A 58912-nucleotide genomic window follows, 5' to 3' on the forward strand; every position below is an offset into this window, starting at 1 on the left:
TTGGGTAGCCCCAGGTGGGGAGGAGCGGTGGCTGTGTGGAAAAACCTGCCTGGAGAGGAAGAGCAAACTCGGGCTGCTGTTGCGCATCTATCTATCTGCCAGAGACTTGTCCTGAGTTTCTGTATTAAATTTATTTGATAAATAATTATATTAAATCTATTGTGTGCTTAATTTATATATAATATATATATATACACATATCTGTGTATATTAAATAATATAAACTATATTGCAAACACTTTAATTAACAATATAGAAATTTAATTCAGCGTGTGGCTTGCAGGTTCTGTGCTGAAGTGCTCTTGAGGACCACTTCGTCTGAGAGGCTGGACTGCCCTGAGCTAAGAGCAGACGAAACCCGCAAGGCTCTTAGTCTGAGTACAGAAGGCTAGCTAGTTTAGATGTACTCTGTGTGGCAATTCACAGAAACTAGAATCCATATCCAAACACTGCACTGTGGAAAAGAATGCCAGCTGCTTCTTATGGGATGATCACATGCATTCCTATTTAGTGGATGAGCATGACAACACACACATATGGTTTTATTTATCTGTGTGACAACTCTAAATCCTCTCTCTTTCTCACTCACACAACAACAACAACAACAACAACAACACAGAATGAATTATATTAGGAGGTGTTTATAAGTAGCTTGGATTGACATTATTTCCCCTGGTTCTATATGCTCCTGTTCTCGTCACTAGTCAGGAGGACTTTAGGCAAGCCTAAAATTGCTTCCTGGTGTCCTAAATGAGCAAAAGCATGGAGCTAGGGGCACCTTTTAAGCTACCCATAAAGAGGAACACATTGCAACTTAACCCACATTTACTATTTTCCCTCAAAACTGCTGAAATTGGATTGAGTGGTTGTGCTGTGCATTCAAACAGATTGTGTGATATGTTGCTGGTCTGATAACTGCATAACTACTTCAGCATCATAATAACAACAACTCTGTCCAAATCTACTCAGCCCACATGCCTGCCACATCAATATGGATGTGTGAATGAATTTACCTTCAGTTAGGGCTAGAGTGCCTAGTCAAATAGATTAATCCATCAAAACGTTTTGACTGATGAAAAGGTGCCCTGAATTACTCAGGCAGTGGGATATTTTTTTTAAAAAATGTAAGTACTTAAGTGCAGATGATGTATTGAAAGAGGTGGCTCCTCCTGTGTGAAAGAGAAGAGGAAGGGTGCCCTTTCAAGATGATGTTTTCTGAATGAATTGTAAGACTGATACCACCTTCAACTGAAAGGACTTCTTTCTACTTTTCCTTCTGAGAGGTAATTCATTTCGAAAGAATTCAGCCCAGAAATATCATCTAAGTGGAGAGCTAAAGCATGCTTTAAAAAACCCAACTGGACCCTGGAGACATGGGATAGAACTGGGAATTAACAATGTGCAATATTCAGATGTGCACATTGGGGGACAGGGGCAGGGAACTCAAATTTAGGTTGAAATTACACAGTATGTAGGTTTCTGCTCCGTAGTTGCCCCAAGGCCATCTGGACCAATTCATACTTTTCATGGTGTATAAAGAGTGCCAGGCATGTGTGTTCTTCTGTTTCAAGGTCACTGAAAGGTTTCCAGGGTATCTGAACACCCTGGGGAGCTGCGGGGAAGCAAAGAAAGGCAAAGTCTCATCCTAGAGACCTTTTGGAGCTATAGGATGGCTCTGATTATTGCCTTGGCCCAAGAGACACCAAATAGTGAGGAGAATGCGTCATTACCATATGTTGAGGGGGAAGAGGGGAGGTAAATGACTTCCTTCCCTGTTCTGCAAATGGGACTTGAGATTGGTGGGTGGTGAGGGCACATCTGCATGGTAGGGAACCATTACCAACCTTCTTGCAATCTGAAACAAACTCCTGGGGCATTAAGTGCAGGAGAAACTAGTCCTTGGAAAAACGAGGAATTTTTGAGAACCCAGCAAAAAGTAAAAAAACGTTTGGGCAATATGAGTGACCATACCTCCATAGGAGTGCCATTAGATGCTCTCTCCTCCCCACCAGGAAAGAAGGAGTGAGTGAAGATCTGCAACAGGAACAAGTGGGGAATAAAGATCTACCTCAGGATCTGCTGCTCCTGTGGATCCTGCTGCCTGAGGTGGTCACCTCACTTTGCCTCATGGGTGGGCTGGCCCTGCTGCTTGGACCATCTGAAGAGATATTTCAAGTAACAAGAACAACAATTTTGTTATTTGTACCTCGCTCTTCTGACTGGGGTGCCATTAAAAAAACAAAACAAATCACCTACCTCGGGTTAAGTACTTAATTCATTCCGGAGGTCTGTTCTTAACCGGAAACTGTTCTTAACCTGAAGCACCACTTTAGCTAATGGGGCCTCCTGCTGCCGCTGTGCTGCCGGAGCAAAATTTCTGTTCTTATCCTGAAGCACTATTTCTGGGTTAGCGGAGTCTGTAACCTGAAGCATATGTAACCTGAAGCGTATGTAACCCGAGGTACCACCGTAATTTTGTTTGCTACATTTGGATTTCTTGTGCTGTTTGGTTGTTTTCAATTACTTGTGACTTAGGAGAATTGAAATGTTATATATTCGTATGTATGTAGAGAACTGGCTTTCTGCTGTCCTCCCCTGCCCAACGCAATTCATTTCAAGCTGTACTTAACAATTTCTTCCTGTGTTTCTTGCAGCTTGGTCATGGACCTGTCCTCAGGCATGGAGGCCCAGGCTCTCCTAGAAGACATGTTGGAAATCACGTCCCAGAGTTTGGTGCACATGGAGGTGTCTGAGCACTACCACATCATCAAGGAGTTGGGCAAGGGGAAATATGGGCAGGTGGTGCTGGTGACTCACAGGAAGAGAGGTAAGGGTGGATTGCCTTGTGTGCTCTGGCAACTCCACTCACCAACAGGCTGCTTACGTTGAAAGGGCAACTAGGGATGAGAATACTTCAGTGGCCAGGTGTGCCACTGGAGAAGGTTGGACCACTTGCCATAACCAATGGGTGTGGTAACAATTTCAAATTACTATGTGTGATCTGTGGTCAGCCAGTCATACACAGCAGTGGTCATGGACAGAACTGGCCATTTTTTTTAAAAAAAACCCCACTCTATTCAGTCACTCATTTCATTCATTTATTAAACTTATGAATCACTTGTCACCTGAAGGTCCCCAAGTGGGTGACAAGATCTCTACTGTGGGCATTTGGTGTGAAAAAACTTATCATTGCCTGTGGAGGCATTCATCTTCCATCTCGTGACCGTAGAAAGAGTGCCCAAACAATTTCAAACAAACTCCACATATCAAGCAACATTCTTGACCCAGCTCTTAGTGGTTTCACTGAAGCCCATTTTAATGAAAATATCATTGTGAATGTAGTCCTTACAACTTGTCTTGTGCCTAAAAGATTTATGGGCCCCAAAAAGAATGAATGGGACTCATTCTCCCCAATTCTGAAATTCAGAATTAACAGCATAATCTTACCCGCGTCTATTCATAAGAAAGTTAGGTAAAGGTAAAGGGACCCCTGACCATTATGTCCAATCATGACCGACTCTGGGGTTGCGGCACTCATCTTGCTTTATTGGCTGAGGAAGCCGGCGTATAGCTTCCAGGTCATGTGGCCAGGATGACTAAGCCACTTCTGGCGAACCAGAGCAGCGTACGGAAACGCTGTTTACCTTCCCGCTGGAGTGGTACCTATTTATCTACTTGCACTTTGACGTGCTTTCGAACTGCTAGGTTGGCAGGAGCACGGACCGAGCAACGGGAGCTCACCCCGTCGTAGGGATTCAAACTGCCAACCTTCTGATCGGCAAGTCCTAGGCTCTGTGGTTTAACCCACATCAAATGGGACTTACTCCCAGGTCAATGGGGCTAAGAACCCCCTTCAATGCAGGAATTTTATCTAAGGCATCCATGACAGATGGCCATCCAACCTCTGCTTAATAACCGCCAATGAAGGAGAGTCCATTACTTTCCGAGGCAGTCCAGCAGCCACTGTTCAGCAGCACTTACTGTCAGAAAGTTTTCCCTGATGTTCTCCAAGAATTCTCAGAGATTATAGACAGAGGCTCTGAGATTACACCCGCAAGCTCTTTTAGTATGATTGGGTGCAGCTCATCAGGCTCTAGATAGATAGGATGAGCTGCTGCAAATCCCTGCTTTCTAAATCCAAGTCTTGTTCAAGTGTTTGAAAGGGAACACCCTCATCTCCTCACCACCCCCTCATTTTGTTGCTACTGCAATTCCCCCTCTTCTAATCCATGTTTAGCTATAATGGTTGAACTCGTATCTTAATTATCTCACATGTATGAGTGCTGTATGTTAAAGAGACTTCACCTTACTTGATTTGATTGATAGATGTAATCCCTCTCCTCCCACTATCCAACTTTATATATATATATATATATATATATATATATATATATATATATATATAAATGCAATTGGAGTAACACTACGTTTCAGTTGTCTATTGTGGAAATACATTTACTGTTATTGGAGTAGTATTATCTCAATGTCTCATTCACTTTTGTATCTCTCAACCCCCTCAGGGACCCCTATGGCTCTCAAGCTGCTGCCTAAGGCAAGCACTAAACTGGAGAATTTCTTGTATGAATACTGTGTGGCCCTCTCACTCTCCACACACCCTGCCATCGTTGGAATGTTTGGCATCGCCATAGAGTCCAGCCAGCACTATGGTTTTCTCTATGAGGCAGCCTTGCACAAGGACCTCATCTCCATTATCAAGCCCAAGGTAAGGAATATACACAGACATCCAATGCAAAGCTTAGCTCCCAGCACCCCATGCCCAGGTCTCCTCAGGGAGGAAGGGCAGGATAAAAATACAGTTATACCTTGGATCCGAATACCTTGGTCCTCGGATGTTTTGGCTCCCGAATGTCGTAAACCCAGAAGTGAGTGTTCTGGTTTGCAAATGTTCTTTGGGACCCAAACGTCTGAAGGGCTTCCGCGGTTTCCAATTGGCTGCAGGAGCTTCTGAATGTTTTGGAAGTTGAACAGACTTCTGGAACAGATTCTGTTCGACTTCCATCGTATGACTGTATAATGAAGGAATGAATAATTGGCTTCAGCTAGGAATTCTACCAACACATGCGTGGTTTTATTTCTGAAATCATGAAATGGCTGTTAATTAAACAAATTACAGCAGGAATTTAAAACAAAAAATCCATAGATTAAACAAAAGCAGTGGGGCAAAGCCTTTTGAAGCTTGCAGCTGAATGTGTCTTGAGATATTTTAACATGGGTTGATGTGGTCATGGTGGCATCATAGAGGGAAAGGAAATGTGACGTTTATTTTTAAATGCCTGTTGAGATTTTGTTGCTTTATTCAAGAGCAGAAAAGGGCTTGTGTTTCAGTGGCAGAGCCTAAACACTTATGAGGAAGTGAGGAGACCCGACATGATAAAAACACGTGCCTTTCTCTTCTCTGACCAGGCTGGCATCCCTGAACCAGCAGCCAAGCTCTGTGCCAAACAGCTGGTGAGTGCTCTGGACTTCATCCACAGCCGGGGCCTTGTCTATCGAGATGTCAAGCCTGAGAACATCCTGCTTTTCGATCGCCATTGCCACTGCATCAAACTGACAGATTTTGGCCTGACGCGGCCCCAGGGCACCCTTCTGCGCCTGGTGGTTGGGATCATCCCTTACACTGCACCCGAGCTGAGTCGTGGCACTGGCGACTCCCCAGGCCTGCCCATTGACGCCAGCCTGGATGCCTGGGCCCTTGGAGTGCTGATCTTCTGCCTGCTCACCGGCTACTTCCCTTGGGAGAAGACGTTGCCTGAGGATTCCTTCTTTGATGACTTTGTGATATGGCAACAGTCTGGCCTAGACGAAGACTTGCCATATCACTGGCGCCCTCTGTCGCCAGATGCCGTCGCCATGTTGCGGAGCCTCCTGGCTCTGGAGCCCACAAAGCGCGGTCCCATCCGCCGGGTACTCAGCTACCTTGACCGGCCATGGCGAGCAGAAGTGGCAGCCAAAGACCCCTAGCGCAATAAAGCAGAGCAGGAATCCAGTTTATGAGGTTGGGGAGAGAAAAGCACTAAGCAACTCATCCGAATACAAAGATACTTGCAGGAATTCAAATGTTACGTGCTCTCGGCTGGGTTATTTCACAACATTCCCCAAGGAACGTAACACTGGACATTCAGATTTCAGGAGGAGACAAAATGTGTATTTTGTATGCCGTGTGTCTGATCTTCTGGCACTCTTAGTGGCTAAGCATCCTTGTGCTAAGAACAGACTCATCTTATATCCCCAAAGGTAAACTCATTTTTCCACAGGCTGCAGAAGCTGATATTGCCCACCTTCTGCCCATCTTCATCACATCATTTGGGAAAGGCTTGGCATTCCTTGGATGTGAGGAGTGTTAAAGGCTTTTAAGGACATTTACAGTTTCAAACTTTCATAGTGCAACCATACATAAACCTTTATCATGTATACGTGGTATTTTTAATTTCATTATCTGTATAGTTTTCATGCTCTGAATTGAAAGTCACTTTTCTCTGAGGGCTCATTCACACTTCTACTCATCTTGCACATTGGAAAGCATGGGTCCTAGTGGCTTCCTGCTTGTCCCATGTTTTCTAGGCACAGCTCTGAGTGGTTTTGTACCACTGCTTTCCTGAGGAAAAGCTGCTCTTTAGCACTGAATTGGAGCAAACGTCAATCCAGAGAAAACCCGATTGATGTTTGTTCCGATTCAGCAGTAAACAGTGGGTTTTCCCCAGGGAACATCACAGGGAAGCGGAAATGTGGATGAGCCCTGAGTGTACAGTGGCAAAAGTTATAGGCTGCCAGCCAGGTTCACATTTCACCTGAGTCCACTAGGTGTCCTTAAGAAAGCTTTTAGTGTCTACAATATGGGAATCTAATACAGTACTAGTCTATCTTTGACGGGCTGCTGTAGGGATTGTTGAAATACTGGGTTGGATCCAGACTAACTTAGTTGCACTCAGGCCCCATTGAAATCAATGTGAAAAATTAAGTCATGTTTTCACTTAAGTCTTGCTGATTTCAGTGACATGCATAACTTCTTTTAAAGAAAGAAGGAAAAGGCCTAAGAGCAAAACTCAGTTGAACACACTTTTCTCAAGATACTGGTTCTACTGTTCCTCGCTCTACTTCTTTTAAAGATTCCTTACAATTAGTGTTACAAAATGTTTTTTCCAGTAAATAGTCATAGTAAGCTATGCGGCCTGCATTTAAGGCAGTGGTGCCCTGTCTTGATTCGTGCTCTATATTTCACACTGCAGTTAGTACCTCATAAAAGAGGTACTAATTTTACCACAATGTCCCTTACTGCTGCGAATGACCTTTGGGGAAATGTTTCGCAACCCTCTTCATCTATCCGTTTATCACAGATAGCATTTTTAAAGTTTGAAAGCAGAAGGCATCCACAAATCGAACAGTTGCTCAGGTACCTCATTTCCATTGCCTCCATCACCGTCCACTGTCTGCCAACCTTATCCATTATTAAGTAGACATCTTCCCTGACTATTTTATAATCCCAGATATATATGTTCCCCATTTTATATAAAGAGATTTGGATCACCTACTGTAGTTAGTGATGTGGATTCCATTTGTGTGCACTTTTCTATTTCTTTCTTTTTTTTATAAAAAAAAGATATATAAAATACCCAGATCATTTGCGAGGAAGAAAGGCACAATTACGCAACATATAGAGAAAGAAAGATGGTGTAAAATTTTAAAATAGACTATTGGGATGGAATCAAAAGGTGATGAGCAGTGCTTTTTTTCTATTAAAAAAAAAGGTTTCAGTACTCACCATGAAGTTGTTACAGTAAGTACCACACTTTTTAACAACAAAAAAAGAGGTGTTGGTACTGTGTCCCCTTGAGTGCCCCCTGGAGGAAAAAAGCACATGTAATGATGCCGATTATGTTCCAGCATTCAGCTATTTTCTCATCAATAATGCACATAGAATGCATTCCTAGAAATATCAGCAAATTTCTTTGTCCCATCAATTTCTGTGCTGTGATAAAGTTCTGTTGTTCTAATGGAATAATCACCATATTGCAAATCTTCACTCACTACTGTCCTTCCCCCGTTCCCCCACAGGTACATTTAAAATATTTTGTGTGCTCCTCAAATTATCTAATTTCTAGAGGGCAAATACATTTGTAAACACATTTATGGTGCAAACAGCAATGATAACCAAATGTATTTATTAAGACCAACTAAAAACCTGAAATAAAAAGAGTCTTGCAGGATCAGACCAAACACCTTTCTCACAGCATCCCATTTCTCACAGTGGGCAACTGGATGTCAATGGTGATGGTCCTTTACATTAGCAAAGCTGGGGATTAATTTTAGATGGGTGCTGGGAATTTAAGTGCCCGTCTAAAATGCATATCCATTGTATTTATTTATACCTTATAAGGGACTCTGCTAGAAACAGTGCTAGAAATAGATTAGAATAATTGTTGGCTTTTATTAAAGTGTTTTAAGACCTCTTTCACCCCAGCATGCCCTTCTGCATCTGAGATCTTACTTCTTCGGGCCTGCAAGGCTCATAGTCTGAGTACAGAAGGCTAGCTAGTTTAGATGTACTCTGTTTGGCAATTCACAGAAGCTAGAATCCATATCAGGCACCATCTAACATAATCAAATCTGTATGATGTATGTCCCCTGTATGCCCCCAACTACAACAACTACAGCATTGGGCTTTTCATATTGCCTAAATACATCTTCCCTCCTCTTGCTTAACATGTATGCACAAGAAGAATTATGATGAACACAAAAGTTTGTACACTTCTTTGTGACTTCTTAGCTAGTCCTAATAAAAGTATGATGATACTGCTGCTGTTTGAATTTTTTCTAGTGGACTGACATGGCTGCCCACAAGTTAATTTGTTATATAGGTACTCCTGTCATGGAGCCCTGGTTGCTCAGGTAACCACAGGGAGTGTACAGGCAGGTACAGGAAGTCTAGCTCACATCAAGTCTTCAGTATGAACATGCAGAAAGGCAAGTGATGGAACACAGAATCTGAGCCCCACCCACTTGTCAACTCAGCACTCAATGGGTACACACTCCTTGGCCAATGGTTGACCAGTTTTAATCCAAAAGGGCTGACTTATTCATTTGTGACATTTCCAACATGGAAGCAGGAACTTTGGGATGAGACTTTGAATGGTGGAAGCTCAAAGTATGAGCTACCTTTAAATAGGTTTGAGCTGGATGTGACTCAGAATGTGGTTCACACTTGGCCTCTCCCCTCCCTGTCACTCCCCCCCCCCCGCAAATAGCACCATGAGGGGAGCAGCAGGATAAGAGTTGGGGAAGGTCCTTTTAACACTGGAAGCATACCCTCCAACATTTCTCCAGTGAAAATAGGAGGAGGAGGTCACTTCCAACTCTACAATTCCATGATCAATAACAATAATGTTATTATTTATACCCCACCCATCTGACTGGGTTGCCCCAGCCACTTCCAACATATATACAAACTATACAAAAGTTGTATAGTTACTTATCTCCTTGGCTTGAGGGGGTATGTGGTTCACATAACTTTGTAACCTTCAACATCTCTCCAGTGAAAATAAAAGGTAAAGGTAAAGGTAAAGGTACCCCTGCCCGTACAGGCCAGTCTTGACAGACTCTAGGGTTGTGCGCTCATCTCACTCTAGAGGCCGGGAGCCAGCGCTGTCCGCAGACACTTCCGGGTCACGTGGCCAGCGTGATGAAGCTGCTCTGGCAAACCGGCACCAGAGCAGCACACGGAAACGCCGTTTACCTTCCCGCTATAAAGCGGTACCTATTTATCTACTTGCACTTAAGGGTGCTTTCGAACTGCTAGGAGGGCAGGAGCTGGGACTGAACGCCGGGAGCTCACCCCGCCGCGGGGATTCGAACCGCCAACCATGCGATCGGCAAGTCCTAGGCGCTGAGGTTTTACCCAGTGAAAATAGGAATGTCCTAAAGAAAAGTGGGACATTCTGGCATCAAATCAGAAACCGGGGCAGCTTCTGTAAATCCAGGACTGTCTCTGGGAAATAGGGGCACTTGGAGGGTCTGTGGAAATTCAAAAGAAGACTTATTTTTCCCTTTGGGGAAGATGATGGATACTGAGTATTCAATTGGACTGTTTGAGCAAACTGAAAGCTTGAAAACCCCATCAAGGTTTATCAGGTACTTGACTTGAGGACTCAAAGGCAGAATTCAGGCATAGGTTGTGTACACATTATCATTTACCCTGGTTGTAGTGCACTCCCACTGCTGGTGTTTGAAGCCGTTAGCCACAATCCACGTATATGCTGTAGTTTCTTTGATGTACTTTCCCTCAAAACAGCATCAATCCAAAAGCAAAATTTAAGCCACATTAGCTTTTTTTTTAAAAAAAGCCTCCCTTCCCCATGTGACCAAAGTAACCTCCTGCTTCTATTAAAACCAACATTGACATGCTTTGAAATTAATGAGTTTAGGGCGATAGCAAGTTTGGCCCTCATCCAATTCCAAATAGGGCCAGCCTATTTGAAGGGGGGGGGGTGTCATTCCTGGGTATTATTAGCCAAAGGTCAAATTCACACCATACATTTAAAGCACTATGGCACCACTTTAAACAACCATGGCTTTCTCTGAAGAATCCTGGGATGTGTAGTTTGTTAAGGGTACTGAGAGTTGTTAGGACACCTCTGCTCCACTCCCAGAGCTACAATTCCCAGTGTTCCCTGGGAAGAGGAAGTGCTTGTTAAAACATTCTGGGAATCTCTGGATGATTGATGGCTTCATGAACTGAAACAACATGATACATACATTCACAAGTTTGAGGAGTTGAGAACTGAAATTTGGTTAAAAAATGATTTTGGGGGAGGGTGCTTAAAAAACACAACTGAATTAAAAAGTGAAAAACTCAAAGGTAATAACCGAAAACTCAACAACTTATAACTCTCCCCTCTCTCTACCTAAACACACTAAATTCATCAATATCCTAAAATGTAAATAGATACTTTTTAAACAATAATCTTAAAAAAAATGTTGGATTATAAATGTGCAATTTTGCAATTGAAAATTTGAATTAGGGAAATCAGCATGTTAATTTCCTTCCTCTTCAACTTCAGTAGCATGTAGAAACTCCTTGCTTAGAATTATTCCTTTCTTAAAGGGAGAGTCGAGGTTAAGGCACGTGCCTCCCTGCACAGGTGTTGCCCTGATCAGTAACACATCCATCAGCTCTGCCTTGTCTCTGTGTTCCTTGGGGACCGCTCAGCACTGACAATCGGACTGCTGAAACCAACACGGTAAGACCTGCTGAAATCCATTCACCAAAGAAGGGGAGCGAGAGGGGGAAGTGTTGGTGGTTTGGCAGTGAATGTCAGGGGTCTAGAAATGGATCTTTCCACCCTTGTCACCCTGGCATAGTAGCAGCTGCTGTGGCTGCAAAGCAGAGCAGAGAGGTGTTTGTAAATATACCGATCTGTTCGCAGCCTTGCCGCCTGCAGGGTGGGAGGCCACTGGCCTTGTGCCTGGATCCGTGAAAGGGCAACACTTCGGCTAATGCAGTGGGGCGGATTCAGTTATGTCCTGAAAGAGGCATCGAGTGGCTGTTAAGGGGGAGGGAAGGGTCAGGAATCTGTGCCTCTTGAGGACAGAATAAAGAGATAACAAGGAGGGCGAAGCAGAAAGCAGGTGGGAACTCAAGCCTGGGTGAGAAGAGCTTTCTCTTTTTAATTTATTATTTCCATCTGTATGCCATTTTCCCAGCTCTGTAGTTCTCAAAGGGGTGCACCCCAACATAAAAAAAGAAGCAAATGATTCTGACTGCACAATCTCAGCATATTCCTTTAAGGGGAAGAAGTTAGAAACAGGAAGCAAGTACCCAAGGGAGGGTGAAGTTTCTTCATAGTTCCTTTTTTCACTTCCTAGTTCCCTATTTCATTCTAGCCCCCATCTGCCTTTTTTAATGCTGCCTTTTCAACTGCATAGTGGTTTTGAAAGGAGAAATAAGTGGGTATCCCAGAGTCCCCACATCTTGTAACTAGTAGTTGTAGCATCAAGGGTGATACTACATAACATCTGAAGGCAAGTCCTGTTTTGAGCATGCAAAATGAGGTGCCTGCTTTCTTCATTGGCCTGGTTCACACATAACCCCAAAACATGGTTTATTAAACCATGGCTTAGTGCCATGTATGAACCCATCTCAGCAGGTTAACAAAGGTTTCTGAAAGGTTGCTCATTAACCAACCTTTTTAGTTGGTTTATAAAGCTTACCTAGTGTTGTAGCTAAGGCTGTGTATTCATTAGTGGCTTGAAATGCAAGGTTGTCTGCTGTTTCAAGCCACTTATGATTCATTATATGCACACTACTGAACACACCAGAAATTGGGCGGGGATGTATTCACCTAAAGTGCTTTAACTGTTTGGTTTTGCTGTGTTTACAACACCTGTGAACTCCAGTGAAGCTGTCATCTGCTTATGTGCAATGGTTACCTCCAATGTAAACACCACAGCTTATGTTTTCAAATCGGGCAGAAGCTGCTTTGAGGGAAAACACATTAAATACAACAAACGGCACCGTTTCTCAAGAAACTACAGGATACACATGAATTGTGGCTAACATCATGCATATGCAGCTTCAAACACCAGCGAAGCCTGAGTAAACAGTAATGTGACACAACCTTAGTGTTACATGTGAGCCCAGATCTCCTTAACGAAGGTGAAGGAACTGTCACTACCTTAAAATTCAAACCACTCTTTTTATGTTGGCTAGTTTGTAAAAACTGTTAGGCCAAATCAGGAGAGATGGGTGAGGTGCTAAACAGGCTTTGGGAGTCAGGGATGGGCTGGATGTGGAAGTGGAAATCGAATCCTGAAAGACAGAAGTGTTACATGTTCCAGGTTCTTGAGACCAGGAGGTGTGAAGACAGCCTGTTCTGAGTGAGGTTGTGCGCTCCTGGAAGGAGCAGGTTCATAGTTTGGGAGTAGTCCTGGAGCCAACATTGTCACTTGAGGCCCAGGTGGCCTTGGTGCCTATTTCCAGCTAGAGTTGGTTTGTCATTTATGCCATTTTTGGATTGACATGGTCACAGTACAGCTCCAATAAGACAAGATTACTGCAATGCACTCTAGGCGGAGCTGCCTTTGATGCTGCTGGTGTCTTCAGAGACGGTCTTTGCTTTGTAATGGATCCTATTTCTCCCCTTTCAAAGTGCGTGTAACTGAAAGGCAGAACAGGCCATGGGCGTGCCTACGCTTATATGTAAACCTGACATAATTTATACCCTGGTTCCCTTCCACCAAGTAATCCTGGGAAACGTCATTTTGAAAGAAAGCAGCGACATCTGTGGTAAAACCCGAGCCCTTTACAGAACTACAATTCTGGAGTTCCCAGGGGAAAGCTACTGATGTTAATCTTTATAGCCCAATCCTATGCACAATTACTCAGAGGTGAGAGTCCCAGTATTTTCAATGGGGGATACTCCTAATGTTTGTAATGTGGACCCCTCTCCCCACAGACGTTAAAGGATCCTTTGTGTTTATGCTATTATAGTATTAGGGAGCTGTTGCATAGATGTGTAGACTATGTGTCATCTATTTATCTGAAAAAGGGGCTGTGAGGAAAGGAAAGTGAAAAAGAGCAAAAAGAGCAAGAGCTCTGATAACTGAGCCCAATCCAGCCCATGTACAAACAAAGCTCCTACAGATGTTTAGGGAAACTCTTAGTTCTTTGTCCCATCCCTTCACCCTGCCCTCAAAAACCTCTGCTATTTTATCCTCTCCAGACTGGCAGAAGAGGGAACTATATAGTGTCCGTGTGGCAAGTGAGAGCCAGTGAGGTGTGGTGCTTAGAGTGTCAGACTCGGACCTTGGAGACCAGGTTTCGATCCTCACTTGGCCACGAAGCTCACTGGGTGATGGTGGGCCCGTCACTCACTCTCAGCCTAACCAACCTCATAAGGTTGTTGTGAGGAGTAAATGAGGAGAGGGGGAACATGGAAACCACCTTGAGCTATAGAGAAAAAAATTAGGGTTACCATATTTCAAAAAGTGAAAAAAGAAGTTGTTGAGCTACACTGCTTTAGACTGCAATATTCTGGGTATGTAAGGGAAATTCTGGATGTATGACAATCCTAGAAAAAGGTGGGGTATAAATGCAGTAAGTAAATGTAAGTTTTGTTCAGTGAGCTGGGAATTCCTCAGTTCATATATTATCTCCGCCATGTGAATGTCCTAGAGGCCTTAGGCAAGTTAATGTATTTCCATTTTTAATGTGCAGTATGGGGACAATGATACTGGCCTACCTTATAGGCAGCTGAAAGGATGACTGAGATAATAAATGAGAAGTGCATTGAACACTCAGTATTTATTGCATGTTTTAATTGTCTCATAACCCAAGTTCTCTACAAAATGAACACTAAGCAATTTAAAACAAAAATGGCATGCTATGAAGCAGATAACATTGTAACCTTAAATCAACAAACAGAACAAAAAGTGAATTTAATACTGGCCACCATGATATACTGGTATGTCAATCAGGCCAAGAGCACAAAAGGCAAAACACACCAATGATTTATATTTTAATGCCAAGGATTGTCGGCTGTCAGGATGTTTTCCCACCACTAGGCGACACTACCAGTTCTATACCAGGGCCTCTCTGCTTGAGAGAGCAAAGATTCCACCCAGGTTCATTTAATTATTTTAAGATTACTTTTATACTTTGGCTTTTCCCCGAGGAGTTCAAAAGGTGGCAAACACCTTTTTCTCCATTTTGCCTTCTCGACCACCCTGTTAGGCTAAGAAATAGTGACTGATGCAGAATTACCCTGTGGGCTTCATGGCTGAGCAGGAATTTGAACCCTAGTCTCTCAGGTCCTAGTCCAACACGCTCACCACTACACCACACTGGCTCTCATCTGATTAAGAACAAAGCACTGCCAATTGCCCAGAGCCCCTTGCACTCTTAATCAGTCCAAAAGGATGTTCCTGTATAGAAAGAACTCAACCCCAGGGGAAAGACTGCTTCTCTGGCATTGATGGACTTGCCGGGAGATGCGCTGGGAGCCAGAGTTTATTTGCATGTTCTCATTGCACATAGTTAGCATTATTTCCATAAATGCAACAGATTCCAGGGGCCGCTGACAACTCCTGTTTCACTTAACCGAGACTACTAGTCTGCTAGGATGATCAAGCCCCTCAGTCTCTTTTAGTCACAAACGCACTTGAAGTCATGGGATTTTGTCAGGATTTCTAAGCCTTAGGGGATTGCAAACAAACCATTTGATTTGTCAGTAAACCAAAATGCAAAATAGAATCCAATTGCTGGATGTTTTCTGGATGTTTACTCTTTGGCTTCTGAGTTTCGCAAACTAAGAAGAGATCTGCTGGATCATGTCAAAGGTCAGTCCAACATTCACTTCCCACAATGGCTATGAGAAGCCTGTAAGCAGGATTTGACTGCAGTATCTTTTCCCCACTTATGTTCCACAGCAACTGGTAGAATTGTTGATTTCCTGCACACCCACAGAACAGAAAATAATCTAAGGGTGGGGAACATTTTCAGTCTGGCATGCTTGAGTCTCACCTCTCCACACCCCAGCGAAAGCTCATGACATAAATTTGTTTGTTTTTAAGGTGTCACAAGTCTCTGTGTCGTTTTCACTACAAGAGGCTAACATGGCTACACCTTTGGAAATTCATAAGGAAGATGGAACAGATAATTTTAATTGGATTTTTGTACCTTCCTCTGTATGGTGCTCTCTCTCTCTCTCTCTCTCTCTCTCTCTCTCTTTTAAAATGATTGACTCGATTACTTTAAGGTATGGTTACAAAAGTTGGGTGACACCCTCACTCTCTGTTGGATGGTAGCAAGTTTCCAGGGGGTTCCAGGCACTCACCCAGGGTCTGTGCTCCTTTGGAGAATGGAAGACATGGCAGAGACTGTCATAGCTTTAAGAAATACGTTTTATGCACATATTTACACCTTCTGTCTGTGTGGAAGGAGTATAGATCTTACAACATGGTCACTTCAAGAGGGGCTAGTTCCCCACAGCAGGGAAGAACTGGAGTCAAAGGCAGGGGCAGGGGCGATCACCCTCTGTGTTCCCCATCCCGGGTGGGGGCAGGATGCATAATGTGTCACTGGGCCCTCTTAATGTGTGTGTGTGTGTGGGGGGGCAAGTTGGCAACCCTGGTCAAAGGCATCTCTCTCAGCCAGCCTGCAGCCAGCCAGCCCAAGATGGATATGTGTGTCCTCCCTGTCCCTTCTTCTTCCCAGCACACTTTGCTTTCCAGACTCTCTTTTCCTGTCCCCTCAAACACTCCCCCATCAGAATGGCAACCTTCTGCCTGCCCAGGCTCAAGATTCCTCTCAGGTGAGCCACCAACACATTTTGCCATGTTAACACCTGTATCCCAGGTGAGGCCCTGGCTTGGAAATGAAGCTTTGCCTGTAATTTTCCACTAGCCTGCAATCTTCCCTTCATTATCCCAAATAATAAAAATCCCATTTATTAATTTCTATGGTTTAGCCACCTGCCACCCCCAAACTCACAGCACTGAGTCTTGGAGGCCAGAAAAATTTGACGTCTTGAACGGGGGGTTAGCTTTTCCTGGAAGATAACTCCCTTTGCAACGGGCACTCCACAAATGATGGCATGTGCAGCACTGTGTGCAGAAGTGCTAAGAATGTTTGGTGGCAGCAGAAAAAGCTGCTGGGTTGAGAGCAAGTGGCCAGGGTGATAATTGTAGACAGCTGTATTGTGGATTGCTAGGGCAGTGTGGTAATGGCCCAGGACTGACAACAGAGGCCTCAACAGTCTAGAAACCTACAGTCATCGTCTGTACACACATTAAACTTGTGCACATCCAGCTTTACGTGCTTGGCCAAAAATTTAGAAATAAGATAGGGGGTGGGTGTCGGGGGAGAGGGGACTTTGGCAATCCCAGCCCCAGTGAACCCAGTATGCTTTGACTATCTGTGATTTTGGCTTTCAGCACGGTCCCCGGAACATAACCCACATGTAAGTTGTGGGCTTACTGCATTTCGAATCAATGTATGAATCTTGGCTCCACCTCATATTCTTAGCTTTCTTGACATCCAAGTAAATGGAGAGCCCCCTCTCCCATTCCTTAAGCATGCCCACATTTCATAGGATGCCAGAACTGGACACCCTTGCCATCTGCTCTGAAAAGAGGAGAAATGCAAAGAAGTTCTCTTTGTGAGTGGGTGTTGTGGTGGCTGATGCAGGTGCCTTTTACCTCATGGAAAGAACTGTGATTAGGCACCAACTCCCAGGGGCTAAGGTCCCTTGGCCCCCCCCTAAAATATTTGAGGGGACTAGCCCCCTGCGAGTTCATGGACATTGCCATTCAAATGGTGTGGGTGTGCATGTGCCACATCTTGTGATTGATTATGCAGGGCGTTGTTTACTCTCCCCCCCCCCCCATTTTATTCAATTTGGCACACTCCTCTATCACTGCTCTTTCAGATGTGGCAGCCATATTATGACTGGCTCCTACAAGTTCCTTAAAATTCAAAATTTGCATACTGGCCCCCATTGGTTGGCAAACCCTGAGTTAGGGTACAGTGCTAGGACTTGGGAGACCATGTTTCAAATCCTCATTGCGATGGACTTGCAACTTGTGTGTAGTTACTTTTGGGTTGTTTTTTTATTCCACAGAAAGCTGCCATCAGCTAGTCGATCTGTCCTACCCAGGATGCCAGCACCATGCTTTCCTGACCAGGTTAAACTGAAACAAGGATTCAGCAAGTCCTATACGTTTCATGCTCTCTTTATTTCCACCCCAAAATTTCCCATGGCTATTTCTGGACACTGATACTTGAGTGGTTGGCCGAAGGATAAGGGTACAGGCACACATCTTGAGACTTGACCATACAAGGCCAATGACAAATGCACAGCGAAGGCTCACGGTGGAAAGGCCACATAAACAGCAACCAATGTCCGGACAACCAGCAACTGGAACAAAGACCAACTTTATAAAGAAGCAAGTGAGGCCTGAGGGTAATAGAGAGAGGAATGCGACACATTGGCAGCTTCCACTAAGGAGCACCAGAAAACCCAGAGCCCCTGTAGATCAGGCAGTCCATGGGTATGTTTGAAAGGTTTCAAAACACCACAATATATATTCAGTCATACCTTGGTTCTCTAATGCCTTGCGACTCGAATGTTTTGGCTCCCGAATGCTGCAAACTCGGATGTGAGTGTTCTGGTTTGTGAACATTCTTTGGAACCCAAATGTCCAACGCGGCTTCCGATTGAGTGCAGGAAGCTCCTGCAGCTAATCAGAAGCCGTGCCTTGGTTTTCAAACATTTTCAGAAGTCAAACTGACTTCCAGAACGGATTTCGTTTGGGAACCAAGGCACAACTGTATCTCTCTCTGCCACCATGGTGTGCTTTATGGTTCTGACAGTAGTGGCAAAGGAACTTCCAGGTGTCCACAGAGATTGTGGGAGCTATTCTTCTCATTCTCATCGGTCTGTAGAACACCCAAGCTCTGAACACCCAAGAGAGAGAGAATTGGACTTTCTAGCTTTTAAGATTTTCCTGGCATTACCCCACTTCATGTGTAGGTTGCTATCTTGCAGGCAGAGACTGTGTTCAACACTCATCATATTTCCAAGACAACTTGGCCATCTGTGTCAAGGGTTGGGGGGTACAAGCTTGGAGAAAGAGACCGACAGCCCCAAAAGTGGTGACAGAAGGTGCTTTAATAATTACCATGACATATCCCAGGATCCAAAATAGCCCTGCAGCCGTGTTACCCGCCTGGGTAGTGCTAAGCCTTCCCGGGGACATTGCAAGTCCATATCCTGAGGAGAGCTCTGACACCCGAGATGAGAGGCCACAGCAGTCTCTTCTTTCTTACCTCATTTCTACCACAGTATATACATGCTGCTTCTCTCGCTGAGTTTGGCTCCGCCACTCTCTCTCCAATTGGCTTTTCAGACTTTTCCTCGACCGTGTATTAACATGCACAGTTCTCTTTCCCCTTGTGGCCTGTTTCTCATAGGGTTGCCAACTGATCGGGAAAACAGCCTGGCCTTCTCTTGTGCCTTTTAATAGCAGCTCAGTCTGCAGAAATTGGAAAGTGAAGCTTTAGATGCCACGGAGAGAAGCACAATCACCTGCTATAAAGCATGAAATTAGGCAAAAAAGTGTGTAATTTGTGGTCTGTAACTGAAGTAAATAGGGTTGTTAAAGTGTTTTCCCTGGATGATCCTGAATAATGGCCTATTTAAAGAGCAAATCCCCAGCATCATAAGGTCTGTTTCATTATATATATACTTAAAAATTGAGACCATTTCCATAAACACAACTTTATTCTGTTTCCACCACTAAGGGTTTCACACTTAAGTTGAAACCTTTTCTCTCTCTTATGCTTAGCTGTATTTTTATATTGTATTGAAATTGCAGGCTGCCCAGAGAATATTATTGGGCAAGAATATAAAAGTTATAAAAAATTAATAATCAGTGCCCCCCAACTTTTCTCAAGAAACGCTTGTGTTTGTTTTTGGTATTCTTCAAAGGCCTATATTTGTTTTAACAGCAGGTGTCAGAAATGATTTGCAGCCCTGTAAACACCTGCCTGTCATACCAAAGCCCCATATACCAAAGCCCCAAAGACCATATAACCCTGGTGCAATTAACACCACAGAATATGAACTCTGGTTGATTTTATTATTTATGCCCTTTATCCTTTCTTATAAATAAATGGCAAGGAACTTGTTGCAGGTCTTGAATGAACCCATTCGGCACACGCTACTGAATGGTAACTCACAACGATAAGGCACAATTGCTAAATGGAAGCTCTGCGTTCCGGGAAAGTGTATCTCTGAGTCTCAGATGCGGGGAACAAAGAACGGAAGGACTGATGCCTTCGTGAACTACGCTTGGTCTTTTTGGAGACATCTGGCTGCAAAAACGCTGGACTAGATGCTCCTAATCTGATCTGGTAGGGTTTTTCATAGGTTCTTAACTCATTAGGATCAATCTAATGGTATTATACACCTATCCCACATTCACTGCTAAAAATAAATAAATGAGGGTTTTTTTGGCTTTGGTTTTATTTCAAAAACCTTTTTTTAATGAGAAAGGATTGTAAGACAAAAAGAAATGCACACAGGAAGCAGTACCTCTCTTAAACCATGCTCTTAAAAACCATCTGTCCGCCTCCTGCCTCAGCCGTGCTTAAATCACTGTAAATGGCGATTGTGCAGTTTGTCTGAATATGTCTTCATACTGCAAGGAGCTGTGACTGACCACGCCAGAGTGAATCTCTGAAGGCTTCATTTACTCTGACATGTTAAATGCCAGTTGTCATCATGTTACTGTGAGTTTCCCTTTCAGAAATCAGAATACAGTTACTAAATCTAGGTACTCAATATCCTATTAGTATGCACAGCACTGCTGATTAACGTGATGATTCTGCTTTTGGTCTGCTCAGGCATACCCAGTCTGCGCTATGCACTCTCTTGTCACTCAGTTCATTAAAAGGAAGGTAATTCTAATGGGAGGGAGAGCCTTGACTCCTAGCTAGCTGACAAGCTACTCCTCTATACACTCACAGAGTGCATAATATTCAGTTCTAGGCTGTGAAGTTTTACCTGCTAACACCTGCTTATTAACCATAACAATATAGCTATATAGAGGCCAGTTGAAGAAATGGCAAGCCTACCTATCCATGGGGCTTCTTCAGCCATTCCACCTCTTTTTTTGGCCAGAAGACCCAGCTCCTCCTGCCCTTAGGAAGGCTTCCTTGTTCTTTCCCTTTCTCAATATGATGCCCACTTTATTCTCTTGTCAAGCTTCCCCACAACAGCAGCTCCTGCAGTCCCTGTGCTCCTATAAGCCTCACCCCCACCTCCCCTGTCACTTGCTTCCTTGCACCACAGCTGCTCTTTGTGTCAAATATTCTGTGACCGGCTCTTTCCCCCCGAGCAGTAAAAGATAAGCATTCTATGACATCACAGCAATTCAGCCAATGTCTGGATACTGTGGCTTACAGATGAAATATAACAGCCCCTGCATGCTTATATATACTTCTACATACAAATGCATATGTCCAGGAGCCAGAGAGCTACATCAGGCATGCCTATTGGCTTTTTGTACGGCTGCTGGAATTTATGACCCTTACTTCATTTTCACTGCAGACCATGATGCACACCTGCTTTTAGAAATACCGTAACTCTTTCCTTCAGAATTGGTTAGCTGTATTGCATGGTGACAGATGGTGGGCACTGGATGTTATGGGCTGAATAACCAGATATAATGCTGTCTTATAAGGGAATGCATAAAAGGTGCCTGCTTACACCCAAATGGAAACTAGCTGTTTAAGAAACAATTGGACTGAGGCAAGGAGCCTATAGTCCTCCAGATGCTGCTTACAACCCCTATTATCTCTGACCATTGGCCATGGTGGCTGGGTCTGATGGGAGCTGGAGTCCAGCAACATCTGTGGTGCCATGGGTCAGTGCATCTGGCTGTTAACCAGAAGGCTGGTGGTTCGAACCCACCCAGGGATGGCTGTGAGCAGGATTCCTGCACTGCAGGAGGTTGGGCTAGATAACCCTAGGGGTCCCTTCCAACTCTGCAATCTGGAGGACCACAGGTTTACCACTATGTCAAAACAGAGGGTTATAAAATTTTCAGCTGTCTTCTAACAGTGGTTTGAGTTGCATCAATTGGCAGGTTATTACGGTCATTATTCCTCCTTATCAAAACAAAAAAAATTCCTTCCAGTAGCACCTTAAAGACCAACTAAGTTAGTTCTTGGTATGAGCTTTCGTGTGCATGCACACTTCTTGCATGCACACGAAAGCTCATACCAAGAACTAACTTAGTTGGTCTTTAAGGTGCTACTGGAAGGAATTTTTTTTGTTTTGACTATGGCAGACCAACACGGCTACCTATCTGTAACTGGAACTATGGAAGGCACCTCCTTATCAAGTTGCTGTTAAGGGAAGGCTATAGAAGAAGCTGGATGAAAGGTTGGCAATCCTATCGAAGTCCTCTTGGACATGCAGAGTTTGGTGTGTGCTGCTTTTGATCTTTATAAATTCAAGAACAATTAAATTTATATGCCCAACTTAAACTTAAACTGAGATTTTCAGTGTGCACTTTCGGTGTTTCATTGTCATTATTTTTAGGACACAGTGGTATATAAATATTTCTATAAATAAATCAATAAAATAAATAAACACTAGCCGAGGGAGGCTAAATAAAATTGTTAAGTCTTTATGGTACCCCAAGACTCTTTATTTATATAACCTTGTTTCTGATTTTCTATTTCAAAAGGCCCTCATACCTTAGGAGTAACTGCTTCTAAACATTTTAAAATCAGTTTCAACAGATGTCGTCATACACTATAAACCCCCTCTATGCAAAAGCAGGTTTTATTTCCATATAACTCTCTCTGCTGCCAGCCAGTGGACAACTGATGAAAAAGCAGTTATTTCAGTCTCATTTATTCACAGTAGCAATTTCTTCCCAAACCACCATTTTCTTAAGAAGTAAATGTGGGCTACCAGGGGTGGGGTTGCTTTTGCACTCTTAGCAGCCATCTCATATCAAGGAAATTGGATGGTGAAGCTTTTCTCATCACCTACCTCCATGCCAAATAAAAAGTTACTTGCTAAGAGAATGTGTTTCAGCTGGCCACAGAAGCAGAAACAATTAATTCCACCCCGATTTCAAATGGTCTCCTAAAATTCTCTACACTTTCTGTGCACAGCAAATTGGGAGCGTATTTTGCCAAATATTATAGGTGGTGTTTTTAAACAGACTTTTGGAACCAACTGGCTAAGAGAGGAAGACTGGAAGAAGTAGGAATAAAGTCCATTACTTCCTTCAAAACGATTAATTTTATAATTAAACAGTAATCATTATCATCATTTATTTATACCCTGTCCATCTGGCTGGGTATCCCCAGCTACTCTGGGTGGCTGCCAACAGATTAAAAACAGAATAAAACATCACACATTAAAAACTTCCCTGAACAGGACTGCCTTCAGATGTCTTCTAAAAGTCAGATAGTTGTTTATTTCCTTGACATCTGATGGAAGGGCATTCCACAGGGCAGGTGCCACCACCAAGAAGGCCCTCTGCCTGGTTCCTTGTAACCTCACATCTCACAGTGAGAGAACCGCCAGAAGGCCCTCAGAGCTGGACCTCAGTGTCCAGGCTGAACAACAGGGGTAGAGATGTTCCTTTAGATATACCGGGCCGAGGCCATTTAGGGCTTTAAAGGTCAGCACCAATGCTTTGAATTGTGCTCAGAAATGTACTGGGAGCCAATGTAGGTCTTTCAGGACCGGTATTAAAAATGGATCCATAATTGCATCCAAAATTCAAATAACTGGTGATATTGTTTTGCTAAACATTCTGTTTTGCTAAACATTCTTTGAAATTATTTGTGAGTTTTTGAAGATCTCAAAAAAGAAATTGAAAAATTTGTCAGGAAATTGTGTTTTATAGAATTTTCAGCTCAGGTCTAAATAAAATGGTGGCACCCCAAAGAGACTTGGGAGTTTTGATTCTCTTGGTCTACCTGCTCCAGCTTAAATGGAAGGGTAGAGTGAGTAGGTTAGATTAGCCAAGAAGCACTCAGTCAGTCAAATTCCCTTTCCTTGATCATCACTGATCTGGATATGTTTCATTATTGGGATCTGAAGAATGGAAACCAAAACCCAAAGTTCAGCGTATCTCCCTATACCATTCTCCAACCAGAAGATGAAATCCTGATATGCAGGGCAAATTCCAACAAGTCAGTTGCCTTTGTGGCACCTCTGGTCTGAGCAGATAAGGAACTGTTGTCCTCTGTGTGTCCTGGCGTGGTGAAAATAGAACTGCCATTTCTTGCACTATGAAATACTTGTCACGGAGGAGCCCTAAAGATCAGTCATTTTAAAGAGGTGAGCATCCTGAATCTGAAGCCAGAGCTAGGCTTAGAATTTGTGGGGCTTGGATGGAAAAAAAAGTGGTGGTGGGGAAATTATGAAACAACTGTCAGATCCTTTTGTCTACAGCAGGCTTCCTCAAACTCGACCCTCCAGATGTTTTGAGACCACAGTTCCCATCATCCCTGACCACTTGCCCTGCTAGCTAGGGATCATGGGAGTTGTAGGCCAAAAACACCTGGAGGGCCGAGTTTGAGGAAGCCTGGTCTACAGCAGTGTTTCCCAAACTTAGGTCTCCAACTGGTGTGTTGTTGGTTTTCTTTTTTTTTGGGGGGGGGGGAACTACAACTCCCACCATCCCTAACTAGCAGGACCAGTGGTCAGGAATGAACATGCAAAGCCTACCCACCACACATTTAAAGCAGACGACTTTCCCCAGAGAATCCTGGGAATTGTAGCTCTGTGAGGGGTAAACTACAGTTCCCAGAATCCTTTGGAGGAAGTCATATGCTTTTTAAATGAATGTGCAGCCAAAGGGAGGCTTCTAAGCTTGCTCAAGATCTGAAGAGCAGTCATATGCGAGGGGATGTTTGATGGCATTTACATGCTTAAAGGTAAAGGTAAAGAGACCCCTGACCATTAGGTCTAGTCGTGACTGACTCTGGGGTTGCGGCGCTTATCTCGCTTTATTGGCCGAGGGAGCAGCTTCCAGGTCATGTGGCCAGCATGACCAAGCCGCTTCTGGCAAACCAGAGCAGCGCATGGAAACGCTGTTTACCTTACCGCTGGAGCGGTACCTATTTATCTGCTTGCACTGGCATGCTTTCGAACTGCTAGGTTGGCAGGAGCAGGGACTGAGCAACAGGCGCTCACCCCGTTGCGGGGATTCGAACCGCCAACCTTCTGATCGGCAAGTCCTAGGCTCTGTGGTTCAACCCAGAGCGCCACCCGTGTACCATTGCATGTTTAACCCTCCCCTTTTAAGTCCTCACCTCGAGCTACAATAAGGTTGTCATGCGAGCTGAAAGTTCAACCCACATCCGCAGGCATTCAGTTCCCACATCACAGCATGTGCTCAAATCACTTGCATCCCCATTTCCTCCCCCCCCCCCAAGCAACTGGGGCTGAAATTTACTTTACCCGGGAGTAAAGCCCAGTGGTGTTGACTTCTGAGTAGACAATGTCTAGGCTTCTACTGTACTATAAAAACGAAACGAGACCCTGGGTGATAGAAAAGGGAGACGCCGGTCTCCCAAGGCATCTTTCTTACCCTCCCAAACTAGGGAGGATGCTGTGACTCAAATCCCATGCGGCAAGAGGCGCGATCATGTGACGAAGAGAAATAGAAACTAAAGCAGCAGGCTCTTATTGTTTCCTGCAGAGTTGCTGAACGCTTCCTGTTTCTGCCTCATTTCCCCAATTCAGCTGCAGGAGGAAGAACCCGATCTAGGTGAGGACTTAAACTCTGAATAAATGTCCTGTTCCTGGCGGGTGGGAGAGGGCTGTTGTCGCATTTTAACTCACGTGGGCTTTTGTCCCCCTCCCCCGCAGCCCCTCTCCACGCCCCCTCTTAATCAGCAGTTTGCTGCAGGGTTGCGATCAGCGTATTAGAGGTGATCGGCTCTTCCCCTTACCGTGTAATTAAAACTAAAATATAAAAATGAAATCCGAAGCGATCTGTGGTAGTGCGTGCTCAGAATCGAATCCCCGTCGGCTCGATGGGTACACGAATTCCGTCTCAGCCCCAAGAAACATCGCATAGGACTGTTCACAGTGTTTACTAAGAAGTTACCACGACCGACTTGGGAGAGGCTTATCTTGAGTAAACGAAGGGTAGGCTGGGTGGTTAATCTGTGCTGGAGCTGATAAGTTTAGCCCCAGATTCTGGCAGAAGCAGCTTACACTGCTGAGAGATCCCTCCTGCCCTGAGCAACAAAGTAAACTATGTTATTCCTACTCCATTCAGTAACCAAAGTTGGCTGGATCTAGGCTAAAGCTGCAATCCTAACCTCACTTGGAGGAAGGCCTTATTTAATTAAATGGGATTTAGACAGGGTTAGGGCTGCGATTTAAGGCTGCAGTACTGTATACTTGCCTGAGGGTAAGCCCCATTCACTTCCCCCTTGAAGCTCAAAGTAAGTAACAGCCAGTAGGGCTGTTGCATGTGAAAAGAGCTCCAACGTGCAACTGGAGTCCCTCCCCACACAGAGTTGGAAAGGACCATGATGATCATCTAGAGTCCAACTTCCGGAAATGGAGGACTCTTTCACCCAATGTGGGGCGTGAACCCACAACCCAGAGATTAAGAATCTCATGCTCTACCAACTGAGCTTTCCCTCAGGTAATGGAGGAGCTGTAATCCTTTTCCATGCTGTCTGAACATGCACTGCAGGCAGGAAGAATGGCTGTGGTGTTTATTGTGGGGGGCAGGGATAGCCCAGGTCTCCTCCTCCCCCATTTTACTACAAAGAGTGTGCAAACCTCTCTTATATCAAAATAATGCCACCAAAAGCCAGTCTGGCTTAAAGCTCTTCAGGAAATGCCCAAGCTACAGTGTCTCTGAGTTTTTCCATCATGCAGATGAAGCACACCGATGGTGTCGTAACTCTTTCAGAGCCACAGAAAACAAATGATGTAAGGCAGGGAGGATCTCCAGGGAAGTGAATCACCTGGTACTATTTTTTCTTTGATGTTTCCACCAGACTTCAGGGCTCATGGCCTTGGAAGAGAGGGACCCCGATGCCCTGAAGCACAATGTGCTGCACCTACTGCTCAGAAACCCCCTGGGGCTTAGTTTTGGGGACTTCGCCGGGGCCTTTCACCGGCTGCATGGCTACCAGCTTCAAATCACTCGTCATGGGTACAGCTCGCTCAAGCAGTTTCTGGCTGAAATGAAGGACTTTGTGGTTGTGGAAGATGGTGACTCACAGGTCCCAGTCATAAAGCTAGCAAATGGATTCCATCTTGGTCACTGGGCTGAAGGAAGAGAGAATGGGGTGGACATCTCTGAAGGGCCAGCTTCGAGGTCAACAGATGAAGAAGACCCTGGAGGAGAAACAGGTAAATGTATACCTTAGGTATTAAAACCATTATTTATTAAGCTTATTAGTCACTTCTTTAACAACACAAAAGTAACTCAAAGCGGCTTACGGCAATAAATAGCATGCACATTAAAACCAGCTCCAAACAAAACAGAAAATCCAAGTCTGTGTTGTTGGAGACTGGCAGCCAAATTTAATTCTCCAATACAAATATTAGCTGTCTTTCTGAGTTAATAAGTAAATACAATTCTGGTTGGCCCTAGGACTCACATCTGCACTAAAACTCATCCATGGAGGAACATGGGAAGATCAGTATCATCCAAACTTGGGCTGTCCTGGAAAATATGAAAGATAGATTCAGACAACCAAATTCAGTACAACGTTGCTGGATGAGAATTGGCTATGTCCAGGAGGCTTTCAAGGTGGTGCTGAGGAGCCTTAATGCTGAGACTCATATAAGGATGTGGACAATCTGTTCTTAGCTTTCAGGATAGGGTTCCTGAGCCCAGGTACTGTCATAGCAGCATTCCAAGCATCAGGGAGGTGGCATAGAGGGGGAAGAGGGGGCTGGGGAGAAGCTTTCTGTCTAGCCTTTTTGCCAGTGGCAACAGTTACCACTTTCGTGAGGTAATGGAGTTTGGGGGATTATATGTGAATGGGTGTGGAAGGGTGTAGCAGACAGGTAAGTGAATGGGAGGGGGGGCATGGAATAGACTGGAGCCAGAGGGGGGAATGGTTATAGTACTTAGCTCATTTTAAGGTTGAGCATTCTGGGTTCTTAAAGATGTCTTTCTAAAAATGAGTTGAGATCTGGATTGCTCTGTATCATATCACTGTCTCAAGAAATTTTGATTTGCAATCTGCATTGTTTGGCAGCTCTGGCAGGAGTCTTGGGGTTGCTCTTCAGTCTTCTAAAGAGGTATCACTCGGGTTTGAGGATTAAGAAACTACAAAAACTGTTTATTGCTAGTTCTGGAATTGACCTAGAGAAGCTTAGCGTTCGTCGAGGCTATGTGGACACACTGGAATTTTTGGAACAGCGAATGACGAATTTAAACATCACATACCAACAGAACAGACTCAACTGCGTGGTTCAGCTTATTGAAGGTACAAGGCAAAGAAGCTGTATTTGAATTTTTTTTGGTGGGGAGAGATGGGGTTGTTTCTGATCTTCTCGATCATAATTATGTTAAAAAAGCAACTTGGGGGGTCGTAGTTGAAAGTTTTGACTGCCCACTTCATGTAAGATCCAGCCAGGTTCGACATTAGCAGCGCACCAGGCACATTTTGAGCCTAAAGATTCTCTGTTTGCAAACAGCTCCAAAAGTCTGGGTAACATTTTTTGTGCCTGGCTGACACTCAAGGATTATTAAAATGTATGTGCTTTAAAGCCTTGGAAGTATTATGTTTAAAAAGACAATATGTTAACAATAAAGACTAGAGTGTTTTGAAAACTAAAGTATGGCACCAATATTGTAAACAGCAAATTAAACATGTGCAGTATTAACAATTTATGCTAAAAATGTGATATTAACAATGTGCCACTTATGTGAATTGCGTATTAATTCATGCTTATCAAATTAATAAATAAAAAGTGTAGCCGACCCCCCCCCCCCGGTGGTGACTAGACATTCTGTTTCGGTCGCCCACAATCCAGGCCCCAGAAGCCATTTGGCTCCTAGCTTTTCTATCCCATTTTCTAACACTGGATCTAGCATAAGCTCAGTAAGCCAGGTTAAGGAAGCTGTGGCCCTCTAGATATGGTTGGACTTACAGCTCTCAGCAACCCAGCCAGCAGGACTGATAGCCATAAAATAATGAGAATTGTAGTCCAGCGACACCTGGAAGGCCACAGATTTTTCTACCCTCAATTTAGTATAATGTCCTGTTTCACATCTTGGCCTACCAGGTGTTTTTAGGAAGCCCATGAACAGGTTATGAAGGCAGTAGCCCTTTTCAGATGTTGACAGTTCCCCTCCCTCACCCACAACTGGTATTTAGAGGTAAAGCACTTCTAAACCTTTAGGTTCGGTTTAGTTTTCATGGTTAATAGCTGTCGACTTGAATTTGTATTACCCTTTCCTTTGACTATCACCATCCTGCTTCCTTGAGAGCTGTGTGTTAACCACAACACAGACAAACAATTTAAAATCTGAGGGGTTCCGGCTGTTGCTGTGTTGGATTTCCCCATCCATGTTGATGCAGAATTCATCCCCACTCCTAAGATTTATTAAGTGGAGTGAGGCCATATTATGAAGATTTGTTGCTGTTATTTGTAGACCAGTCAATGTACACTTTACAGAGATTCTTAAGCAATAATTACAGTTCCCTGTCCCAGAGAGTTTACAGGTTACATTTTTGTTAAGGACAAGAGACAAAGAGGGGTGGAGAGGGAAGAGGCCAGACTAACAGAGTGAAATGTGAAGGAAACGCAAAAGTAGAACTAAGGAGTCTTAGAACTGAGACGCTGAATACTAGGCCTTGACTGTTCAGCATAATTAAAAGAGTGCTCTGAGCATTATATTGAGTACTCTTTTCTCTACTGAGAACAAACTCCTGTGGCTCAAAATTTGCTTCCCCATTTCCAGTTATTACGCAGATGCTGAGAAACTGATTCTGAAACTGCTTCCTGACTGATTTGATTTTTCTCCTATAGATCCCTCTGCACCTTTTTCTTCTGTCAGTACCGAGAACCTTGTGGAAGAACCAGCAAGCCAGACACCAGGTAAAACAGTCAGCTGCTTTGAGTAATGTTGCTGTGTGTGTAAGCGACAAATGACTTACACTTGGCAGGAGACTGGATCGTATGTCCTGTGCTTCCTAGGCCATGGCTTCAATCTCTGATTCTGCAGTAGTTCCGTCAAACTCCTTGCTAAAAGCAAGTTCCTGAACTCATTGTTGTTCATGGGGTATCCATTATCGGTTTCTTTCTAGCCAAGCCTTTCTGCTTACCACACCTGCAGAATCCTGAGAGTGTCGTCATAGTGCAGGGTACAATAGACATGAGAAGTGAATCCACTGCTTTCATTTCAGATCTGTCAGCTGCCTTGGTGCCAATCCGGGCCGTCCTTGAATGCCATCCTAAGGGTCTGAAGGTGAAGAACCTGAAAAAGGCCCTGCTAGAGAATTGTGGATTTGACTTGGAGATGTTCCGCCGTGACCTGGGCTACAATGACACGGTGTCCTGCCTGCAGGATATTCCTGGTCTGATTCTCAGAAACAGCAATAGGAACCGGAATTGCGTCATCCAGCTCGAATCACGTAAGGCAAAGATCGAAATGTTATCACTTGTGAGTTCAACACCCCCCCCCCCCATTCTGTGACTGTTTTAGAGTGCCAGCCTCATTGTTGGCCTGGGCAAGGGTGTATGAATTGGCTTCAGGGAGAGTACGAGGGCAAGGCTGGGCTCGCTAAGATAGTCTTCAGAAGTAACAGCAATGAGGTAGGTTTTGTCACATGAGGCTCTCCAGTCTCCAGGTGTAGTGGTTAAGAGCGATAGACCTGTAATCTGGGGAACCGAGTTCGCGTCTCCGCTCCTCCACATGCAGCTGCTGGGTGACCTTGGGCCAGTCACACTTCTTTGAAGTCTCTCAGCCCCACTCACCTCACAGATTGTTTGTTGGGGAGGAAGGGAAAGGAGAATGTTAGCCGCTTTGAGACTCCTTCGGGTAGTGATAAAGTGGGATATCAAATCCAAACTCTTCTTCTCTTCTTCAGTCTGCCTGGTATTTTGGCTGTCTCATATGCCTTCTTTTTCTTTCTGCAATTCCCATCTTTTAACCTGGCTCGCTGGTGATGTGCAAGCTGGATTTCTCTCTTGATAAGCAAAGAACTAGTAAAGCCTGCAAATAGTGTGCAGGCCGTGACACGTGATTGGCTTATGTCATGTTACTCTGAACACAGAAGGTATGTTTCATAACCTGTCTTTTTATATCACGTCCCAGGTCCTTCTAGCCCAGCTCCTTCCTTGGACTCAGATTTTTCTGTATGCAGCTCACATACCACAACTGATGGGCTAATGAGAAATAACTCCGGTAAGGCTGCCTAGGAATTCTGGATGCAGAGCTGTATCTACACTTGATCCATTAATTGCTCTGTGGGTACTAAAGCCCCATATGCGGCCAAAGACTCTGGTGCCCTTCAAAAGCAGTTAGTTTGAAAGGACTGGGTTTGAATGGGGGGGGGGGGAGTCATGCAGCTGACCTATTCAGGGAGGACTCTCTCTTCTCCTCCCCCCCCCCATACACAAACACTCCTGATCTTTGCCTGAAGATTTTCCAAAAGCGGGATGCTAGATAGTCTGCCATAGACCGCATTAGTATATGGCAGCCTCAGGAAAATGTAACAGAAAAATGCCTGACCTGCAAAGTAGCCTAGTTCAGCCCTGGGAGGTGGTTGGGGAACAATACTCAAGGCTGCAGCACCCTGGCCTGACAGGAGTATCCCACCTTTTCAATGGCAAGAGTTGTTGTTGGTGTGGCCCTTTCTGCCAAATGTGATCAGAGACTTCCTTTTCAGTCTGTCAGTTCAGTTAAGGTTTGCACAGTGGCTTACTGCTCATGGTTTATCAAGGGGAGCTAAACTGTAGGCCTACGTGTGACCACTTTCATCTTCACTCTGTCCCATGGCCTTCTGCTGTGTTTAAATCTGTTGGGTCCCTATTCTTTTCTTCAAGACCCACCTCAGCAATACCTTTGTTTTCTCCTCTGCTAGGTTCCCCTAGCCCTGTTCCCTCGCTTGATGCTGGTTTCTCTGCCTGCAGCTTAAATTCTGTGCCCCAGACGCTGATGGGAAAGAAGTCTGGTAAGTTTTTGTTTTGAACCCTGAGGTTTTTTTGGTGCTGCAGGTAGCATCTGGAATGTGGTACATGGGTGGCTTGTCCTCTTCATTTTGAATTGTGACTCCACTCAACCCCAACCACCACCCCACCTATGCTTAATCTTATCCCCACTACTTCAATCCCATGTCTGTTTAATGTAGATCTTAAGCACTCTAAGTGTGGATAGGTACTTTGCTTCTCTTCATGCAACTCCTAGTTTACAGAGGGAGTTCCAGAAATTGCAGCAACCTGAAACATGGCGTCTCAAAATGGCCACCCTGTTGGGGGAAGACTTGGCACCAATAGTCAAGCACTTGGGAGTTTTTCCTATCAGAGGAGACATACAGATATACCTGCCTGGGGGTAAACACCTCCATGTTAGAGATGTAACAAGTCTCCCATTTCAGGTATGTCTCTAGGGCTCTGCCTTTTCTAGCCCATTGCAGCTTTCAGTCAAATTACCTCTCAGAGATGCGACTCTTAGCACATGACTCTGGGCCGTTTTTGAAAACCCGAGGCAACAGATGAAGCACTTTCAGCAGTGGGGAACTCCACACTCTGATGGGTCTACAGTGCCTTTCCCACCCAGGCTACCTAACTAGGCTTCAGTTAGGGAGACAAAGTTGCCCGATCCATTCCACCTCCACCCCTGAAAAGCCCAAGTATCAGCCAGAGCTCCTCAAAAGCACTGACACTGCAGAGCAGGTAGCATAGAATAGGAAGTCTGTTATTTTTCCAGTTGCCAGAGGTGAAGATTATGAGGCTAGTCTGTATACGATGTCTGTTGGGACAACTGGGAGGAGTCTTCCACATCTGTCCACTTGATGAGAAGGGGGACTGCATTCTCCATTCTCTATACCGAGTACAGCTACGTAGTAGCTATAGAGAACTAGTATAGGATGACAATTGGCAGCCTAAGCAAATCTCACCCTGGTCATGTGTTAACTAAGTGTCCTGCAGCCTAAGTTTCTTGCAGCCTGAGCCCCAATTCTCCAGTGTGGAGATAAGTAGTATCAACATGATTCACTAGGTTGAAATAGTACATCCTTCCTTTTCAGACCTGGCTGCTGCCTTGGTGCCAATCCTTGATGTTCTTGGAAACCATCCCACTGGTCTGAATATAAAGACACTGAAGGAAAACCTAGAGAAGAAGCATGGGTTTGACCTAGAGACTTTCAGCCAAGATTTGGGGTATAAAGACGTAATGCATTGCCTCCTGGATGTGCCGGGCCTTCGCTACTCTTTCACAAATGGCAAGTGGCCCGACAACTGTGTGGTTCAACTTCTCTCCAGTAGTCTTGGCCTCCCCCCTGTCACATTCGGTGCCGGTCCCTCTTTGGATAAATCTCCATCTTCCAAAGGATCAAACACCCTGTCTCAAGACTTAAAGGAAACAAAGCCAGGTGAGATGTCTCTGACGGTGAGGCCTAATAACATGTTCCTTTAAAAACCCCTCAAACCATAGACATTTTAAAGTTTGTGGTATGGTTGCCATACGTCCGGGAAATCCTGGGCATGTCCTCTTTTGGGGGACCAACATGCCTATCTGGGGGGATTTTTACATTTCAAAACAAATGTATAGTTTTTTTGATGGGGGTATTTTTATTTTATTTTTGGGCTTGTGTTGCTTGGGCAGGGCCTGCTCCGCATGCAACAGCTGCTGCCAGCCTGAGGAGGGAAAGAGTACGCACCTATTTCTCTGGCTTGGGCTGTCCTCCTTTTTGCTCTTCAAGATATGGCAACCATAGTTCTTTGGAGCTTAAGTACTGAAGTATATTGTAGTCATGCTCATAACTTTCTGTAAATTGCCGTTATACTGATCCCAAGGGTTTCTTTGCTTTTTTTCTTTTTGGCCAAACTGTGACTAACTTACTTATATGCCACTATATATTTTACTAACTTTATATCGCACCTTTCCTCCAGGGAGCTTAAGGTGTCATGGTTCTCTTCCTTCCCACTTGTATCATCACAACAACCCTGTGAGGTAGGTTAGGCTGAGAGATTGTGGCTGAGAGGGATTTGAACCCAGGGCTCCCAGGTCCAACACCCTGGGTCCAGGTGCAGAAGGAGACAGGACCAAACTGGCATATTTCTATCAAATGGTGTAGGGTTTTTTTTGAAATTTGAAAAAAAGCAGAAAAATTGGATTTCCATCTTCCTTTCTCTTCCAGCTTCCTGCCTTTCCACTGTGCCCCAGTCCTGTGCTTCTGTCCCCTTAAATGTGCAACGGCCTGCTGGGAAATCAAAACCCGTGAACCAAAATGTGCTTAAAAAAAAGCCTGGTAAGGCTGCATTTAACTCTGGAGGATTCTGGGTCCGGGTGCAGAAAGAGCACAGAGGCCTGACAGAGGGCGTGAGAGTGTAAAGGCCAGCTAGAGTATTTGTATCACATCCACCATTGATTTGTATGCCTTGGCATTGGGTGAAGTATATCTCTGCAGTCGTGGGACTTGCTTCTGTGTTCTGGGCATATTGGTGTTTGTGCAGGATCACAATTGTGAGTACAGTCCCAGGTATGTTTATTCAGAAATAGACCCTTTCTGCTTACGCTTGCAACCGTAAAGACTAGAAACCTTTTACGTTTTTAGTTGTAAGATTCCTCATGCTTTATAGAATCATAGAATCCGTGGTACACACTGTTCTGGCTTGATTTACTGGTGAAGTAGAGTACGGTCAAACCTTGGTTCCCGAATGGCTTAGTTGCCAAACAAATTGGCTCCTCAATGCCTCAAACCTGGTAGTAAGTTTTCCAGTTTGGAAACCGAACATCTGACGTGGCTTCCATTTGAGTGCAGGAAGCTTCTGCAGCCAATTGGAAGCTTCACTTTGGTTTTTGAACAGTTGCAGGAGTTGAACAGACTCCCAAAATGGATTAAGTTCGAGAACCGAAGTACCATTGTAGTCAGAATGGCAGAGTAGGATTGGGGAGTCCCAGGTTCAATTCCCCACCCAGTCATGAAACTCACTGTGTGACTTTGGTCAATTTCTCAGCCTTACAGTAATAACACTGACCTCACAAGGTTCCTGTAAGGTTGAAAATGGTGAGAGATCCTTGGGAGATTTAGTTATTCTTGGAGTTGTTGGCATCCGTCTGTCTCTAGAGACAACGGAGTGCACCTCAAGCCTGGGCAGTGTGTATGGAGGTCCTGGGATACCCAGATAACAAGACCCCACCCCCTTGGCCTTGCTGATATGGTCCATAGGAAAGCAGAGCAAAACATTTGACACCAGCTTGGTTGCAGGAGTTGCCAGAATGAAGCATAAAAGACGCCATCCAACCATCTTAGCAACTCCAGATTTGTGTAGGGTTTACCCCTTAGCCTTTTCTTCTCCCTGAAATCAATGGCACAGGTCTGGTGATGGCTTAGTCCTTCAATTGTAGAAGAATATTGGCCTCTTCCTGATCGGTAACACTCCCAAAGTGTATTGACATTTTAAAGAAAACATTGTGTTAATATTTGACTCGGTGCACAGATTTTTTCTGAGGTTTATTTAACAGGATTAGATTTCTCAAAGTAGTTTGTGACATTTTATAAAATAGAACCAATATGCCAGGAATCCTAAGAACTAAAGTGAAACAAAACAGCAAGCTTGGCTGGAGCAGGAGCAGCACCATATATTTCTTCCCAGTTGCTTTTCCTTTGCCCCATCTTTGCTTGCTGCTGCTACCTCACCCTAGTCTTCATGATAATATGTTTTTCCCCTCCTCTAGCTTCGCTGACAGATGTCTTGGCATTACTCACCAACCTCATAGGCACATACAGCGAAGGTCTGAGGGTTGAGAAAGTGCAGGAGCTCCTGCTGGCCCAAAAAAAAATTGACCTGGAGAAGTTCAGCATTGCCCAAGGACACAAGGACACACTGGAGTTTTTGGAGCGTCGAATGCCTAACTTAAACATCAGATACCGAGAGGACAGACTTAAATGTGTTGTTTCGATTGGATCAGGTGAATTTTGGAGGGGGAAGATTGACTGCAACATTCCACTCCCGTGTTGCCTGGGATAGCCAGCAAAGCTAGATTGCATTTTGGTTCCTGGTCTCGTAACTACCACATCTGAATTCTTTTCTGAGCCAGAACCAAACAGGAGATGAGACTCAATGCTCCTTTGCTCTAAAGTTGCATTCTTTCCTGGGACTTACTGAATATAGTGGGACTTCACAATGCAATTCAAATGACTCAGAAGTAAGTCACAAGAATTATATACCATTGCAGCCATGGGGTTTATTTTTTAAAAACCAACAAATTGCCAAATGATATATTATTCCATAAGCAGATATATTATTCCAATATCCGATTCAGTCATTATCACCACCAGCAACTTACTTTTGCTCATCTATTCATAGAGTTGATTTAATTTGTCAGCTTTGGTCATCTGGTGGAATAACTTCCTTCAAATCGAACCAATAATCGTTAGCTCTCAGTTGGTCTCTCAGTTGCATTGGGAAAGTCCTGTTTGTCTGAAATCAGGCATGAGTAAGCCTAACCTCAGGTTGTTAGGAAGGCTCCTGAATCAACACTGCCCCCTTCCCTTTCTCCAACTTAGGAAAAAGCAAAACGAAAAAGAAGCAGAAAAAGAAAACGGCAAAATGTAAGTCGAAGTCAGAAAAGTCTGCAATGCTACTGTCAAATTCAGCATAATTTCTGCATGCCTCCCAGTAATGTCTAGTTCATGGAACAACCATCTGTTCTGTTCTGTTTTTCGCCTCAAACCTGGACGTTTTTTCTTTTTGGGATGTTTTTGGGTGACTTCTGGGTTTGGTCCAATGCATGGGTGTGTGGTCGCACACTCATTGGACAGGCGTAAACCGGTTGTGGCCTGTACCTGACTTTAGACACACAACTCTACTGAGCCCTTCACTGGTCATGGAATCTTTTGGGTTGGAAGGAAATCAACTGCTTGTCAGTGCAGGAAATCAACTACAGTATTCCTGATGATGTGGCCATCCAGCCTCTGCTTCATTAGAGAAAGAGAAATATAATAATAATAATAATAATAATAATAATAATAATAATAATTATTATTATTATTATTATTATTTATTATTTGTACCCCGCCCATCTGGCTGGGTTTCCCCAGCCACTCTGGGCGGCTTCCATAGAAACCAAAAATACACTAAAATATCACACATTAAAAACTTCCCTGAACAGGGCTACCTTAAGATGTCTTCTGAATGTCAGGTAGTTATTTATCACTTTGACATCTGATGGGAGGGCGTTCCACAGGGCGGGCGCCACTACCAAAAAGGCCCTCTGCCTGGTTCCCTGTAGCTTTGCTTCTTGCAATGAGGGAACCGCCAGAAGGACCTCAGCGTCCGGGCAGAACGATGGGGGTGGAGACTGCTTGGACTATGTAAACATCCCTCCTGGTCAATATGACTATTTCTGTTCTTCTCTTCTTGTTTAGGTCCTGGTGTTAAGACTGCCCCTCCTCTGCTTGTTGCCCCTGTGCCTCTCTTGCATCCAGCAAAAGTGGTCCAGCAAGCAAACTGTGCACCAGGTAAATCTCCAAGGTGACTCCTTTCTGTTCTCACCCATGCAGGGATGGTGATGCAGGAGAACAATAGTTTAAGTCACAGAGAGCACAGTTTGTACTGACAGACAAATTGAGCTAACTTCCTAAGATGGTTTACAGAGATGATTTATTTTCTGTAGATGGTAAGTAATCTGGAAATCCATCTTGCTTGCTAGAGCATGTGTTGACTGTTATGAGGTCTTCGAAGATGAAACAAGTTGCCGCTTCTTAATAAGTCTTAGTCATCCTTAGACATAGCACTAGCATCATTCTATAATGCTTAAAGAATGGTTCTTTAACGACCAAAGGTCACCATAATTCACATTATTATGGTGGTCATTAATGTGGTCATTAATTTGATCACACATAGTAAGAAAATCTAGGCAGGATACAACATAGCTTATAATTGGATCCAGTCAATGCAAGGAGATCAATGGGATACTATCTCGGAGTGGTGTTCAGGCAAGTTTTATTCAGGGTAGCGCCATGGAAATCAATGATCACGACGTAAGTTACATCCATTAATTTCAGTGGGTCAGTTTTGAGTAAAACCACCGTCTCTATGCAGCTGTTTCTTTGCCATTTAAACTTACAGTGGACATTTTTTTAAAGGATTGTTGCAGCTGCCATTCGGGTATTGAAAGGGTTTTGTAATATATTGGCATTAATCAGGGCACAGGGCAGGATTCTGTTGTAGCTGGTAATCATTAAAAGGTTGCCAGAACAAACAATTCTTGTTTGTTCTCTCCATTTGTCTGGCTAGAACAAATACAATGTTTTTGCTCATGGATTCCTTTGTAGTCAAACTGTCCTCAGAGTCTTAGCTGACCTTGGAACATGGAGATTCCATAGGCAAATAACAGAGAGATGACAGAAGATCAAGGGGGAAACTAGGAAATAGATAGTCAACACAGGAGGACTAAGATGCGCACAGTTCAGTGGTTTGTTCAAATTTCTTCACGTCAATGAATTTTTTGGCAAGGTTACATAGAAACATTGGAAGCTGTCCTATACCAAGACCGATCATTTGGACCATCTTGTTCAGTATTGTCTACTGATCCATCAGTTCTCCAGGATTTCAGGCAGAAGTATTTTTCCAGGCTTCCTGAAGATGCTGGGGATTGTTCTTATTTTACTGCCCTTCATCCAAGGATCACAGGGTGGGTTACAATATAAAAACACAAATTCAGGAGTACCCAATGCATATGTTTTGGGCTACAGCTCCCATCATACCTGGCCAGCAGCAAAACTGGCTGGATCTGACGGGAATTGTAATCCACAACATCTGGAAAGCACTGAATCCCTTCAGGGCTGCCAACTCTCTTGTAAGCCTACCTGCGAAGGCTCTTCTTTGTGTGCTCCCATCCTATGAAGCATCGTTGGTACCAACAAGCTTCTTTGGAGCGACGTCAAAGCTCCCCTTCAGAAGTTCACCTTTCTCTTTATTGACTTTTTGATCCCAAGTCACAGCAGTTGTCTGCTCTTGTGCCTTGTGTTCTGATTGGTGGTGTTGCTGTTACCAGCAGGGTGACATTAGTTACAAATATTTCTCAACAAATAAACATCCTCTGTCGACTGACTCAGCAGTAATGGCCGCCTTCTCTTTTTTCTTAGACTTTGGTGGCATCTTTAAGCCTTCGTTCAACAACTGCACTCCCTCTGGAAATAAATCACAGAATTGGAGCCCGCCTGTTCCAGCTGCTTTTGTGTCCCCAGGAGTGCAGAACTGGCTCAACAACAGCAGCATGCATGTCCCATCTGCCACTTTCCCATTTTTCCCACCCTCCCAGGAGCCTCGTAGTGCTTTGTCAAGCAAGGCCAACAGTTCCTTCCAGGCTCCCTTCAGCATTCTTCCACACCAGCCACCTCCCTCCGGCATACTTCCACATCACCCGCCTCCCTCTGGCATTCTTCCACATCAGCCACCTCCCTCCGGCATTCTTCCACATCAGCCAAGTGCATGGCAGTCTGGTGGGCCATCACCACTAGCCAAAGAGGTACACTCACAGGATAACCAGCTGCCCAGAGAATCCAACTTGAGGAACTCACAGCCTTCTAAGGACCTGGAAGAACTGAAACAGCGGGTGGCCCACATCCTGGCCATGCACCCCGAGGGCATGTCGCTCTTCCAGTTCCGTGCTGCCTACAGCACTGCCTATCAGCAGCACCTGCCGCTTGGCAATGCTTCCTCTGCTAAACAGTGCCTGCTGGAGATGCCTGATATTGTTCGACTGGAGGGCTGTGGAGTCCAAACATTGCTACTACCTGTGTCTGCTAAAGCGTCACCTGTCAAATCCAGTAAGTGCTTTTCATTTGCAGCGTCTTTTGCTCTCTTTATTATGATTTCCATATTGTTTGCAATATAGATCTAATTTTTGCCAACCACCATGAGACTTTTGGAGGGAAGGGGGGTGGGTTTCGGATGGGTTTTCGGAAGACTTATGTGTGTGAATTTGTTTGGTGTGTGGAGATCAGTTCCCGCTGATCTTCGCAGTAAGGCTCTATTCCGATGGCATGAGTATCATGATTGCTGGCAGATTCTTATTATCTGCTGCAGCCTTCATCCGCCTTCACAGCCATTGTAACATACTGCTTGTTATCTTCTGCCTGTTCTGCCTCCGAAGACTTCTTGGATCATTCTTTGTCTAGCTTCTCCCCTTTGACCACGTTGGGTGACCCAACTGGGAGTGTGACTCCCAATGGCATTGCTCATAAGGATCATGGGAGCATGCAAGCCCACTCACCATGACAAGGTGATGATTCTGTGAGTGAATTGGCCTCCACAGTCACTTACTGACACTCCATTAAGACCACATTCATGGAAGACACTCTTGCTTGGCTAGGAGTGATCACCAAAGAGCAAGAAATATCAAGTTTAAAAATGAACAAACAGTTCCCCTGCTAACAGAATCTAGATTCCCAAGCTTACTCCAGTTTTTCCATATGAGGTTTCAAGAAAGAACCACTTGACCTTTCTGTTTCCCCCCTCCTGTTTCTAACTGCAGCTGTGATCCTTCTCTCTTAACAGTAAATATTGTTGTTGTTTCAGATCAGCCTGTCCCATCTGAAGTGGAAAATGCTGCAGTGGCTCCTTGTCAGTCGCTGCCCCAAACGATGGCATCAGCTGAACCTGTAGTAAGTCCCAAGCCTGCCCCTCTTCCCAAGGCTCCAGGGGTACCACAGCCCCACTCCACTTTCCTCCGGGCTTCAAACCCCCTCAAAAAGCAAGATGATAAGGAGTCCTGCATTCTACCCAAGGGCCATCTCAAGGAGATACCAAAAACAGTATCTCCTTTGCAAGAGCACGAGAGGGCCACAGCCAGTTCGAGAGACCTTTCAGGCCATCCTGATTTGTCCAAAGTGCAAGACTCTGCAGTGACTCCTGACCACTCCCCACCTAAAAACAAGCCTTTGGTTGTTCCCAAGTTTTCTCCAAAGACTGCACTTCACAAGCCTCAGCCCCATCTCGCTCTCCTCCAGCCTTCTGAATGTCTTGGACCACCAGCCAACAAGGAAATTAGTACTTTACCTGGGACTCCCAAACCAGTAGCTCCTGTGGGAGAGATGACATTCAAGCTAATAGACACTCCCAACTCTCCTGTAGTTTACCCAGTGGATTCCCAAGCCACCAGAAGGGATGAGAATTTGAAATCTGACAGCATTGGCTCCAGACCTGCACATCTGGTTAACCATTGGTTTTTTAACAATACTACACCACCTCCCTCCATCTTTCAGCCTGTCTCTACGGGTCCTGGAGCATGGGCTCAGCCAGTTGTATACCCGCCCGTCACATTTATTCCAGAGATGCCTCCTCTCTACCCAGCACCATTCCTACCAGTTTCTGTAAAACCCTCTGGGATCCAGTTTCAGAAGACTCCACCACATACGCTGCCTGCCCAACCTGTGCCTCCAGCCTGCCAGACTCAGCCTCCCACCCAAATTCAGCAGCAGAGGTCCTATGCTTCTGCAGTTTTGGGACAAGATTCCATTTTTCAGGAGCAGGTACCACCCAGAACCTCAGGACTCCCCCATAGTTTGACTCCAGCAGGGACGATTCCTACTTCCTTACCTTCTCAAAACGCATCTAGCCTCCACTCGCCCAAATCTCGGACTGTCCACCAATCAGAATGCCACCACCGTACATGGCTAGATGGTCTGCAGCACAGTTCTGTCCCTGTGGCAGATCAAAATCTTGTGGCTGCACCCTCAGACAAAGTACCTTCTAAGTCTCCAACATCCACAAATTGGGGGAAGTACGATGGTGTGGACTCTCCTGTAACCTCAAGCATGCAGCCGCTCAGTTCGCAGTCTGCTTCTACCAACGCAACCCAGCGGTCCTCTGGATCTTATGCTGCTGTTAGTCCCAGCAGTAATTCTGACTCTCTGCCTTCTGACTCTTGGCCCTTGGTGCATCAGCAAAAAATTGTTAGCAAGAACTATGCCATAAGCTCCTCAAGCACAGGACCTGCAAGCTCACCACCTTCCCCTCTAGAAACCACCACCACGCCACCTCTGCAGCCGCCGGGCACCTCTTCTTGGATCAATGGTAATTCTGATGCTCTGTGCTCCGAGTCTTGGGCCCTCATCAGCCAGCAACGGTATGTTAGTGTGACCTCAAGCACAAGATCAGCACACCCATCCCCTTCGCCTCTGGAAACCATGACCACCCTATCCTGGCAGCCCTCATCATATACTTCAGCTGGAACAAACAGAAATTTGGATGCTTCTAAGGCTCAGGCCCTCATGCGACAGCACCAGCATGCTAGTTTGAGCTCCTCCGTGACCACTGCAAGCCCACAATCGGCGAAACCACCACCTTCCCCCCGAGAAACCAGCACCCCATCCCTGCAGCCCTCCTATGCTCTTCATGCCAGCATGGATTATGGTTCTCCTAGCCAAAATCTGCCCACGGTTTCCAAAGAAGCTGAGCAGAAGCAGGGCAGTCCTCGTGCCTCTTTGCTAGGAAAACCAACAACTTATTCATTTACTCCCCCGAGCAGCCCTCCTCCCAAAAACTTTGATAAATGCATTCTCCTGTAATAGCAAGCATTAAGGAAGTGTTCTGTGGAATCACCCACACCCAGAGGTGTTTTTCTCCCCCTCCTTCCCCAGGGTGGAGGGTAGGAATGACATACCAGGTGGGCTGAGTGCATTCAGACCCCGTAAGCAAAAACCCCTTGTGCTCTGTTTGCCTACCTAGTAAATGCCAGGTGTAGGGAATCTTGGCTTGTGCCTGGATGTTGGCAGTCTGTTCCCAGGGAATTGCAATTTCAGTTCCTGAAGTGCCATCTTGTGGCACAGCTTTTCCTATCTGCATCCTGTGCTCAAGCATAAAATGGGAGTGCAGGAAGAGCCTATGGGGACAGAGTGACCTTGAACCCCAAAATGATGAAAGGATGACATAGGCTTCTTTTACAAACAATGTCTTATAGATAGGTCAGTGTGTATTCCTTTCTTGACCAACACAATGCAATGTTCAAAGTTTCAGACTAGGTTCAAATTGCCACTAAACTACAAAGACTGAGGTTCAAGTTGCCATTCAACTATGTAGGTTGTTACAATCTCTTGGGCAAGTCATTCCTCCTCACAGTATGGTTGTGAGGATTTTTTAAAAATGGAAATATCTGTGCTGCCCTGAGCTTGGAGGAAAGGCAAGGTAAAAATCAAATAAGAAAAGTTTTTTAATAATGTGCTCTGAATTTCAATTCCATGACTATACATTATGCAGATGAAGCAAACATCACAGAGTTGCTTATATTGCATAATTTCTCAGTTGATGGGGAAGGACAAGAAACAGAGTACTGATCCCTTGAAACCCTTGTCAGCTCCCTTTAGGCTTCTGAGATTTTATCTGGCATTGCCTGCACATCTCCAATATTATTTTTACAGCAATATGGACTACAAACTTCTCTTTTTAAAAAAAACAACAACACCGCCACTTTAGATTTTTAGGGTATGAAATGCTGTCTTCGATATACAACCTGGCTGAAAGGCATGTCTACTAAGTCGTCTTCAAACCCTATTACTGGAAACAAAGAGATCGCAGCATCAATTAACTGTTCTAATCACTGGAAGAAGTGGTGGTAGTGGTGTATCATTGATGCATATTTTAATAACTGAAGTAATTTGAAATACTTGTATCAACCATAAATAAAGAATATCTTGGAATGTAGATGGGAAAGTATAAAAGAGTGAAATATTGCTGAGAATTAATTGGTACTTTAAATAAACAACTTTGAAAGCAATGTCTTCATTAGGTATAAGAGATACTGCTATTTATTTGTTAACTGCAGCAAGGGCTGTTCTTGTTATTAACTCTTCTGAGTCAAGGTTTGTTGTTGTTGTTGTTTAGTCGTGTCCGACTCTTCATGGACCAGAGCATGCCAGGCACTTCTGTCTTCCACTGCCCCCCGCAGTTTGGTCAAACTCATGCTGGTAGCTTCGAGAATACTATCCAACCATCTCATCCTCTGTCGTCCCCTCCTCCTTGTGCCCTCCATCTTTCCCAACATCAGGGTCTTTTCCAGGGAGTCTTCTCTTCTCATGAGGTGGAGCCTCAGCTTCACGATCTGTCCTTCCAGTGAGCACTCAGGGCTGATTTCCTTAAGAATGGATAGGTTTGATCTTGCAGTCCATGGGACTCTCAAGAGTCTCCTCCAGCACCATAATTCAAAAGCATCAATTCTTCAGTGATCAGCCTTCTTTATGGTCCAGCTTTCACTTCCAGACATCACTACTGGGAAAACCATAGCTTTTACTATACAGACCTTTGTTGGCAAGGTGATGTCTCTACTTTTTAAGATTCTGTCTAGGTGTACTACTTAGTAAGCCTTGAGAAACTGGCTCATAGAAGATTGGGTTAAGCTGTGCGTATACAGGAAATATTTAGAAAGACTTGAACTGACTCCAGATAAACCACTTTTAAGCATTAAATTATGAGGATCAGTTTAGCTTATTACCCCCTCCCCCTTCTTGTGAGCACAAATTTAATGCAATATTAATACTAGTACACTCCCATCATTAGGGCCAACAATTTCATCTACACTCTGAAAACAGGCTGTAGCTTTTAGGTCTACGAAGCTTACTCCAGAGAGCCAGTGTGGTGTAGTGGTTAAGAGCGGTAGTCTCATAATCTGGGGAACTGGGTTCGCGTCTCCGCTCCTCCACATGCAGCTGCTGGGTGACCTTGGGCCAGTCACACTTCTCTGAAGTCTCTCAGCCCCACTCACCTCACAGAGTGTTTGTTGCGGGGGAGGAAGGGAAAGGAGAATGTTAGCCGCTTTGAGACTCCATAAAGGGAGTGAAAGGCAGGATATCAAATCCAAACTCTCCTTCTTCTAATGCTAACCAGAATGAACTAGGAACAGACCAGGAGTAAAATAAATTGGAAAGCTTAATTACAATCACTAAAGAAATGATGGAAGTATGCAGACTTAGCAATAGCTAAGAACAAAATAAAAATGTATAAATGAAACACAGTAGTGTATAAAAAGAAAAGCACCATAATTGACACAAAAGAACCAAGTAGGTAGTTACCAGTTGTTGGCCACCGTTTTGTTTCAAGGGACTATGGAGTGTGCTGCTGGGGATGAAGTCAAACGGCTGGAGAATCACAGCTCCTGCTGTGGCTACAGAGACCAGGAGCTTGTAACTGCTGCTTACATTACGTTTTTGCTGCTGTGTATGGAGGTCCTGGGATGCCCAGACCACAAGACATACCCCTCGACTTCACTGATTTGGTTCAAAGGAAAGCAGAGCAATGCATTTGGCACCAGCTTGGCTGCAGGCCCCATCCAATCATTTTAGGGACTCCACTCCAGATTTGTGTAGGGTTTACTCCTTAGGCTTTTCCTCACCCAAAGATGTCCTGCAATGCAGCAGGTACAGATTTTTCCTCAGGATTTCCTCGGGAAATCTTTCTCATGAATGAGTATAGCTGCAAGGCAGCAGAGGTTTAGGATCAGTTTTCCTTCTCCTGAATGAGCTACCTTCCCAGGTTGGTGAGCCCCATTTGCCCATCATTTCCTTCTGCATGTGGAGTATGATCATTGGACCCACTATTGGTCTCCTCTACTCAATCCGTTGGAGCCTGTCTTCGCATGCAAGGGAAGCTCCTAACTCACTGAGGGTTTCTTCTTTGGCGATCACTTGTAGCCGAGTAAGATTGTCTTCCATGAACATGGTTTTAACAGTGAGTCCGTAAGTGACTGTGGAGGCCAATTCTGGATCCACACGTCCTTCCACAGTGGGGGCATAGGTTTCTGGGTGGGAGTTGATCATGGTGTTTGGAAAGTGTGTCTTCCTCTTAGAACGTTTCTCCCTTTCGTCCTGAGTTTGAGCATCTTCAAAGCCCATGGCACCTTTGGTAAAGGTTGTACTCCAATTGGAGCGCTTGCAGGCCAGTGTTTCCCAGTTGTCGGTGTTGTTGGCTACATTTTTAAAAGATTTGCCTTGAGAGTTTTTAAACCTCTTTTGTTGACCACCAGCATTATGCTTTCCACTTTTAAGTTCGGAGTAGAGTAGTTGCTTTGGAAGATGATAATTGGGCATCCGCACAGCATGACCAGTCTAACGAATTTGATGTTGAAGAATCATTGCTTGGACATGGGTGATCTTTGCTGCTTCCAGTACACTGGCATTAGTTCGCCTGTCTTCCCAGGTGATGTGTGAAATTTTTTGGAGACACTATTGGTGGAATCTTTCGAGGAGTTGGAGAAAGTGGTCAACGTTTCACAAACATACAGTAAGGTTGGTAGTATTGTACAATAGATTTGTAAACAAGCATTTTGGTTTCCCTGAGAGTGTCCCGGTCCTCAAACACTCCACTTCAATCAGGAGAAAGCTGCTGAGGGTTGGAGACCCATTGGCTACCCTCACCTGATTACCTGGCCAGTCGAAGCTTTTTTCCCAGGGTGTAGATGCTGTCACATGCTGACAGCTTCTCAGAGCTGCAGGTGAGAGCCAAGTGCAGGATGAGGAATAAAGGTGGACAAACTACCTCAGAAGGAGCATGGTATGTCCCCCACTAGAGATACTTTTGTTGTTTAGTCGTGTCTGACTCTTCGTGACCCCATGGACCAGAGCATGCCAGGCACTCCTGTCATCCACTGTCTCCCACAGTTTGGCTAACCATCTCATCCTCTGGCGTATTCTTCTTGTGCCCTCAATCCTTCCCAGCATCAGGGTCTTCTCATGAGCTGGCCAAAGTATTGGCGCCTCAGCTCCCTCTCCAAGGGAGACAAGATACTGCTCCTCCCCTAACACCCCATACACCCCCAAGAAACGTGGAAGCAGGAGATGTCACAGGTCACCTTAGTGACTGAGGCAATAATTAATGTATATTACTAACCCCTGATTTTAACCCCCCTAGAAACCTTTTCCAGCTCGTACTGGTTTAAAATCATTCAGAGTAATTGAATTGAGACCCATTTGTATCCAAATGCACACAGGATTGCAGCTTTAAGTTTCTCAGCAGAGCTTAGAATCATAGAATCATAGAGTTGGAAGAGACCACAAGGGCCATCGAGTCCAACCCCCTGCCAAGCAGGAAACACATCAGAGCACTCCTGACATATGGTTGTCAAGCCTCTGCTTAAAGACCATCCAATTTTGCACCCTGAGCATGTTTCCTACAACTCTCTTTTGCCTTAGCTTCTCTTGAATTTAATGTGAATAGAGTAGCATTTAGTAAAAGAGGAATTCATAGCTCCCAATCCAAAGGAGAGCTGAAGAAAACAAGCTCTTGTGGTCTCAGGTAACGTGGAAATAAAGCCTTTGATTAAAAACTAGCTTTTTAAAAAACATTCTAAGGAAGTGGAATAAAACATTGCCCCTTCAGTGGGGGGATAATGTTGGGAAAGTGAAGGGTAGGCAAGCTTTGCAAAGCCAAAAAGCTGGGGCACTGGTGGGCCAACTTCTTCCATGTAGAAGTAAAGTGATTCCAGCCCCTACTCACCAAGTTGCTAAGCAATGTTTTGAGTCAGTGGTCAACTTGGCTAGGAAGGGTCAACTTGGCTAGGAAGGGAGACTCATTGTGAGGTCACAATGCCCAGCCTCTCTTAAGGCAGGAATCTGCAGTACCTTGACCACTTTATCATTGAAGAAGGCAGCAGTGATGTCTCCCATCCCATCCCAAATGGTGCGGAAGGCAAAGGTAAGAAGTGTGTGAACCCAACTTTTTTCTCATAGAGTTGAGCAAATGCTGGAGCTTGAGGACAGACCCACTTTCTGTTATTATGCTGGGCATTTGGATTGATTGGATTGATCTTTATTACGGCCATTGGCCCGTCACATGACAGTTTCATACCAACATAATATACTTAATCAAGTGTAGTGTTATGTTTTTGTTGTTGTTTAGTCGTTTAGTCGTGTCCGACTCTTCGTGACCCCATGGACCAGAGAACGCCAGGCACCTCTGTCCTCCACTGCCTCCCGCAGTTTGGTCAAACTCATGCTGGTAACCTTGAAAACACTATCCAACCATCTCGTCCTCTGCCGTCCCCTTCTCCTTGTGCCCTCCATCTTTCCCAACATCAGGGTCTTCTCCAGGGAGTCTTCTCTTCTCATGAGGTGGCCAAAGTACTGGAGCCTCAGCTTCACAATCTGTCCCTCCAGTGAGCACTCAGGGTTGATTTCCTTCAGTATGGAGAGGTTTGATCTTCTTGCAGTCCATGGGACTCTCAAGAGTCCTCCAGCACCATAATTCAAAAGCATCAATTCTTCGGCGACCAGCCTTCTTTATGGTCCAGCTCTAACGGTGTGTGGCCACCAGTGTCTTATTGAAATGGGAAGCAGCAGGGGGTGTCACATCCTGTTTTGGCACAGGAATGTGCTGCCACCCCTCTGCTGATGGCACTGTGTCTCTCTTACCTGTGTTGTTTTTCTTGGCACTGGTGGTGGCACCTGCAAAGCAGGTGAGATCTCATAAGATTGAGGTGAGAGCTTGCTGACACTTCCAGCACAGGGAAGGCAGAAGAGGCAAGGTGGGTGCTGCCTCTTCTACTTCTGCCACCCGAGGCAGGCTCCTCACCCTGCCTCATCAATGGGCCAGGTCTGGGCAGCAGAGCATGGGCACAGAACCTTCAGGCAAGGAAAGAAGGGGAGCTAGTAAGTAGGCACACTAACTGTTATACAGCTTCTGTTTAGGAAAAGTGCCTCTAGGTAAAGGTAAAGGGACCCCTGACCATTAGGTCCAGTCGTGGCCGACTCTGGGGTTGCGGCACTCATCTCGCTTTATTGACCGAGGGAGCCGGCGTACAGCTTCCGGGTCATGTGGCCAGCATGACTAAGCCGCTTCTGGCGAACCAGAGCAGTGCACAGAAACGCCATTTACCTTCCCGCCGGAGCGGTACCTATTTATCTACTTGCACTTTGATGTGCTTTCGAATTGCTAGGTTGGCAGGAGCAGGGACCGAGCAATGGGAGCTCACCCCGTCGTGGGGATTCGAACCGCCGACCTTCTGATCAGCAAGCCCTAGGCTCTGTGGTTTAACCCACAGCGCCACCCACGTCCCTCAAAAAAAGTGCCTCTTGATGGCCCCTAATAGAAGATGTGATAGAATAATTTTAGTTATTTAGTCACAGAGGCCAACCAGATGCTTGTGGAAAACCCACAAATCAGGATTTGAGCAAATGTACCAATACTTTAGTAGTTTCAACAATGAGGATCCACTTTCTCAACTCTGTTGTCTCCTTTCATACTTTCTGTCTTGGATGGAGCCTTGAAACTCCATACTTAGCACTCTTTCCCGCTGGCTTGCAGTAAAGACCAGTCCTTTTTTTAAAAAGTGTGTTAATTATGCCAGTATGCTTTTGACCCCAAAGTACGCAGGGAAAATGTTTAAAAATTTGTTCCACTTTAAGTGCCGAAAGCAGGTGTGGGGTACCTTTGGCCCTCCAGATGTTGCTGGTAAACTTCCATCAGGCCCAACAAGCATGACCAATGGCCAGGTATGATGGGAGTTACAATTCAGCAACATCTGGAGGGGCAAAGGTCTCCACATCTGGCCTAAAGTGATGGCTGGAGCAGATGAAGATTTGGTGTTATGGCTGTACGTGCTTTTACTCAGAAGTAAATCCTATTAAGTTCAATAATGCTTACTTCCAGGTTTGCAGCCTTAGTGCGTTGACTACTGTGCATCATCACAAGATTCAGCAGAATTTGTCTGCTGCAGAGTTATATAACTATAGAGTTATACCCCACAAAAACCAAATACTTATTGTAAAGCATGCCTATACAGAATACTTCATGTGACTACAGCCATATCACTCTACATAGAATATGTGATAGAAGTCCAGGGCATTAGCATTTCAATACAAAACATTTCCACTACTACTACTTCCTTGCTTCTACTCTACTGTTGCCTAGATTCTATTTCCTCCCCTTGGTGTTGCATTAATCTATATCATTGAGCCTGCATATGATAACTATACCCTCTTCCACTAAGGAGCAGCAAAGAGTCGTGGTCAGATCAGGCAAACAGGTTGTTTCTGACTCTCTTGCACATGGTGCCACAATGAGTAGTCCTGTGGGGAGGAAGAAATAATAGAATTGTAGAGTGATTGTGTACCCTGTAATTATTTCAAATCACTGTGAGCAATGTGGATTTCCAGGGGCCTTTCGCACAATTAGTAAACAAGTGATTCAAAGCTTACATAAAAGACCATAGTACTATTCAGCGCAGTGGAGAGGTAGGGGTAGGCAGAGCTACAATGGTCCAGTCTAGGAAATTCTCCCTTGAGGAGAATGCAGGGCAGGGTCAATGTATCTAAACAATGAATGTTCTTTGAAGGGAGGGTGCTGGATCACAAAGAAGATGGAAACGGGGGCTTCTGTTTCATGGCAATAGGATTTGCCTTCAAAATGGAAATGGATGGTTTTTCTTTGCTCTTATTGTTGCTGCTGCTTCAAATTGAATGCAAGGCACATATTATGTGCAGCATGAGAGAACCTCTCTATGTCCCACATGAGTATAATCGGGGAGGTGATTTCATCATTGGAGAGATTACTTCTCAGTTCTTCTTATTGTTTGAACCCATTTTCTTCATGGAGCACCCAAGCACAAAGCTTATCGATCAAATCCTGTAAGGAAATACTTTCTTTCCTATGGCATAAAATTAGGCAATGTAGTAACAAGTTTGTCCTTGTGATCTCTATATACTGGTTTCAGGTCAAAGCCAGCTCTTGACCATGCTGCAGTTGTGGAGAACGTATGAAGTATTAAAATTACAGCACAGAAAATACAGGATGGCAGAGAACTGTGGTTTGTTTTATATAACTCCTGGTCAAAGTCGAGCCAAATTTAAACAAAATATCAAAGCATCACAACTGCTGTCTTTTGAAACCTCTGTACTGTTGACCACAGGAACTCTTGCTTCATTTGAATGGCATCACATGTTCCTAGTCATTAGTTTGTTCCTGATGTGGAATATTTATTAACCTTCTAATTTTCTAAATGTTGACAAAGAACCTGGTCAACACAAAAAGGCTAGCATAACTGAGGATGCAGCAATAAAGGGTAAAGGAACACTGTCAAACAGTTGGTCAGTTGCGTATTTTTGAAAGTATTATATAGATGGCATGTGTGCAAAGTTTTACTTAATGTGTGCGGGTTATGAAAACGTGTGCATATTTGTGAATGGACACAGAAAGGTATTCAAATGAACAACAACCCATATACATCCAGAATTGTATATGGTTCCTGTGTGTTTTAACTTAAAAATAATAATGCTAGTGATGTGTGAATGTGATAGATGATAGGTGTGGGTGTAGCACCAGGTAGCTCTGCTACATAAATATCTTAACTGTGATGATGCTATACAGTGTCATACCATGAAACTGGTTTTCAAAAAGTAGTCATAAAGACTTGGAAATTGTTTGGGAAGTTCATAACAGGTATTTAATGCTTCATATAAATTCCTCCTCCTCCTCCTCCTCCTCCTCCTCCTCCTCCTCCTCCTCCTCCTCCTCCTCCTCCTCTTCTTCTTCTTCTTCTTCTTCTTCTTCTTCTTCTTCTTCTTCTTCTCCACTTGCTTATTTTAGAGCAGTGCCAAAAAACTATCAACATGTCTTGGCTTTCCTATTTGCCGTGAAGGAGGTAAATGATGACCCCAAAGTTTTACCAAATATCAGCCTGGGATTCCATATTTATGACAGCTACTTCAATGCAAAAATGACTTATAAGAACACCTTGAATCTTCTCTTTAATTTGAAAAAGACCATACCTAACTACAGCTGTGACACTGAGAAGAATTTGATAGCTGTTATTGGGGGACTTGATTCCAAAACCTCTCTCCATATAGCCAACTTCTTAAGCATCTACAAGATTCCACAGGTAGGATACACTTGTTAGTGTCATGGCGGGAAGAGTAACTGTGTCACAAAATTAGCACACATGTCATCATTTCCATGTGCAAATTATTGTTTTGGGGTACAGAGAGATAGCTACAAATTTGATTGGCAAAAAATATACAAGCCTTGTTTGTTTCCCCCAAAAAATACATATTTAAAAAGGACATCTATACATACCCTCCATAGCATGCAGAAACTCCTCAATTTCAGTATACGGATCAGTTCTAACACTTTATAGAAAATGCTGCCTGCAAATGAATAATATTTGCTAACCTTTTAAAAGTACAGGAGGAGTTGGCCCTGTGATATTCTGTGTGGAAAAAAAGTTCCCCATTGTGCTCTGGAGACAGGGTTTAAAGAATTAAAGGCTTTAGGTTCCTTCAGCTAAGTAGGGTTCCTATGATTTAGTGTTTTAAAATGTAAAACTAGCACTGCATCTCTCTCTCTCTCTCTCTCTCTCTCTCTCTCTCTCTCTCTCTCTCTCTCTCTCCCCCCCCCACACACACACAGAGAAGACAGCTGCTTAAACTCCAGACATTCTATTCAATTTCTATGCCCCTTCCCCAACAATCAGCATTCCACAGTCAATGAACACATTGTGTCCTAACTGGGCTGATTTAGGAGGGATACATTCTGGGGAATGTAACTATCCCATTTAATTTATAATGTTATTCATTTTGCTTAGGTCACCTACTGCTTTTTTGCTCCACTGATGAATGATAAAACCGAGTTCCCTTTTGTCTATCAGATGGTTCCCAATGAGGCACAGCAATACAATGGAATTGTCCATCTATTTCTGCATTTCCAGTGGAAATGGATTGGGATCATTGCACTGGATGATGAAAAAGGAGACAGATTTTTGCAGAACCTACTGCCACTGCTTTCACAGAATGGCATGTGTCCTGCTTTCATTGATAGACTTCCATTCATCACCTCCACGGATAACATGATAGAAATTTTTTATTTGTCGAGACCTAGAGAGAGCATGGCCCTTTTCCTAACCAACACCAAAGTCAATGTATTTGTCTTAAATGCTGATACTTTTACCATATTAATGCTGAAATGGTTTCTATACCTGGCACAAACAGAAGACTTGACAGAGGCAGTAATGGGTAAGGTATGGGTTATGACAGCCCAGTGGGAATTCTCATCACATATATATTACAGGAATTTGGATATCAACTTTTTCCATGGAGCTTTGTCATTTACATTGAACTCCAAGGAAGTGTTTGGCTTCCAAAATTTCCTTCAAGTTCTAAATTTTCATTGGCCGAAAGGAGATGGCTTCATTAGGGTCTTCTGGGAACAGGCATTTGGCTGTTTGTGGCCAGGTACCAAACTGGGTAAGGAGCTCATTGACATATGTACTGGGGAGGAGAAACTGGAGAGCCTTCCTGGGATATTTTTTGAAATGAGTATGACTGCCCAAAGCTACAGTATCTACAATGCTGTCCATGCCATAGCACAAGCTCTACATGCCAGGTACTCAGCCATAGAGAATCATAGGACAGTGACAGGGGATGGAGGCAGTCTGGAGCCTCCCCACCAGCAACCTTGGCAGGTAACAGCTTGCATATCATGAGCCGGTGAATGTTATAAAGCTCAAGGGTCTGAGGGTTCGCCTAGGGAGGGTTATCCCCAGAACATTGCTTCTTCCTTGAACCTTTGTAATGTTTATGACCTTGGTTTGATCATCTCACCTTTTAAGGTAGACTAGAATTAACCTAGGGGATGCGGGTGGCGCTGTGGTCTAAACCACAGAGCCTAGGGCTTGCCGACCAGAAGGTTGGCAGTTTGAATCCCCACGACGGGGTGAGCTCCCGTTGCTCGGTCCCAGCTCCTTCCCAACTAGCAGTTCGAAAGCATGTCAAAGTGCAAGTAGATAAATAGGTACCGCTCTGGCGGGAAGGTAAACAGTGTTTCTGTGCGCTACTCTGGTTCACCAGAAGAGGCTTAGTCATGCTGGCCACATGATCCAGAAGCTATCTGCGGACAAATGCCAGCTCCCTTGGGCCTATAGAATGAGATGAGCACTGCAACCCCAGAGTCGTTCGGGACTGGACTTAACTGTCAGGGGTCCCTTTACCTTTACTAGAATTAACCTCATCTACTATTATTTATTTATTATATTTATTAGTCTCGTTTTCTGAGATTTGCCTCTTTCAATCCAGCTTCACCCTTTTCTGAGGAGCATCTCATTCAACAACAGTGCCGGGGACACCATTTATTTTAATGAGAAAAACGAACTAGCTTCTGGATTTGATATTACCAACTGGATTACTTTCCCAAACAAATCCTTCATAAGAGTGAAATTGGGAAGGATGGATCCACACGCTTCACCAGGCACCGAGTTCACCATCAATGAAAGCATCATCACATGGCACAAGAATTTTAATCAGGTGGGATCTGGTTGCATGTAACAGAATAAAAAAACACTGAGGAGAGCCCCTCCAACCCAAGTTTCTCCCCTTCAGTTTCTCCCTTCTTCTTCTTTGTTGGGGCCTGCCAAGCTAGCTGGTCCTGAAAGCACCGTGGTGTGCTTCTCTCATCATTTCCCTTCCCACCTTCCAAACCACCTCACACAAACACACACAAGTAACGCTGGGTGTGACAGAAGCAGAGGTGATCTAGTCAGTGAACCCTTCAATGAGCTCCTCATCAAACCATTCAGACCATCTTGGACCCAATGATTAGCAGGGGAAGCTCTATTGGTGGTTGAACCACTGGGTGTTGACCCGTGAAAGGGCTTTCTTGCTAGTGGTTTCCCATTTGTGGAATATCCTTCCTGCTGTGTTGTATCTGACTCCCTCATTAGTGGCATCCAGGAAGAATTGAAACAACAACAACAACAATTTATTATTTATACCCCACCCATCTGGCTGGGCTTAACCAACCAACCAACCAACCAACCAACCAACCAACCAACTGTCCAGTTCACCCAGCCATTTGCTGGTTTTCAGCAAGCTTGAAATTGTCAGCTGTGGGGGTATATGACTATTTCTTAGATGTTTCTAAATGGTTGGGAGTATTGTGGTTGGGGAATTCGTGCCTCCACAGCATGCGTCCCCTGCCCCTAATCTCTCTTCTGATTCTAGGATGTGTTACCAACCCTGCACTGAATTTTCCTTTTGTTTTCTTTATCTTACACCCAATTATGATAGGCTGTGCACATGTTGCCACCTTAAGGCACAGCTAGGTCAATCTTCTTAATTTAGCTAGAAGCTGGTTTGGAGGAAAACATATCAAAATGCAGTATTTTGTAAGAAATGACATGATAAATATGGATTGTAGCCAACATGTGTACACTGCTTTCCAAACCAGCTTTGGGAGTACCCCTGATGCAAAGTAAAAGGGAGTATGCACACAGCAAAAGTAATTACTTATGTTCTTCCTGGAGGACAGTGCTAAGTGCAAATTTCGAAGAATAGCTGTGTATCTGTTCACATATTCTTTCAGAAAGTGCAAAGTTGATAAATTTGGCTTTAAATGCATATTGAATCTAATTTCCCCCCATTCATATTTATGAGCCACGTAACTGCTTTCTGCCTTAAAAATTCTCTTCCTCGGTTAGGCAGCCATTTGAAGTCAGCATCCTCTTACTCAAAGATGAATAGAGGCAGTTAGAAGAAAGCTGAGTCATATTACTTTCATTTTATATGGCTAGGCCCTGCCACTTGCCGTGTGTAACGACAACTGCTATCCAGGCTACAGCAGAAAAAGGAAGGAGGATAAGCCGTTTTGCTGCTATGATTGTGCTCCATGTCCAGAAGGGAAGATTTCAGACCAGAGTGGTAGGAGACAAAATGGGACATATGAGAAAGTGGAGTGGGGCTTGGGAAAGACCAAGAGAAAACATAATTGAAAAGGTTCCTCTTAATCTCTGCTGCCACTATTCTCTCATGCAAGGGAGATATTTCTTCTATGAACCCCTTTTTGTGAATATTTTGCCTTGATTTGACATTACAAATTTTGGTATATTTGTACTATGAAATACTTAAAAATTCTGCTTCATTGTAATCACTTCAGAACTTAATTGGACTAAGAGGGCACTTGACAGTAAAAGTAATTTTTCAGCCAGGAAGGACTAGCACTACTGAAACATGTCCCTTTTACATAAGCACCAAGTGTAGGTCTATACATTGCATTATACATAGGAAAATATGCAGCAGGAATAATTACAGTGGATTGTATCCACTGTGTGAGAGGAACTCTGCCCATGCAACTCTGACTACCATCCAGTATGTTTAAAAGAGTGAAAAATGATTTCCCCCCTTATTGCAGATATGAATGACTGTGTCACATGTCCAGAACATCTGTATCCAAAGAGGGACAGGACTCAATGCCTTCCTAAGATTCTAAACTTTCTGTCTTATGATGAACCTTTGGGGATCATTTTAGCTTTCTTGGCACTGTTTTTGTCTCTGATCACGTCTGTAGTGCTTGGAATCTTCATTAGGTTCCAGAACACCCCTATTGTCAAAGCCAACAATAGGAATCTCACCTACTCTCTGCTCATTTCTCTCCTGCTCTGTTTTCTCTGCTCCTTACTGTTCATAGGCCAACCTCAGACACTGACCTGCCTCCTACGGCAAACAGCTTTTGGACTCATTTTCTCTGTGGCAATTTCTTCTGTGTTGGCCAAAACCATCACTGTGGTTCTCGCATTCATGGCTAGTAAGCCAGGAGGCAGAATGAGGAAATGGCTAGGGAAAAAACTGGCGAACTCAGTTGTTCTTTCTTGTTCTATTTTTCAAGCGGGGATTTGTATGCTGTGGTTAGTCACAGCTCCTCCGTCTACATATTTGGACATGCACTCTCTAGTTGAAGAAATTGTAGTGGAATGCAATGAAGGGTCTGTGACTATGTTTTACTGTGTTCTGGGCTACTTGGGATTAATGGCACTAGTAACCTTTGTTGTGGCTTTCTTTGCAAGGAAGTTGCCTAACACATTCAACGAAGCCAAATTCATCACTTTTAGCATGCTGTTATTTTGCAGTGTTTGGGTGACCTTTGTGCCAACCTACCTGAGCACCAAGGGAAAATATATGGTGTCTGTGGAGATCTTTTCTATCTTGGCTTCCAGTGCAGGATTACTGGGTTGTATTTTCTTTCCAAAATGCTATATAATTATTCTGAGACCCAAGCTGAATAGCAAGGATCAAATGTTAGTAAGAAATAAGTAAGCATGTCTATAATGGTCTAAGCAGAAGTCCTGCTGTTGATTGTTTTAAGCCCCAATAGTGGAGCAGAATGATGCTGCATTTATAAGCGATATTTTAATTGTGAAAGAGGTAGCAACTGCAGAAAACTGAAAACAATGCGCAAGTTGAAAACGTATTATTTAGTGTGCAGTTCTATGATTGTCTACTCAAATATAAATTCTAGGGAGCACAATGATGCTTATATCTAGGTAAATGGGTTTGACAACCCTATAATTTGATGTATTTCTATCATGACAATGTCACTGAGGAAAGGTTTTTAGAAAATTGTTTCAGTGGCATGCTCATTTTTAAAAGCTCTATATGTATGCTTATTTCTGGTTTTAAAAACATCATAATGCAAAAATGTCGATAATAAAATTTCATAGCTTTTTTTTGCAGGGAAACTGTTCAATAGACCATTGTTATCTTTGGCCAGCAAAAGAGTTGAGCTAGATGGTTCAACTCTAAAATGCATTTGTAATATAGGATTCATTGCTATTTATTTATTTAAATAATTTATCTGCTGTCTTTTGGAATAAAATAAAATTTCTGTTGTCAGCTTTGTTGTGGCTTTGTTTGCTGGGAAATCTACCTGCACATTTAAATTATCAATCACTTTAAGCATGTTGGTATTTTGGATATGTGGGTCTCTTTGGTTGCAACTTAAATGAGTGCAATGAGTGTCGGACAATTCTGGGTTTCTGGGGGTTTTCCTGTTGTTATTCTGTCTCTCACAGCTACAATAAACCTACCATTAAAATTATGGACTGGTCATTTTTTCATCAGAGTGCAAAAGGGCAAATTTAGCAGGGGATCAAATACTTTTTCCCCCTCACTGTATAGTGGTAAAGCAAAATAATATTATAGAAGGGGGCCAGCTTATAGAAATTTATTAAAACAAGAGGGAGGAGAGAATAATTTAAAAGAATTTACAGAATTATCAGAAAAATTAACAACATGGATACAGTATCATCATTTGAATGAAATATTTAAGAAGGATATGAGGGTTTGGGGAACAAATATCACAACTGAGAGAGACCTGTTGGAATGTACTGTAATGTAAAAGTGCTGTCTAAAATGTATAAAATATTACTGGAATGGGAGACAAAGGATGAGCAAGTAAAATCCTCAATGATACATTGGGCAATAGATGTTGGTCATAATACAGACATGGAAGCATGGGAACAATTGTGGAAAATAGATATAAAATTTACAGCATGTTACGGTCTAAGAGAAAATTATAAGAAAATGATATATCGATTGTATCTAACTGAGTAAATTGGCAAAAATGAATAAATCTAAATCAAATAAGTGTTGAAAATGTAAAAAGAAAGAAGGTCCTTTTTATCATATGTAGGGGATGGAGGACTTGACCTGGCATGTGTAACAGAGACTTGGTTGAATGAAGCAGATGGGCCTGTTCTTGCCACTGCTTGTCAACCAAGTTTCTATTACACACAGAAACCCAGATCATATGAACGGGATGGGGGTGGGGTTGCTGTGATTTTTAGGAAGTCATTAGTTTGCACCAGGCATCCTATTGGGAAGACCCAGTTTTCTGAGTGCATGTTCTGGAAGTTGGGCAATAAGGGCAGTACAGGATTCCTTTTGGTGTACCAACATCCCCACTGCACCAAGGATTCCTTGCCCGAGCTGCTTCAGGTTGTGGTGGATGTTCTCCTGGAGACACCTAGTTTGGTTGTCCTAGGGGATTTCAACATCCATGCCAACATGACCTTACAAGGGGTACCTCGGGACTACGTGGAAAGCATGGCCTCCAAGGGGCTATCCCTGGATTTGTTTGGCCCAACTCAGTCACAGACATGCCTTAGACCTGGTGTTCACCTCTATGGATGTGGGTGATCTGACACTAAATAAAAGCAAAACAAAAGAAGTGTCATGGTTGGATCACTTCCTGGTGCACCTGGACTTCTCCATGATCCTTCCCCTCTGCAGGGAGGTGGGCCCGATTCAGATGGTCTGCGTCTACCACTTAATGGATCCAAATGCTTTCCAGAGAGTGGTAGGAGATGTTTTATCCCATGTTAATAGCCTTTCAGCTGTTTCCCTGGTGGCCCGCTGGAATGTGGAGTTAACCAGGGCTATTGACTGTCTGGC

The 58912-nt window shown here is 44.2% G+C and overlaps 3 protein-coding genes and 1 long non-coding RNA gene across 9 annotated transcripts in view; 3 read left to right on the plus strand and 1 right to left on the minus strand.

Annotated features, from left to right (window-relative positions):
- The window catches only part of LOC310829591 (serine/threonine-protein kinase SBK2-like), a 14318-nt gene extending 5509 nt beyond the window's left edge, over positions 1-8809 (plus strand). Inside the window, 3 exon segments of the mRNA XM_083708277.1 lie at positions 2655-2827; positions 4521-4723; positions 5425-8809. Of these exon segments, the coding sequence (XP_083564403.1) occupies positions 2655-2827; positions 4521-4723; positions 5425-5982 (934 nt within the window). The 3' untranslated portion in view covers positions 5983-8809.
- A 2334-nt stretch (positions 8810-11143) lies between these two features.
- On the plus strand, positions 11144-43452 carry LOC310829541 (uncharacterized protein). 3 transcript variants are annotated; one of them, XM_083708129.1, is made up of 15 exons: positions 11144-11255; positions 25252-25320; positions 26573-26930; positions 27788-28018; positions 29568-29636; positions 29945-30172; positions 30856-30945; positions 31625-31714; positions 32789-33133; positions 33902-34012; positions 35443-35676; positions 36275-36319; positions 37136-37228; positions 38858-39541; positions 40293-43452. In XM_083708129.1, exons 3-15 carry the CDS (start codon positions 26585-26587, stop codon positions 42281-42283), a joined length of 4557 nt encoding a protein of 1518 aa, XP_083564255.1. In that variant the 5' UTR covers positions 11144-11255; positions 25252-25320; positions 26573-26584; the 3' UTR covers positions 42284-43452. The 3 variants fall into 3 exon arrangements, with proteins under 3 accessions (XP_083564255.1, XP_083564257.1, XP_083564256.1); XM_083708131.1 differs by lacking the exons at positions 11144-11255; positions 25252-25320 and having other exon boundaries at positions 26796-26930; positions 27882-28018; XM_083708130.1 differs by lacking the exons at positions 11144-11255; positions 25252-25320; positions 26573-26930 and adding an exon at positions 26974-27333.
- LOC310829732 lies at positions 18666-25260 on the minus strand. Its single transcript, XR_014557343.1, has 2 exons — positions 25006-25260; positions 18666-19100 (listed from the first exon to the last, which is right to left on the minus strand). It is a non-coding gene; the product is annotated as an uncharacterized lncRNA (long non-coding RNA).
- Positions 43453-47312: 3860 nt separating the features above from the next.
- LOC310830612 (vomeronasal type-2 receptor 26-like) lies at positions 47313-57182 on the plus strand. Of its 4 annotated transcripts, none has more exons than XM_083710403.1 (5): positions 47313-47396; positions 51285-51576; positions 53765-53992; positions 55258-55384; positions 55875-57182. In XM_083710403.1, exons 2-5 carry the CDS (start codon positions 51415-51417, stop codon positions 56774-56776), a joined length of 1419 nt encoding a protein of 472 aa, XP_083566529.1. In that variant the 5' UTR covers positions 47313-47396; positions 51285-51414; the 3' UTR covers positions 56777-57182. The 4 variants fall into 4 exon arrangements, with proteins under 4 accessions (XP_083566529.1, XP_083566532.1, XP_083566531.1 ...); XM_083710405.1 differs by having other exon boundaries at positions 47354-47396; positions 51290-51576; XM_083710404.1 differs by lacking the exon at positions 47313-47396 and adding an exon at positions 48110-48156.
- Positions 57183-58912: the final 1730 nt, after the last annotated feature.

The sequence above is a fragment of the Podarcis gaigeae genome (genome assembly GCF_964106915.1).
Source record: "Podarcis gaigeae genome assembly, chromosome: 13".
Lineage (NCBI taxonomy): Eukaryota > Metazoa > Chordata > Lepidosauria > Squamata > Lacertidae > Podarcis > Podarcis gaigeae.

What these genes read in the sequence shown, in the direction of transcription:
- LOC310829541 (XM_083708129.1), top strand. Translation starts at nt 26,585, where the DNA reads ATGGCCTTGGAAGAGAGGGACCCCGATGCCCTGAAGCACAATGTGCTG. An exon ending in AGACCCTGGAGGAGAAACAG is followed by an intron (nt 26,931 to 27,787) that starts GTAAATGTATAC and finishes ATTGTTTGGCAG; the next exon opens with CTCTGGCAGGAGTCTTGGGG. An exon ending in GCTGATGGGAAAGAAGTCTG is followed by an intron (nt 31,715 to 32,788) that starts GTAAGTTTTTGT and finishes CTTCCTTTTCAG; the next exon opens with ACCTGGCTGCTGCCTTGGTG.
- LOC310830612 (XM_083710403.1), top strand. Translation starts at nt 51,415, where the DNA reads ATGACTTATAAGAACACCTTGAATCTTCTCTTTAATTTGAAAAAGACC. An exon ending in GGCACAAGAATTTTAATCAG is followed by an intron (nt 53,993 to 55,257) that starts GTGGGATCTGGT and finishes TTATATGGCTAG; the next exon opens with GCCCTGCCACTTGCCGTGTG. An exon ending in GAAGATTTCAGACCAGAGTG is followed by an intron (nt 55,385 to 55,874) that starts GTAGGAGACAAA and finishes CCCTTATTGCAG; the next exon opens with ATATGAATGACTGTGTCACA.